At 38.4% G+C, this 72,089-nt stretch overlaps 1 protein-coding gene across 1 annotated transcript; it reads left to right on the top strand.

Annotated features, from left to right (window-relative positions):
* Nucleotides 1-14,352: 14,352 nt before the first annotated feature.
* Nucleotides 14,353-63,429, top strand: LOC121296706 (1-phosphatidylinositol 4,5-bisphosphate phosphodiesterase gamma-2-like). Its single transcript, XM_041222476.1, has 27 exons — nt 14,353-14,618; nt 15,050-15,196; nt 15,832-15,925; nt 16,068-16,115; nt 17,696-17,768; nt 18,179-18,259; nt 29,463-29,581; nt 30,699-30,784; nt 31,499-31,616; nt 32,173-32,341; nt 32,682-32,753; nt 33,923-34,000; nt 34,898-35,073; nt 35,499-35,699; nt 36,019-36,138; nt 36,360-36,540; nt 37,726-37,791; nt 44,782-44,885; nt 46,384-46,474; nt 47,114-47,180; nt 47,584-47,750; nt 51,173-51,275; nt 56,367-56,567; nt 57,809-57,945; nt 58,304-58,415; nt 62,432-62,599; nt 62,867-63,429. Exons 1-27 carry the CDS (start codon nt 14,387-14,389, stop codon nt 62,965-62,967), a joined length of 3,312 nt encoding a protein of 1,103 aa, XP_041078410.1. The 5' UTR covers nt 14,353-14,386; the 3' UTR covers nt 62,968-63,429.
* The last annotated feature ends 8,660 nt before the right edge of the window (nt 63,430-72,089 follow it).

Below are 72,089 nucleotides of genomic sequence, written 5' to 3'. Positions count from 1 at the left end.
CATCAGTGCGGAGGATCAATCTCTAGGTGAAATCCAGTGTAATGAGTGGGGGGCCTGGCAAAGTTTATGCTTAATAGTATCAAACACCCCGACACTCAGCTGACCATTTAATAGAATTTGGAGCACTCTTTTTGGTGAGGTCGACTAAAGAGTTAACCACTTTGGCATCTTGGTGGATAAAACTGCGGTAATAACCGGTTAATCCCAGTAGTGACCTCACCCGAGTCTTGGTTTTGGGGATCGCCTCATCGACCACAGCTTGGATTTTTATGACCACGGGTCTCACCCTTCCATTTCCCATTAAAAATCTCAAATATTCAGTCTCTGTCTTGGCAAACAAACACTCAAGTTAACTGTCAGCTGGGCTTCCCTTAGAGAAGGAAGGACAGCTGTAATCATAGCCAAATGCTTTTGCCTGGTTGAGCTGTAAATCACCATATCATCAATATACGTTGCTGCATATTCATGATGTGGGCGTAAAACCTGGTCCATCAGTCTGTGAAAGGCAGCAAGCACACCATGTAGCCCAAACGGCATGGTTTTGAAATGAAAAAGCCCTTCTGGTGTTGAAAATGTGGTTTCCTATCTAGAGCTGCAGGTTAAGGGAATCTGCCAGTATCCCTTCATCAGGTCCAGAGTCAAGATAAACTTTGCCTTTCCCAGTCTATCTAGAAGTTTGTCGACCCGAGGCATAAGGGTACACATCGAACTTGGCAATAGCGTTTACCTTCTAGAAGTCCACACAGAAGCGATTGGTGTTGTCTTTCTTGGCTACTATGACAACTGGACTGCACCACTCGGTCCTGGAAGGCTCAGTCACCCCAAGTTGAAACACCACTTTGTCGACTTTTGGATAAGAACATAAGAACAATAGAAAGTTTACAAACGAGAGGAGGCCATTCGGCCCATCTTGCTCGTTTGGTTGTTAGTAGCTTATTGATCCCAAAATCTCATCAAGCAGCTTCTTGAAGGATCCCAGGGTGTCAGCTTCAACAACATTACTGGGGAGTTGATTCCAGACCCTCACAATTCTCTGTGTAAAAAAGTGTCTCCTATTTTCTGTTCTGAATGCCCCTTTTTCTAAACTCCATTTGTGACCCCTGGTCCTTGTTTCTTTTTTCAGGCTGAAAAAGTCCCTTGGGTCGACACTATCAATACCTTTTAGAATTTTGAATGCTTGAATTAGGTCGCCACGTAGTCTTCTTTGTTCAAGACTGAACAGATTCAATTCTTTTAGCCTGGCTGCATATGACATGCCTTTTAAGCCCGGAATAATTCTGATCGCTCTTCTTTGCACTCTTTCTAGAGCAGCAATATCTTTTTTATAGCGAGGTGACCAGAACTGAACACAATATTCAAGATGAGGTCTTACTAGTGCATTGTACAGTTTTAACATTACTTCCCTTGATTTAAATTCAACACTTTTCACAATGTATCCGAGCATCTTGTTAGCCTTTTTTATAGCTTCCCCACATTGTCTAGATGAAGACATTTCTGAGTCAACAAAAACTCCTAGGTCTTTTTCATAGATTCCTTCTCCAATTTCAATATCTCCCATATGATATTTATAATGTACATTTTTATTTCCTGCGTGCAGTACCTTACACTTTTCTCTATTAAATGTCATTTGCCATGTATCTGCCCAGTTCTGAATCTTGTCTAGATCATTTTGAATGACCTTTGCTGCTGCAACAGTGTTTGCCACTCCTCCTACTTTTGTGTCGTCTGCAAATTTAACAAGTTTGCTTACTATACCAGAATCTAAATCATTAATGTAGATTAGGAATAGCAGAGGACCTAATACTGATCCATGTGGTACACCGCTGGTTACCACACTCCATTCTGAGGTTTTTCCTCTAATCAGTACTTTTTGTTTTCTACATGTTAACCACTCCCTAATCCATGTACATGCGTTTCCTTGAATCCCAACTGCGTTCAGTTTGAGAATTAATCTTTTGTGCGGGACTTTGTCAAAAGCTTTCTGGAAATCTAAATAAACCATGTCATATGCTTTGCAATTATCCATTATCGATGTTGCATCCTCAAAAAAATCAAGCAAGTTAGTTAGGCACGATCTCCCTTTCCTAAAACCATGTTGACTGTCTCCCAGTACCCTGTTACCATATAGGTAATTTTCCATTTTGGATCTTATTATAGTTTCCATAAGTTTGCATATAATAGAAGTCAGGCTTACTGGTCTGTAGTTACCTGGTTCAGTTTTGTTTCCCTTTTTGTGGATCGGTATTACGTTTGCAATTTTCCAGTCTGTCGGTACCACCCCTGTGTCAAGAGACTGCTGCATGATCTTGGTTAGCGGTTTGTAAATTACTTCTTTCATTTCTTTGAGTACTACTGGGAGGATCTCATCCGGCCCAGGGGATTTGTTTATTTTAAGAGCTCCTAGTCCCTTTAACACTTCTGCCTCAGTTATGCTAAAGTTATTTAAAACTGGATAGGAACTGGATGACATGTGGAGCATGTTGTCAGTATCTTCCTTTGTGAAAAGTAATCATTTAACATATTTGCTATTTTTTTTTCTTCCTCTACGATTTTGCCATTTGTATCTCTTAAACATTTAATCTCCTCTTTGAATGTTCTCTTGCTGTTGTAATATTGGAAAAACATTTTGGAATTGGTTTTAGCTCCCTTAGCAATGTTCATTTCTATTTCTCTCTTGGCCTTTCTAACTTCCTTTTTGACTTGCGTTTGCAGTTCTGTGTACTCTTTCTGCGTACTTTCTTTTTGGTCCTTTTTTAATGCTCTGTAAAGTGCCTTTTTTTGCTGAATATTTTTTTTAATTGATCTATTAAACCATTTTGGCAATTTAGTTTTACATTTAGATTTGTCTACTTTAGGGATGTAATTGTTTTGCGCCTCTAGTACTACATTTTTGAAGAACAACCATCCTTCTTCTGTGGGTGTTTTCTCTATTTTACTCCAATCTACTTCTGTTAGTCTCTGTTTCATACCTTCATAGTTTGCTTTTCTAAAATTGTAAACCTTAGCTTTAGTCATTACTTTTGGGGATTTAAAAAACACTTCAAATGAGACCATGTTGTGGTCTGAGTTTGCCAGTGGTTCTCTGACCTCTGTTTTAGTTATTCTATCTTCGTTATTTGAAAAGACTAAATCAAGGCATGCCTCCCTCTAGTGGGTGCCTTCACAAATTGTGTTAGGAAGCAGTCATTTGTCATTTCCACCATTTCTATTTCATCCTTCGCGCTACCCACCGGGTTTTCCCATTTTATTTGGGGGAAGTTGAAATCCCCCATTAGTATGGCTTCTCCTTTGCTACACACATTTCTAATGTCATTGTATAACAGATTATTGTGCTCACCGTCTGAATCTGGCGGTCTATAGCATGCTCCTATTATTATGCCTTTTGAATTTTTGTCTGTTATTCTGACCCATATTGATTCGGTTTTATTTTCTTTGTCCAGGTTTAACACCTGGGCTTCAAGACTGTTTCTTATGTATAGCGCTACCCCTCCTCCTCTTCTGTCCTGCCTGTCTTTCCTATACAGTGTATACCCACAAATATTATATTCGTCCCCATCACTCTCAGACAACCACGTTTCTGTAACACCTATCACATCATAGTTACCTGTTAGTGCAGTAGCTTCAAGTTCTAGAATTTTGTTTCTGATACTTCTAGCATTTAGATAAATACATTTAATGGTTGTCTTACCTGAGTTGTTGTTCTTGTTTTGATGCGGTCTCCCTTCTGTTTTTTTGTTGATTTCTCCCCCCTTCCTTTCTAGTTTAAATGCTTCCGAACCTGCTCGAGGATCTTTTCTCCGAGTAGACTAGTTTAAATGCAGTCCATCCCGTCTATACAGATAGTCCTCGTTGTAGAATGTGGTCCAATGATCAAGATAGGTGAAGCCTTCCCGTGTGCACCACGTCTTCAGCCATTCATTTTGATTAATTATTTCCAGCTGTCCATATGGTCCTTTGCAAGGTGCCGGTAGTATACCAGAAAATACCACAGTTTTGGTTTTCTCTTTTAATTTCCTTCCTAGCTTTCTGAATTTGTTTTTGCAGGGATTTTGGTCTGTCTCTTCCAATGTTGTTTGTACCGATGTGGACGACTACTACCGGGTCGTCTCCTGTTCGTTCTAGGAGCCTGTCCACGTTTTCAGTGATGTGCTTGACCGAGGCTCCCGGAAGGCAGCACACTGTTGTAGTAAGGGGGTCCAAACTGCGAATTGAACTTGCTGTGTTTCTCAATATGGAGTCCCCAACAATCATGACCTCCCTTCTTTTTGCTGTCTGGTCACCACTGTCAATAGGGTCCTGGATGTTGTTCCTTTCATTCTCTTGTTGTTGGTTCTGCTCATCAAAATTCTTGAGTGACTCAAATCTGTTGGTTGTTTTGATTTCTGGTGGTTGTGTTTGATGAAGTTTCTTTTTTTCCCTGCTTCTGCCTACCTGAACCCAGCTGTTCTGACCTTCTATCTCCCTGGTGGCTTTCAGTCTGTTAGGGGTGATGCAGACTTCCATGAATTGTGGGTGTGCCAGTTCCTCAAGATCCTGTTGCTGTCTCACTTCTTCCAGCTCCATTTCTAGCATACTTACTAGTTTATGCAAATCCTGGATCACGCGGCACTTTACGCACACTTGGTTTAGCTCCGCTGGGTTTTCTCGGATTTCCCACATCAAGCAGGTGTCACAGATTACTGGCTTGAAGACCATGTTGAGGTTTTTTTTTTTTTGAAGTTTAGTTTCTTCTGCAGCTGGATCCGGTAAGGTCTCTCTCGTACTATGACACCTGAGGGAGAGAATGTCATATTCAACTAAGTTAGTTCTGCCGGGCCACATTAGAAAAACATCGCAAACTCCTCAATAAGCTTACGCAGTTCGTACAACAGCTCGAAGGGGTAGAACCCTGTCCAACTCTACGGCACTTCTGACTGCAAAAAGGAGGTATGGAAGAAGCGATGCCCAATGTTTCTACTCTTGCTTTACAAACCGTCTCAGCATCATCTTCAAGGTCTGATTAAAGCGTTCCACCAAACTGTCCATCCTAGCGTCCAGATTAACTGGAAGTCTGTAAAATCTGACATATACACTTGCTGTAGCATGTTAGACAGAAAGTTGGTTCCATAATCAGTCAAGATCTCCTTGGGGATCCCTACTCTGGGCCATAATCTGCACTAATTCTGCGGTTATTGCAGTGGCACTAGTGGACCTCAATGGAACTGCCTCCAGGTACGCATTGCATAATGTTCCACTACTAATACATGGGTATACCCGGAATCAGAAGATGCAAAGGGCAGACTATGTCCATTGTAATGCGTTGAAAGGGAGTGGAAATAATCGGCAGTGGAACCAAAGGGTGGGGCACACTCGACCCGGCGCTATTCGCTGGCAGTCTGGGCATGTGGCTACATATCTCAATACATCAATAGGAAGACCTACCCAATAGAATCGAGCCAATATCCACTTCCTTATCTTGTCAGCTCCGAGGTGCCCCGCAAAAGGGATATCGAGTGCCAGCCTCATGACCTCGGTCCGACAAGACGGGGAAAACCAATAATTGTGTTACAGGCTGTCCTGTGCCCATGACTAGGTTTACCCTATATAGTAATTACCCCTTGACACTGAAGTGTGGATATATTAGCTCACCAGCACCATCAACATCCTTACCTTCAATAAAACAGACCTGCCCACCAAGCATGCACTAGTGACGGGTCATTATGTTGGCTCCACACTATGTCCATGCTTGAGTACCACGTGTCCGGTATATTGAGAGGGGCGGAAGTAGCATCTGTCCTAGATGGCCCAATAACCTCGTCCTCTGTCACACTGCGTTCTGACTCCTTTTGACTGGAATTTGTTATCACACAAGTGCTCTCCCCCCAGACCCCAGCCTTGTCTTAGTGATGCTCCCTCAGATTGTCTAGTCCTTCTCTATTTTTCATTTTCTAGGACAGAAAATGGGGGGAAAACATTTCAGCTTGAAAGAAAACACTTCATTTCATTTCTCTGCCATGTTTACATGTGTGGTTGAGACTGCCATTAAATTTAACCAATTCTCTATAATCTGGTCACTCGACACAGAATTATTGGGTGTGGTAGCCTTTCTGCCACCCTAACTACTAGGTGGTGTAGTATCGGTCCTACCAATACATATACCTTTAGGGTGGGGTATGTCACCGTATCTCCATGGAAGCAGGAGATCGCCACCTAGCCTCGTGGCTGCCACAACACACTGCCCAACAGAGCTGCATTAAATAACACTAGAACTACAGGAATAGTCTTTTTGGTGCATCAGGTTTTTTAATGCATTTTTCTCCACTGGTTTAGCAGCTAGGCACCTGTGCTTTTCTTTTATATATATTAATTATATAACAAGACTGCACCTCACCACAGTTTGTTGCCCCTTTAAAAGCAGGACCCAGAACACAGAAATTGAGGTTTTAAAGCACTGATGCGCTTTTCTTTAATAAACACAAAATAGAAATAAACAAAACACCTAGCTCTGTTTTGAGCACTTACAAAACACAACTGGAACCTAATTATAAAACAAGACAGCTAGGCTGTTTACCTGTTATAAAACCTTAAAACACACAAAAAAGGCTTTCACACAGTACCTTTTTTCCTAACGGTTGAAAGCCTCATCTAATCTTTGAAAGCACCATCAACCAGGCCCTCCACACAGCAGCAACCCTGAGCACACTGGCTGCTTTCTTTAAATACCCTGCACCTGGCTCTAATTTACAATAATCACCAGGTGCAGGAGATAATTAATAATAAAACAATTCACAATCAAATTATGCAAATGTGCATTTGCACATGTTTTTTCCTCAGCAGGGAGGAATTAACCTTTTTTTTTTTGTTTTTCGGGAGGGAGAGTTCTAATAGAGGGAGAGGGAGCGGGAGGAAATAAAAAAAAACAAAAAACAAAAAAAAACCGGACTCCGCGCATTATCTCTCTCTCTCTCTCTCTCTCGCTCTCTATATCTCTCTCTCTCTCTCTCTCGCCTCTCTCTCTCTATATTAGAGAGAGTCTATTATATTCTATATATAATTATAATTCTTTTTTATTTATATCTATTAACCATATATATATATATAATATATATATAATATAAATAAAAAAAAAAGCATAGACCCATGGTTGCTTAGTTGTGATATTATGGAAACTTATGGAGAAATAATACACTATAATACATGAATTCACATTTGTAGAAAATTACCCTCAACTGGATATGGTAATTCTTAGAAAGTTTAGTTCCGATGAAGTTGTAGGAGTCAGCTAGCCACTTTGGGTTGCAACTGATGTGTGGATTGATAATGTACTAACAGTTTCTTCAAATACATTTTAAAAAGTGTCAACAACAAGATAATGCTTCACACATCAAGAGTTGCAAACATTGCGAAATACAAGTTTCAGGCTGATCAGAGATACAACACTATAGATTATATATACTGATAATATATATATATATATATATATATATATATATTATATATATATCATTATGCTTCGTCCTCCCCCAATTATAGGAGGGGGACCGTCTTTTGTACACGCATGTACGTGTCCAAACAATTAACACAAATGTAATTAATAGTGAGGGACGTTGGAAAACGAGAACAATTTAATTTGCGATCCCCGGCATCAATACTCTTCGTCGGTCAACAAGCCCAGACGCAACTCATTTGGATGGTGCAGGGTATTTATAGAGAGCAGCCAGTTTGTTCGGGGCTGCTGTGAGTGAAGAGCCCGGTTGCGGCAAAGCAACTGTAAAGTGTCGTGGTGCTGGAAGGGTACGTGAGCATGTGTATGTGTATACGTCTTTTTGTGAACCGGTAAACCGGTTAGCTGTCCGGTCTGTGTAGTTAGGTTCCTGTGTGTTGTAGTAATTGCTCAAGGAAGAGTTAGGTGTTTATTTTGTTTGTATTTCATTTCTGTTTGTGTTTATTAAAAATGTGTGTAAGTGCTGAGAAAAATCAATTTCTGTGACCTGGGTCCTGAGTTAAAGGGGCAATGAACCGTGTGAGTGGCGGAGTCTCTCTCTCTCTCTCTCTCTCTCTCTCTCATCTCTCTCTCTCTCTCTCCTATATATATATATATATATATATATATATATATATATATATATATATATATTATATAATATATACACCATCCGTCCTAAGTCTTCAAATGTTTTTGTTCCAAGTGCTAGGTTCTTCACCCAGCCAACATATACTATGCACAAGACTTATTTTTGTAGTATCCCCAATTTAAGATAGTTCTGTGAATTGAGTGCTTCAGTACTGCATAGACCTTCCCCTGTCTGTATGAGCATGACAGCAATATCAGCTGTCTAAACTCCTTCCTGTTTCATATGAGTCTTAGTCTGCATACCTGCTTGACACAATCTCTTCTATTCGTACAGTATAGCTGGATTTGGTTTCAAGTTGATGCTGTGCAAGTACAGAAAAGGTAAGGTAACAAATTTATTTTATTTGTTACATACAATTGTTTTGTTTTGGACAGATACTAGTTGATAATAAAAATGTATTGATGGCTAATTTCTTTCATAAGAACATAAGAAAATGTATGACTGAGAGGAAGTAATTCGACCCATCAGCGCTCGTCCTCTTTCTAGTAGCTGATTGATCTCTGAACTTTGTCAAGTTGGGTCTTAAAGGATCCAAGTGTTTCTGCTTCAACAACATGACTAGGTAGCCCATGTTTTATACACTCATCACTCTGAAGAAATGTCTCCTTCCCTTTGTCTTAAGTCTAGTCCACATTTCCAACTGGTATCTGTATTGCGCTTAAAATAATGGTTTGGGTTAACTATGTCAACTCCTTTTAAGATCTGAAAGGTTTTAATCATGTTAAATCATGTACATTATTTAAATAGATAAACACATTCAACATATTTATTTCGCTTTTTTAGAAATTTTAAGATAGTTATTTCTGAATGTGGCACAAAACATTCAGAATATGTCACACAAAGGTTAGAGGTATTGTTACAAAAACTGTAAAAATTCAAACTAATGAGAAGAATGTTTTATATAAATGTATGTTTAAGAAGTTTGGAACACAAGTATTCAAGTTATCGTATTGGCAAACTTTGGAAATACCAATTTAAAGTTATAGGTACCCTAGAAAAATGTAACAACTTAAAATGAAATGGTGCTTTTATTGGTTAATACAGGGGTTCACAAATTGTTGTCCGCGGTGACACAATCCTGAGTGGGCTCCAGGAGCAATGACATTCTATGGTTTTTTCTGTTACTATCGAAAAGCAGGTGCCGGCAGCACCTGTAACTGTAATAAAATAAAGTGTAGCAAGGTAGTATTTGCGGGCTGTCAGCCAAAGCAGAAATTCACAAATCAGAGCTAACAGTAACAGATTACTACCACCTGGAAGTTAGTTACTTATTCCCAGTTCTTTATTCGTGGTGCAGTTGACAAAGCAGCGTATCTTTTCTGTGCGTTTTGACTCGTTAAACATTTAAAAAAAAAAAAAAAAATATTAATAACAGATCTGTATCAGCAGCATAGTATTACCCTATTACCGGAATATTTAGCCTCATTTATCCACCTTGGACACTTTGCTCACTAAATATCGAAGAATCCCTAGATAGTTTATCGTCTCCGCTTTGCAAAAACACTAACGATTTTAGTGAGCAAGCCGTATCCCATGAGTAGCAGCACCCCAAAGTGTAGCCCATTAAAACCAATACAGAAAGCATGGGGGCACGTTATTTGATGCCCAATTTACCCCCCTTGGATTCCTATCTCTGTAAATATCTAGGTATCCCTAGATATGTTATAACCCCCTCTTTGCAAAAACACTAAAGATTTTAGTGAGCAAGCCACACCCCACGTGCAGCAGCACCCCAAAGTGTAACCTATAAAAATGCATAGGAATCCCTTTGCTCTTGTTGATAAATGGGGTCCAAAGTATAAAATTGGCTTCTTATTCGGCCAGCTTCCTATTTACATTCCAGCTTCTTAACCGCAAATGTAACACAAATTGAATAAGTAACTGGGGTATGTTGGGGGTTAAATCGTTTTGGGCCACTTATTTCAAAGCTGATTCTCACACAGCGGGAACCCATGTCTCCCATATGTATTTATCCCAGCCCAAAAAGGATTTTGATATGAAAACAGCGTGCAAACATGGCACAGATTGCAAGTTGGACAATAATGCAAATTGAATAAGTAACTGGGGTATTTCAGGGGTTAAATAGCTTTGGGCTACATATTTCAAAGCTGATTCTCACACAAGGGGAACCCCTCTACCTCACCGATGTGTATTTATCCTGGGCCAAAATGAATTTTGATACAAAAACAGCAAAAATCATACAATAATCCGGGACGTCATCATTTGCAAAGATTGAAACTCCGTAAGAGTTTCCGCGCTCACTCTGCAGTAACAAGGTGTGAACTCAAAACATATTACTATATCTATGACCATATGAAATGACCATTCAAATCTTTGAAATAAGTGGCCCAAAACGATTTAACCCCAAACATACCCCAGTTACTTATTCAATTTGTGTTGCATTTGCCGGATGCGATTTAAGAAGCTGGAATGTGAATAGGAAGCTGGAATGTGAATAGGAAGCTGGAATGTGAATAGGAAGCTGGCCGAATAAGAAGCCAACTTTAGCATCATAATTTGGACCCTGTTTATAAACAAGTAAGAGCAAAGGGATTCCTATGCATTTTTATAGGTTACACTTTGGGGTGCTGCTGCTCGTGGGGTGCGGCTTGCTCACTAAAATCTTTAGCGTTTTTTGGAAAGGGGGTGATAACCTATCTAGGGGTATCTAGATATTTAGTGAGCAAGGTGTATAAGGTGGGTAAATAGGGCATCAAAGACGTGCCCCCATGCTTTCTGTATTTGTTATAATGGGCTACATTTTGTGCTCGTGGGGTATGGCTTGCTAACTATAATATTTAGTGTTTTTGCAAAGAGGGGGTTATAATCTTTATAAGTCTTTAGTGATGTTGAAAAGAGGAGACGATATACTATCTAGGGATACTTCAATATTTAGTGAGCAATGCCTTGTTGCCCTTCCTATTGTTTGCCTGCAGCCGCGGTGTTTTGTCTGTGTCATACCCGGGAGTGCCTAGCTGACACCTGGGCCATAAACACTCTTACACGATGTAAAACACGAGCACCCATACCGAAGTTTTTTTTTTTTATGAGGCAAAACAATCGGGTAATATAGGGTACCGCTATGCTGCTGATGCAGATTTGTTGTTAATATTTTTTTTACTGCTAAAACAACTACATTCTAAAAAACCACTAAATTAATTTACTTATTATCCAATTAACGTCGTACATACACTATTACTATTGAATTGGTCATAAACTAAATGTCTTTTGTACCTGTTTGACGACCGAAACAGTTATGTTTTTATACAAAACTTAATTATATTGTTATCGAAGGCCCCAACACGTTTATGGTCATCGACGCTAAATTCGCTTCAAACATCAGACTTATCCCGTCTAACTAAAGTTCCGACAGTACGCCAAGTACATTTTCACACAAGAGCATACATCTTGTAATGTTACACATCTACCAATGGCTCGACCTCACTATGAAGTCTAATTGAAGTATACATTTCTAGCAAACACGGTTGCTTGCTGTTTTTACATTCGAATGTCCTCAAACTTTACGTCATACATGACTACCGAGTCAAACTCCAAGATCTTAAAAAAAAAAACGAGTAAAACTCTTTGAAAAAGTATGGTTGAAAACAGTATTCTCCCCGACTAATATGTTAAGTAAGTAAATTTTGAATCAACACGGAAATACTACTTATCGAAAAAACACTTTTGTAAGGTGAAAAATTTTATCTCATGAACATACAAAGACTGTTCCATAAGTCAAATGATGCAAGCTGGAGCATGGTGTGTAATGAATTAAACACACAGAAAAAGGACACGCTGCTTTGTCAACTACACCGCAAATAAGGAACCAGCTTCCAGGTTTGCAAATAACCAGTAGGCTGGATGTAGAGCGAGAGCTCTGAGAATAGGGCAGTGTGATTTCTCTGCGGTAGATGTAAAAAGTGTGTTCAGTATTAATAACATTACAATATGTCCAATACGCTACCAAATAATACGTTTTGCAACGAACGAACAAAAATGGAAGCTACAGGAGTTTGAATGCATATGTACTGATGGCTCAGTTTTGAGGTTCTAGAATTTTTTTTTTTCTTTTGTAGAAACTTTTTCATACCAACTTTTGTACTTGATAACATTCATTTAAAAATTCAGTTGTGCCTATGATGAATACGTTTTTGTGATTAGCTATTCACATTTAAAATAGAGTACTTTGTATGTTTCAATATTAAGTAAATCAAGTTATTGATCAGACTGATAACTTACATACCAGTAATTGATTTATTAATATGTTTGGATAGACTGCTATTTTATTGATTACTGGCTTGTTAAAATAACGCTAAAATATGTTTTGAATAATAATAATAATAATAATATAAGGGGGGGGGGGGGTGTTGCAAGCCAACTGAATGATTTTGCAAGTTGTATTTGGTTGTACAGAGGACTGGCGAAAAAAGTAATTTGTGCAAGGCTGTCGCTTCCTTCTGTACTGTTGTGCGCATTCCTCTTTCTTGTGCATGACAGTTCAGCATGAGATGTAACGGCTGGACGTTTTAGTTACGAGTTCAGAAATTAGGATTTAAGAGTTAAGTTTTTTTGTGCACGTTGTACTGGTTTTACACAAAAGGGGTTCCTATTCAGGTACTTATGAATGGGAATAAGAGCTATGCACTTTCTTGTTTGACCAAGAAAAATACCTTAATACTTCAATTTGGCGCCGTGGCGCTTACTTTTAAATTCAAAATGACTGCGGCGCTAAGAGGGCGGCCATTATACGTGGGAGGCCTTTATTAATACTACTACGATTTTCAAACACTGCAATATTTTATTACATGATTTGAGATTTTAGAAGTATCGCGTTTGCTTATTTTCTGTAATACATGTATGCAGCACCGTGTGTGGGTAACTGTGACGTATTTTCTGTTATATGTTGCGTGTGGTGTGTTGATGTATAGTCATCGGTACACTGGGATATAAACGGGTCTGTTGAACACGAGTCTTAAGTCAATATTTGTATTTCGGCACGAGGATTTCACAGCACCTGCAAGTAAAATGTAATATGTGAGCACGGGGAATTGCACTTTATTAATTCACGTGCAGTTGTACCGCGACCCAATTGAATGATTGATTAGCAATCGAGTCTTGGTACAGCTGCATAAAAACAGCATGTTTTCACATACTGGGGGTTGTGTGTTCGGTGAGTGGAGAACCGCATAGGAGAGGGAGGTAATAGTGAATAATTGTAAGAATAATAGTTAAAATATCTGCTCACCCTGTTATGTAGTGCTAGTCTGTTTTTGTTTATCCTATTTATTTTGGAGAATGTGCCATGTCCTGTTTTTGTATTGTTACAACCGTTTATTTTCTGTCTGTTCGTTTATTAAATACTGAGCGAAAGCATTCGCTCAGCTCCACCAAACTCCACCTCTCGTTGTTTTATTTCCTGGCTCTGGTCTGACACCACCCACTCCGGCCCTCTTTGTGACACTAACCTACTTTGACAACAGTACATTTATCAGTGACAATTACCGAGAGCCTGTTAGGTGGGAGTTGGAAGGTCAGGGGAGTACTGTACCAGCGAATCAGGAGTGTGTATTGGTTGTTAAGGGGCAGGACAATGCTGGTGTGGCACTTTAGTCCAAGAATGTTAGGTAGATGTTTTTTCTGCACCAGAAATTGCCTCAGAATATCAGTTTGATTAAGCCATGCACCATTTAAAAAAAAAAAAAAAAAAAACTTCATTACAGCTTTATTACAATTGACAAAAGATAAATGTAATAACATTGTTTTATTTAAACATATTTTTGATACTGCACTGTAAGTCAAGTGTTTAAGAATTAAATGTCTTGTGTAACCGATTATAAACCCTTTCTAAAATAAAAGGAAGATTTCTCATTTAAACATGAAATAATAAATTATTGGATCAACAAGTTAAATACAAGCATTCAATAGCATATAGGTCCCTTCATCAGGTAAAGATGATTTAGTAATATTTAGTGGTGATGATTCATTTAACGATTGAGGAGCAGTTATCTTGGTCTGTCATTTCAATGTTTTGGTTGTGCCATGTTTGCAGGCTGTTCTGAGTTTTGTTCTGGGCCAAGCAAAAAATATAGGTCTTGTACAGGATCCCAGGATTTATACTTGCACTTAAAGATAGACCTTTTATTCCTTTATTGATCTAGTGTTTGTTGACAAAGTTTAGATTTTTGGAGACTGTATAGAGATGTTTGAATAATAAGCTGGTAGAATAAGAAGCCCACCAGTCACCTCAGACACCTATCCAAAAATGACCCTTTATGCCAGATAGAATAGTCATTTCATCTTTTTTTTTCTTACAGGCTTTCCTATTCACAATGGCTTTTTCATTGAGCTCCACAGATTCATTAGATCCTTCTACAGTGAAGTACCTAGAGATGGGCCATTTAATGACGATTTACAAGTCAAAGCCAGTGATAATGACAGTGAAAGTGATTATGCAGACTAGATGGATTGTATTGATAAAAAAAGCAAAACAGTTTGAAAGAGTGGGTAAGTCAACATTTTAAATTTATATTCTCAGCTAGCACTTGGGCCATGCCATTTACAGTTTAAAAGGGTGTTGTAGCCCTTGCATTGTATGGAACATACAAGTGGTAATCGCCTTACATTGGACAACACATTCCGTACTAATTGAAATACATCCGCATGTAGACTACATAGTAATGCAATGTGGAGGTAGTTTAGGAGGTGACTGAAGCTATCGTAATGACTATCCTCCAGTGGCTGATGAGTTAATAATACTGACATCACAAGACACACATTTCCCTCTCGACTACAGAGCTTGCTCTTTTTAGTTGAATGGTAAGATGTTCATCTTTTGAAACCTATGGTTTGAGGTTTGTGTTCAGCACTTACCTTTCCATTCAATTCAGTGGGCTGAGATTCCAATTCATTACACTATGTTTGATTTCTTATTAAAGTGGATATCAGAGAAATTAAAGAAGTCAGACGGGGGAAGAATTCAAAGGACTTTAACTGTTTGAAAGAAAGGCTTTCTGTGCCAGATGGGAATTGCTTCACAGTATTGTATGGATCTGAGTTTGTTCTCAAAACCTTAAGCCTTTCAGGTAAGATATTATCTTAATAGTATTGGATCGCAGGCTGTTCTATAGTTGTGCACTTCCTAAGGTTTGTACGTGGAAAGTGTTTTTACTCCATGGTTTTAGAATAAACTTCAAGAAAAACTGAAACTTACTGTCTTAATGCCTTAAAGGAGTTCAAACAAAAAAATGGTTTCTTGTAATTTGATTAAGCAGTTTATATTGGTTGTGTTTTTTAATTGAATTTTTAATTTGTGTAATATGCCACCTTGACCAGGTCTACCTTGAAAGGAGACTTTAATCTTTTCTGATTAAATAAAGGTTAAATACATAAACATGTTTCTTGTACTTCTACAGAGGTTTCCCTTATAAAAGTTTCACAGTAGAAGCGCAGCAAAGTGTGTTAAAGCATAGTGAAAGTATGGTAAAGCTTATGTAAGTATTGTAAAGCCCAAAAAGCCACAGTAAAGCATATTAAATGAAATAGAAGACTTTTCTAAGGGATAATTCAAAACATTTTACACAACGTGTATGCAAATAGTATAAAAGAAGTTGAAGCAAGTCAGAGGCCTCGTGTGTATTTAGAAACTGTAGCTGTTGCTGGATATGTAGGGCAAAGCTGTACCCCTTCTGACTGCCAGAGCTTGTTTTGATCTTCACAGTTGATAACAAGGAGACTGCAGAAAAGTGGATAACTGCTTTGGAAAAACTGAAGGAGGAAACTTTGAGGGAACCTACACCTCAAATTGTAAAAAGGTATGTAGTTCTGTATAGTTATATTTAAAAAAAAAAAAAAAAAATCGGCGTTTTAAATTTGGAACATTATTGGGACAAAACATTAAGTTTTCACTTTTCTGGGATGTTTTCGCTAACATTTTCTATACACTTTTTTTTCCAGATGGCTGAAAAAACAGATGGATTCAATAGACAACACTCAACGAACCAGGTTAAGGTTTTTATTTTCTTTTAGTGCCACTGATTTTAGATTATAGGAGTTATTCATTTATTCTCTTTTTTAAAGTACTGGTTATCCTAAGACAGGGCTGTCTAACTGGAGACTCTTGAGCCATATGTGGAAGAGAAGACAAAGGGGGACATGTATCAAGATTGGGCGATGCAGAGTGTAAAGTAGCGCTCTGCCGCTGCACACAATATACTGCATCCCGAATGTATTAACTGGCCTAAAATTAATGAGCCACAGCATAAGCTACCACATTTAAATGTGAAAATTCCGTTGCACCGGTGTTCTGAAACCCTCAAAATGGGCTACAGTAGCACAGATTAACAAACTAATCTGAAAAATAGTGCCTCTTCCAAATGGGCTACCTTGATTGAACAATAGGTAGGTCATTTGGAGAGACAGTGTTGACTCAGTGTCTTTATATTATTATGATACAACCAAATGTACATAATAAAAAGGATATAATGAACTAAGTTTATTATAAGAACATAACAAAGTCTACAAGCAAGAGGAGGCTATTCGCCCCATCTTCCTTGTTTGGTTGATAGTAGCTTATTGATCCCAGAATCTCATAAAGCAGCTTCTTGAAGGATCACAGGGTGTCAGCTTCAACAACATTACTGGGGAGTTGGTTGCAGATTCCTACGATTCTGTGTAAAAAATTGTGCCTCCTATTTTCTATTCTGAATGCCCCTTTTATCTAATCTCCATTTGTGACCCCTTGGTCCTTTTCTTTTTTCACGTTGAAAAAAGTCCCTGGGGTCACATTGTCAATACCTTTTAGAATTTTGAATGCTTGAATCGGATCGCTGTGTAGTCATCTTTGTTCAAGACTGAATAGATTAAGTTCTTTTAGCCTGTCTGTATGAAATGCCTTTTAATCCTGGATTAATTCTGATCGCTCTTTGCACTCTTTCTAGAGCAATACAACCAAATCAAACAATTATACACAATGAAATAGCTGGTATGGAGCTATAATTTCATGCTCTGAGATCAAGAGAGTAATGCAGACCCTATACTCCCCTCTTTTCTCAGAACTCTCCTTCTGTTCTTGGGTTGTTCAGGAAGGTTACTCTCCATAAGAAATGCCCCTGAAAATTCACGATATGACATTTCATGGAAATCGTGTATTTGACTGCCTACCATGAAATATGTGCATTTTATTTTCCTTACAGTATTTTTCATGATTGTACTCTTCACCTCACCTATTGATTTCATAATTTCTTCAAGTAGAAGGTGTCTACACATGGTCTGTTGGTTTTGTGAAATTCATTGTTTTTTTTTTTTTGTCATTCATGAATTTCTTTTAAATACCATGATAATCTAATGTTGATACACTGCTTTTGTCCCTCCATGTTTTAACATGGTAGATGGTCTCGGATTAAATGGTCGAAAGGAGAGCTTAACTGAAATACAAGCATTGTCTTAGTTGGAGAGGATATTGAACATTGTCAGACTTGTTGAGAAATTGAGACATTGACAATGTTTCTGAATGAGTTAAATCCAGGGTTGTCTTGTCATGTGATTCTGAAATTTACGACAAATGTTTTTTTTTTCTCTTGCAGCATCACCTTGAAAGAGTTTAAAGCCATTCTGACTGAAGCAAACTTTAAAGTGCCCAGTATGACATTTCTAAAGGTACAGTTTAGCTATAATAATGGATGGGACATCTATGGATTGTGGATTTGGACTGTAGTGTGGAATCGGACAGTTCATAAAATAACAAATTAAAAAATGTTACTTGTTAGGCCATAATGACACATGCAGTCACAAGGTTCCACCATCTTCAGGTGGTATAGATGGAATAAGGTTTCCCTTAAAGGGTTACCACTGTATTTACCATGGTTACCATGGTTACAATGCATTTACATACCATTTAGCTTACCATGGGTTGCCATGTTTTTAATATGCTTTACTTCTCAATGCTTACCTATGCATTACCATGCTTTCACAATGCATTTTTGCACTTTGCTATGATTTTACTACAGAAAACTTTCATAAGGGTTTGTCTGATTGTCTGACTGATTATTACTATTTTTCACTTGAAGGATTTGGAAGCATCCACGTGTATAAATCTTGAGAAGCTGCACAGTGCTTACAACAAGCTGATGTACGAGAGCCAGAAACAAGTAATTCGCTTTCTTTTCTTACTTTATACTAACATAGCATCAGTTATGAAGACATGGCATTGATGTTGACTACCATGAATTGAAATAATGGTCCCTATTTATGGAACTTTAACCCTTTCACGCCTAGGTAGAATGACCATATTTTGGTTTGAATATGACCACTTTGTTTTAGTGCTTGTAGTTTGGCAACCTTACATCAGAAATTAAAACCCTGTGTGTATATATGTAGATCTATCTATCACAGTATGTTTTTCATGATTATCTATACTTAACTGTATAAACTTGTCTATAAACACTTAATATTTCGTTATTTGATACGTGTATTTGTATAAGCTGATATCAAGTGAATTGCATTCAAAAATTTAATTTTTAAATGAAAATGTAAATCTTGTCAATTTCAATGAAATGGTCGCCCAGAGCAAGGGGATTTCAGTCTGAAGCCCAAGTCAGTTAAGTCTGAAATGTGTATAATAGTGTTGGAGCACTGGCTTAAGTATAAGTGTCTTTGTTAGATTTTCACTGAGTTAACTAGCATGTTACCTAATTAACCTTTGTCACCAATTAACAGGTGAGGGTCCGTGATTACTATAAATATAGGTCGCATAGGCATAAGTTTGTCATTCCTGAATGTATGGGAGCAGAAAATGGCAAATAACACTCAGTTAAGCAAAGAAAAAAGTAATTAAGAAATGAAGGTCTATTTTTTATGCCAAATTGTAAGAACTTTGCAAATGTCTGTAATTGTGGCTAAGACCATCAAACAATTTGAAGAAACTGGCACTCATGAGGACCGAACAAGGTTAGGCAGGCCTAACTGGAAGAATTGCTGCAAAGAAACCATTGTTAAGAGTGCAGAATAAGAGGAAGAGACTTGCCTGGGCCAAAAAACACAGAAACTGGATGTTTGAGGACTGGAAGTCGGTCTTATGGACCGATGAGTCAAAATTTGAAATATTTGGATCCAACCACAGAGTATTTGTAGGACGCAGAGGGGTGAATACATGAGTTCTGCATGTGTGGTTCCCACTGTCAAGCATGGAGGAGGCAGTGTCATGGTCTGGGGTTGCTTTGCTGGACAGAGTTGGTGATCTTTACCAAGTCCATGGCAAGCTCAACCAGCATGGCTATCATAGCATGCTTCAGAGGCATGCCATTCCATCAGGATATTGGCTAGTTGGGCAGTCCTTCATTCTTCAGCAAGATAATGACCCAAAACACACCTCAAAGTTGTGCAAGAACTATCTGGCGAAGAAGGAAAGTGAACAGCTCAGTCTCTATTTTGAGGAATCTAAGATTTGAGACCATTTTTAAATTTTCTGAACACTGCTTTGATACTGCTTATGTTTTGTATATTATATATGTATGACGTAAAACATGGTCAATTATGAAAAAACCTAGTTTCCAGCAAGTGTACTCGAACTTTTGACTGGTACGGTGTGTATATATACAGTGCCTTGCAAAAGTATTCAGACCCCTGACCAATTCTCTCATTACTGAATTACAAATGGTACATTGAAATTTCGTTCTGTTCGATATTTTATCTTTAAACACTGAAACTCAAAATCAATTATAAGGTGACATTGGTTTTATGTTGGGAAATATTTAAGAAATAAAAAACTGAAATATCTTGCTTGCATAAGTATTCAACCCCCATACATTAATATTTGGTAGAGCCACCTTTCACTGCAATAACAGCTTTAAGTCTTTTGGGGTAAGTATGTACCAGCTTTGCACACAGTGTCGGGGTGATTTTGGCCCATTCTTGGCAGATTTGCTCCAGGTTGTTCAGGTTGGTTGGACGACGCTTGTGGATTGCAATTTTCAAATAATGCCACAGATTTTCAATGGGATTGAGATCAGGACTTTGACTGGGCCACTGTAGGACATTCACCTTTTTGTTCTTGAGCCACTCCAATGTTGCTTTGGCCTTGTGCTTGGGATCATTTGTCCTGCTGAAAGGTGAATTTCCTCCCAAGCTTCAGTTTTTTAGTGGACTGAAGCAGATTCTCTTGCAGTATTTTCCTGTATTCTGCTCCATCCATTCTTCCTTCAATTGTAACAAGATGCCCAGTCCCTGCTGATGAGAAGCATCCCCACAGTATGATGCTGCCACCACCATACTTCATTGTAGGGATGGTGTGTCTTGAGGCATGGGCAGTGTTAGGTTTGCGCCACACGTAGCGCTTTGAGTTTTGGCCAAAAAGCTCTATCTTGGTCTCAACTGACCACAAAACCTTTTCCCACATCGCAGCTGGGTCACTCATGCTTTCTGGTAAACTCCAAACAAGCTTTCAGATGGTACTTTGAGTAATGGCTTCCTTCTTGCCACCCTTCCATATAGGCCAGTGTTATGTGAGCGCTTGATATGGTTGACTGGTGCACCATTACTCCACTCCCAGCCACTGAACTCTGTAGCTCCTTCAAAGTGATTGTTGGCCTCTCTGTGGCTTCTCTCACAAGTCTCCTTCTTGTTTGAGTGCTGAGTTTTGAGGGACGGCCTTTTCTTGGCAGTGCCTGGGTGGTGTGATGCAGCTTCCACTTCCTGATTATTGATCCAGCTGTGCTCACTGGGATATCCAAACACTTGGATATTATTTTGTACTCTTTCCCTAATCTATGCATTATTACTTTAACTTTTGTAGAATACTCTTTGATCTTCAGATTCACAGCCTTACCAATGATCCTTCAACAGTGGGGTTTTTATCCAGAAAATGTGACAGGAACTTTAATGGTTAAGAACATAAGAACATAAGAAAGTTTACAAACGAGAGGAGGCCATTCGGCCCATCTTGCTCGTTTGGTTGTTAGTAGCTTATTGATCCCAAAATCTCATCAAGCAGCTTCTTGAAGGATCCCAGGGTGTCAGCTTCAACAACATTACTGGGGAGTTGATTCCAGACCCTCACAATTCTCTGTGTAAAAAAGTGTCTCCTATTTTCTGTTCTGAATGCCCCTTTTTCTAAACTCCATTTGTGACCCCTGGTCCTTGTTTCTTTTTTCAGGCTGAAAAAGTCCCTTGGGTCGACACTGTCAATACCTTTTAGAATTTTGAATGCTTGAATTAGGTCGCCACGTAGTCTTCTTTGTTCAAGACTGAACAGATTCAATTCTTTTAGCCTGTCTGCATATGACATGCCTTTTAAGCCCGGAATAATTCTGGCCGCTCTTCTTTGCACTCTTTCTAGAGCAGCAATATCTTTTTTATAGCGAGGTGACCAGAACTGAACACAATATTCAAGATGAGGTGGAGGTTCACAGGTGGAGGCCAATGGTAAGGTAACTGTGTCCTCGTTAGGGCAATTTCTTTCATCAATGCAAACTGGGAGCTTCCACAGCACAGGGGTTGAATACTTATGCAAGCAAGATATTTCAGTTTTTTTTTTCTTAAATATTTCCCAACATAAAACCAATGTCACCTTTAATAATTGATTCCGAGTTTCAGTGTTTAAAAATAAAATATCAAACAGAACGAAATTTCAATGTACCATTTGTAATTAGATAATAAGAGAATTGGTCAGGCGTCTGAATACTTTTGCAAGCCACTGTGTGTGTGTATATATACAGCTCTGGGGAAAAAATTGAGACCACTGCAAATTTCTTAAATCAGCATCTCTACATGTATGGCAGCCATTCCATTCCAGTGTCTGTTGAATTCCAACACAGGCACACCTCATTCTACTGAATGAGGTACTGATTAGGGGATCACCTGAACCAAATCTTATTTAAACGAGGAAAAGTATAAAAACCACTCCTGTGGTCATCACTATCCTCTTGCAATAGGACCAGCTGGATGGCAAAACAGTGCTAGTAGTACCTCAAAAGTAATTGGAATCAAATAACTATTGACCATGCCCAAAGAGTTGAAAAGGAAAGTTTTGAGTGAGGAAAAGAAGGTTTCAATTCCAGTTTTACTGGCAGAGGGATACAGTGAGTGTTGGGTTGCTTCCATCCTTAAAATTTCAAAGACGGCGGTTCATAAGAACAAGGTCAAGCAGCACACATTGGGGACAACAAAGCTACAGACCGGCAGAGGGCGAAAACGACTCTCCACTGACCGGGATGACCGCCAACTCATTCGAATGTCACTCAGCAACTGTAGGATGACATCAAGTGACCTACAAAAAGAATGGCAAACGGCAGCTGGGGTGAAGTGCATGGCGAGGACGGTTCGAAACAGGCTCCTAGGGGCAGGGCTGAAGTCGTGCAAAGCTAGAAAAAAAGCCCATCATCAATGAGAAGCAAAGAAGAGCCAGGCTGAGGTTTGCAAAAGACCATAAGGATTGGACCATAGAGGACTGGAGTAAGGTCATCTTCTCTGATGAGTCCAATTTTCAGCTTTGCCCAAAACCTGGTCGTCTAATGGTTAGACGGAGACCTGGAGAGGCCTACAAGCCACAGTGTCTCGCACCCACTGTGAAATGTGGTGGAGGATCGGTGATCTGGGGGTGCTTCAGCAAGGCTGGAATCGGGCAGATTTGTCTTTGAAGGACGCATGAATCAAGCCAAGTACAAGGTTGTCCTGGAAGAAAACTTGCTTCCTTCTGCTCTGACAATGTTCCCCAACTCTGAGGATTGGTTTCTCCAGCAGGACAATGCTCCATGCCACACAGCCAGGTCAATCAAGGTGTGGATGGAGGACCATCAGATCAAGACCCTGTCCTGGCCAGCCCAATCTCCAGACCTGAACCCCATTGAAAACCTCTGGAATATGATCAAGAGGAAGATGGATGGTCACTAGCCATCAAACAAAACCGAGCTGCTTGAATTTTTGCGCCAGGAGTGGCATAAAGTCACCCAACATCAATGTGAAAGACTGGTGGAGAGCATGCCAAGACACATGAAAGCTGTGCTTGAAAATCAGGGTTATTCCACCAAATATGATTTCTGAACTCTTCCCAAGTAAAACATTAATATTGTTTAAAAATGAATCTGAACTTATTTTCTTTGCATTGAGGTCCGACAACAATGCATCTTTGTTATTTTGACCAGTTGTCATTTTCTGCAAAAAAAAATGCTCTAAATGACGATTTTTATTTGAAATTTGGGAGAAATGTTGTCAGTTTATAGAATAAAACAAAAATGTTCATTTTACCCAAACACATACCTATAAATAGTAAAACTAGAGAAACTGAATTTTGCGGTGGTCTCAATTTTTTCCAGAGCTCTATATATAATATGTATTATGGCCTTTAGTAGCTGTTTCCAATAATATAATTATTGTGAAATTTATTGTTTTTCTATAAACCGTACCACCCAAAAAAATTTAAAAATGTGTAATATTTTTAAAATCTATCGATTTTTCGACCTCTTTCCATGTTAGATATAATTATCCGCACGACAGATGAAAAGCTTTGAGGATTTCAGATATCTTCTGCTATTGAGGAGCTGCAAGATTTTGTTCAAGCCATGGTCTGTATGCCAAAATTCCCAAAAATGTCCCTATTTTCAGAACTGTCACCTATTTTTATATAAGTAATCCAGACTAAGCAAAATATCACAAAGTACATTGCCAAATCCTATGTAAAACCCTTTTACCATGGTAACGTATGAAAGAAAACAAGGGAAAATGAAGTTGTTTTTATCAAAAGCATTTTATTTAAAATGTAGGTAATTTATTACCTGTCAAATGAATTCTGGGACAAATTAACAGTATATCTAAACATTGATAGCAACTATTGTATATAGCATCTTGCCATACCTGCAAAGAAAATCAAAAACCTGATTAAAAACAGGAATTATAACACGGTGATGGCTACCTACTGTCTCGGGTGTTTCATCGACAAGCCCAGCTTATTTTGGCTGTTCATTCCTTTTTAATCCAATACATCTGTTGCTGTCTTTTTTGACTATGTATTCGCACTGTGATGTTTATCAGTATCCTGAGACTGTGACCAGCCTTGCTTCTAAATTTGGCAAATACAGAACGGTTTTCTTTTGCATTCGAGAGCGAAACGTGCAACAAACGTCTTGTTATATTTTAGCAGTTTGGAACAAAGCCAGCAGTTCTTTTGCTTCTGTAGGTTGCTAGGAACGTGTAACACATGGAACGATGATGGAGGCTGACTTAATTTGACTGTTGGCTCATAGCGGTACGTCGTCATCTATATCTATTCCCATAGCTGCCTGCAAAGATTTTCTCAAAATGAAGAGAATATTTTCTGCATCTTTAAAACCAGCTGTTCCCTAATTTTTTTTTTTTTTTTTTGCACGACTCTTGGAAGAGAAGGAAACTGTTGGTGACCAGTTTGTCAATTAAGTGGTTTATTACAAAATTCCATCTTGGTTTGGCTGAAAGTTAAGGAGTGTTTTATTATGGGCTGTTTTAAACCCCTTTCAGCTGTTTAGAGATGGTTTTAGTTTTTCTCATTTTTCAATGCTATTTAACTATTTTCATGTAGTTTTTAAAAAAAACAATCCTTACAAAAAGGATCCTTTTTAATACTACAAAATAAACACCTAGCTGCTGTGGTGCGCTAACTAAACTTTCAGGAACACCCCTGTCTAGCCCGGGACAGCGAAGCGGTTTGCCCAACACAAAACCAAACACACAGTACTTCTTGTGATTGCTTGGCCGCAGGGCACAGACCTTCCTGCTTCCTTCTACTCAGCAGCCATGAGCAGACTGACTGCTCTCCTTAAATACCCTGCACCTGGTTCTAATTTATAATTACCTCCAGGTGCAGGGGATAATTAACAATACATTAAATAACTAAACAAAATATGCATTTGCACATGTTTTTAGCAGGGAAGAATCTGACCCTTTCCCTGCTATCTTACACATCCTCCCCTTTGTCTTTACAAGACGCTGACCATTTAAGTCCCAAGTCTTTGGAGGGTGGGTCGGTCCTTCCTCCGGCACAGTCGGGAAGGGCAACTCGCGGACAGGAAGAGACCTGGTCGGCTTGTCCTGGATGACCGAAATGCTGAGCAGTGACCAGCAGAAACAGGTCGCTCGAGACCTGCACAGGGACTTCTGGGACCACTAAGGGAACAAAGGGAAGGAATGGGGAGCGCATGCAATGTCTGACGCCGATGGCGTAAAATCTCAGGTTCCAGGAAGAGCGGAGCTAGGGACCAGGCACACAATTGTGCATGACAGTGCTGCGACCTGGGCATAAAGTCCAGTGCAGGGAGGTCTGGACATTCCGGACTGGTGTCCACGCAGCTGGCGTATGGGACCACACTTAACAGCGGCGGAGTGCCTCTCTTGGGCTGTTCCTGATGCTGTGTTGGAGGTGGGTTGCTAACCTCCTCCCCTTTGACTTTAGCCAATCGCTCCGGTGATAAGAGTGGTTCGAGACAGCTGGGTTGCTCCCTCTGGGATTGCAGACATCGGTGCTTCTCTCGCCTGCTCCTACTTTAGGAGCAACTGCTCCAGCTCTGTTGGCTCCTGTTCTTTTATTTGCAACGGGGCCAACTCCAGCTCCTCCTGACTTCGGCGGTTGCTTTCCATTTGCTCTGCCATATTTCTGTTGATCTTTGCCAATGTCCAGTTCTGGGTCTCTAGGGGTGTCCACACATGCTGCCACCAAATGTAACCCAGGCTTCACTGTCCACGGTTCGTTGCCCTTTTAAAATGCAGACCCAGACACACAGAGTTGAAGTTTTAGCGCGTGCATGCACTTTTAATAATTCAAAATAACAAAAACAAAATAAACATCTAGCTCTTGTGAAGCGCTAACTAAACTTTCAGGAACACCCCTGTCTAGCCCGGGACAGTGAAGCTGTTTGCCTGACACAAAACCAAACACAGTTTAACAAATACACACAGTACCTCTTGTGATTGCTTGGCCGCAGGGCATACACCTTCCTGCTTCCTTCTACTCAGCAGCCACGAGCAGACTGACTGCTCTCCTTAAATACCCTGCACCTGGTTCTAATTTAGTTACCTCCAGGTGCAGGGGATAAGTAACAATAAATTAAATAACAAAACGTGCATTTGCACATGTTTTTAGCAGGGAAGAATCTGACAGTTTCCCTGCTATCTTACACCTGATAATATGTGACGTTCAGCAACTGTCATGACATTGTGATATGAACCCCAATATAACTAATAGTGTATTGTTACTCAGGTGCTATATGCCTGCCATGTGTTTATCTTCCTCTATTGCTGTTTGATTATTGTTTTTGATTTATTGTTTTCAGATTCTTGAAGAAGATTATTTTTTACTTTATAAAAGGTGAGAAATGTTTGTTCTGATGCACATCCTTTTCCCACTTTCCAATTCCAAAGAGTTACATGCACAGAGGACCCAAAAAAACTGCCAGGAGTCAGCAATGTTATACATGACTGTTTTTGTTTTGAATAATGTACTTTAATAAATCGCATGTAGACTGGAAATGCAGTCACTACTATAATGGTTTGATTGATGTTGAGCAAAAAAGGTGTCAGAGTGACTCAGCTGGTAAAGGTACAGTCGTGTGTTGTGATGTGTGAGTAACAGTCAGGGGAGTGCAAGTTTGCGTCCTGGTGAGCGCAAGTGGACACCTGCAGGACAGGCCTTTGTCCTCTACAGCCCGGTAGCGCACAGACATCTGCTCTCCATCTCCTGTCTTGGTCTTGGGATCAGAGGACTCTCGCCCACCTTCAGTTCTCCTGAGCTGTTGTGTGGGACTGTAGTTAGACCATTTAAATTGGAGATAAAATCAGGGCACCAGAACAGTAACAGTGTATCAATGTCGACATTGCCAACACACATTGTTATTGTTTTCCTTTACTGTTTTAGTGTTTACAATCATTCTGAGTGCTTCCTGGCTCTGTCGCTCCAATACTGACTTATTTTATTCTATAGCTGCCTTTACCTGGCTTTGAGCTTGTCTGAGGAATCCTAAGTGCCGGGACTGAATAGCCTTCCTCATTCCATCAAAATCGCATTTTTTGATTCTGTAATAACCACTAAAAATGACATATGAAGCTACGCACTCTTTAAAGACGTGCAGGTAATTTTGTGGTCTGCTCTCTTTTAGAAAATCGCCTGGATTTTCAGTGATAGATCTTGAAAATTTTCAGAAATTTCTCCTCTTTGAACAAAAGGTACATGTCTGTGTAATAAATAGGACTTTAAGAATGAAAATAGGCTTTGAGAAGCTTTGACGTGTTGCACTATCTACATTTAAATGTTCATGATTAGACAAAAGCATTTTATTATGCTAAGCTATATATTTATACTGAGCATCAAAAGAAACTTAAAACTATTATACACATTTATTTTTTAAAAAAAAGGTATATAAATGATGGACATTGAAATGTTTTTGGTTTCTTTTTAATCACTCAATCATTCATCCTTGACCATGACATGCATGAGTTATTATGACTGAACCATACGCACTTAATCACCTAATTAGTGAGACAGTTGATTGGACACTGGCTATGGAGTGATTTCAGCTGTTGAATTGCAAACTTGAATAAATGCAATAAAGAAAATCACACACACAAAAAACAAACAATATGCCACATCTGTTAAGAGAGCAGCGCCGTTGTGCAATTGGCATGTTGGAGGCTGTAGGGCAGCGTACTGTGGCTCACGTCTTGCCAGGAATTTCAGACCGGTCAGATGGTAGAACCAGACACATTCTGTCAATGATAAGCCACGAACTGGGAGACCAAGAGTCGCAACACCTGCTCAAGATCGACAGATCATTTTGCAGTGTCTTTGTAATGTCAGTTGTTAATCAGCACAATAAAAAGTCACTACACCTGCTCTAAACAGTTTGTCATTTTTTCAATCACATCTAGTGAATTTTATCCAAATATAAGTGATAAGTTTCTTTTGATGCTCAGTATATATTTATATACACTTATGAAGTAGAAAATTCTTCTTACAGGTCAGCTCAGCGCAAAATAGCTCATAGGTCTTGAAAATAATTCTGTTACAGAGGTGAAGGTTTCTAGATGTAGCTGAAATGGAATTAGCATTAATATTATACAATTTAAGTCATTATAATTTGATACCGCATCAGGAATTACAACAAACTGAAACAAACGCTCATGCCCATGTAAAAGTTTACTACAGTAAAGCATAGCAAAGTGAAATAAAGCTATAAAGTACAGGTAATCATTGTAGACATGGCAAACCAGGGTAAACCATAGGAAAAACATAGAATAGCCATGGGAAAACCATAGGAAGGATATTGTGCAAAATTACTGTGGAAAACCTATTAAGAAATGTTGTCATTCTGGTTTCATCTTTTAAAGGATGACCGTGCTGCAGACCTGCACTGGGTGAAGGAGTTGATGCAAATGTTTATTGAAGTTAACAGCAAGGAGAAAAGAAAAGATCCTGAATTCACTGAAAACCAGGTACATTAGTTCAGCACAGGCTTATGAGCATAACATTGAACAAAAATTATTTTTGATAGGAATATAGTATAAAGAAGTGGTGCTAAAGGCCTAATTCAATTAACTTTTAACTGAAGAAAAGGTTTAGGGTTAGAACTGTCCATTTTGCGCTCTCTGCAATGGCACGTGTATAGAAACCCTTAAAGAGTAAGTAGCGGTGTTCCGAAAAATATTGCCTTATACATTCCGCCCCCTCATGCTGTTACAACTGTTTAAATAACATACCTGTAATTTTATTTTCATTTTTATCATCTTGGCAACTTTTACACTTAGTCTGTTTTAAAATGGCCACTCTAGTCCATTGAGGTTTGAGATATGTCACTACAAGAACAATGATAAAAACAAAACATAAGTGCTCTGGCTTTTCTGTTCTGTACCACATCATGGATCATATGATGGAATGATGGATATTGTTACCTGTTTGACAATGTGGGAAATAATCCTTACACTATCAGTGCACTAGAGTGGTCATTTTGAAAGAGCTTTGAAGCAGACTTTAAAGATAAGTGTGAAAAATTGTCATGATGTTAATTAACAATAAAAAGAAAACTTACAGGTACATTATTTAAACAGTGTAACGCTATATTTTTTCGGTACCCCAATACTTACTCTTTAATGGATGTATGAAACTAATGCATTCCACAGGATGGTTCTTAGCACAGCAACTTCGCATTTCCAGTTATTCTTGCAGTTTTACTGTACAGATCCTGATAAGGAGATTTGAAGTTACGGATAAAGACTGCCTAACAGGCTTTTCCCCTCAGCTAATTGTCAGTTGGCTTAGGTCCCAAAATAATAATTTCTGAAGTTAACTTAGTATTTCAACTTTGTTATAATCGGCATGTCAATTGACCTGTGTTTCAGTTCCTCGATTATCTGTTCTCAAAAGAAAACTCCATCTGGGACACAAAGGTCACCGAGTATCGAGAAGAAGACATGTGTTCTTCTCTTTGTAATTATTGGATTAACTCCTCCCATAACACGTGAGGCACTTTTTTAAATAGTTTTATTTTTATGTACTGCTTCGCTTATGATGAAATTTCAGGTTTATTATGAGGAAGAATGGCTTTACTACAAATGTTTTGAAACCTGTTGAACATAATTTTGATCTTTTTAATTAACAAAGCAACAAAATTATAATGCAAAAGTCTACTGGAAGCCATAATAGTACATTTCATGTTGATTCTTTAAATGCCACATTTTTCAATTTGTCACTTTTTTGTTTAGTATGTGAGAACTGCAAAGCGGTATGTAATTCAATATGTTAATGTAACATTATTCAGCAGGTTTCGTCCGACTTTATGAAGCAAAATTTGTTCGTTCTATAGGCTGATGCAAAACCTTTGGCCATAGCTGGCTTCCTTTACGTTTTGTACCTTAATTTGAGATCTTGCTTTTGACCGACAAGCCCCGTTGAACCTCCTGGAACCACATGTTCTCCCTCCATATCTTGTGTTCTCAGGATGCAGGTTTTCTGCTACTTCAAGTAAAAAATGTATACTAGGGGTGATGGCATATTCTCCTACCTACTCTGAGTTAGGACATATTCCTTACTACCCTTGGTAAGGCATTACATAATAGTAGCTGATTAACAATTAGTTTTTTAATGCTGTAAAATGACTAGTCTTACTGTATTACGAGGATAGGTGCTATGTACTATATGTGATTTTTTTTACATTTTTTGTTGTAACCATTGAGTGTGGTTTGAGGGGGCAGATGCAGGGGTTCCTCCCTAGTTCACCCAGCCAATCTATCATTTCATCGCCCTATTTAAGCCCTGGGTCGAACACTCATTCTCTGTCTTGTATTTTGCAACCTTGCCATCTCATCACGTCTGCTGCACTTGTTCCTATTATGTTCTCACTCCTCCTACACAACCAGCCGGTCTGCCTTCTGCCTCACTCCATCCACCCGCTTCCCTTGCGCAATGGGCTGCTCCTCCTTCACTACCTTCTGCAATCGGGTATCCCCTTCTCCCGTCAACCAGGAAATCATCATATCGTTACCCATTTACACAAGATAAGCTGCACCTCCCTCTGGGAACCCTCAAATCTATCCCTCCCCCCCCCCCCAAAAAAAAGAGTAACAATGTATTTGCAGGTACCTGACTGGAAATCAGATAAGCAGTGAGTCTTCTGCAGAAGCCTACATTAGGTGTCTCAGAATGGGATGCAGATGCATTGAGCGTATGTAAACAACTTCTTGCCTAAAACTAAAGTAATATTGTTATTTTTACCCTAACTTCAAACATTCAAAGATTTAACCCATGAAATGCTGATATGAGGTACAGATTGTTATAGAGCATATAAGAAAATGCATAATGTCAGAGAACCCAAAAAAAACATGAAGAATAAGCATTACTTTGAAGCAAATGCATGTATTTTATAGTCTTCTTGGGTATTTACTTATTGGTTCAAGCATATGCTTCTGGGAATTTGGAATTCCAAGTATTCTCCCTTTTAAAAGTTTCCCACAGTAAAAGCATAGTGAATGCATGGTAAAGTATAGTTAAACATCATAAAGGGCAGCAAGGTATGGTTAAGCATACTAATACACATGGCAAACCAGGGTAAACTATGATAAACGCATAATGTTGCCATTGAATAAACATGGTACAACTGCAAAAATACAATGCAAATGTGGCAAACTTTTATAATACAGCTCATCTAGCACAGTCATATCGTCTACTTTACTGAGAATGTGATGAACTGCAATTGAAGACCCAGAAAATTAAGCACATGCATGTATTTATTTTTTATTTTGAGGTAGGCAATAATAGTATTTTTCTATTTTTTTAAATCAGCACTTTATAAATAAATAAATAGTTTTCACTAAAGTGTCATATGGATCTTTTTAGTTTCCATTTATTTTTGCCAGTTAATGACAATATTATTTTTCAGTGGATTGTTTTGATGGCCCTTCGAAGCCCATCATCACTCATGGGAAAACATTCACATCCAAAATAACATTTGATGAGGTAGTAGAAGCAATCAACACTCATGCGTTTCAGGTCTCCGAGTAAGTACAGTAACTGCAAGTCATATTTTTAACAGATTGACTTTATACACAATTTACATTATAATCTAATATAGATTGGCAAAAAGAAATTGAAATTCATATGCAAGTTTAACATCAGTTTTATGGGCAGACCAATTACTTCTCTCATTGGTAACTTTGCAGTAGAATATTTTATTTAGATTCACTCTCTTGAAACTGAACTAACTTAAGTGAAAGTTAAAACAGGGAAACTAAACAATGTGCAGAAGGCACATTAGCTCTGGAGGCCCTATGGTTTAGGGAGGCAAATAAATCTGTAAAGCTCCTGTTTGTAAAGAGGCAGTTGACTTGGTTATGGGATCAGACCACTGACCTTCAAGTCTTAGCTAATGTGGGTGATGGAACAATATTGGGCATTGTAAAACTGAGGAGAAAAACAGGGTAAAATAATTGGACCCGAGGGGGGAAAAAAAAAAAAAAATCGTTGAGAGGTAATAAATGGTCATTAATAGATAAGATATAAAACCACTCTGAAAAAAAACAACTTTTCATATCATAATTGTATTCTGCTCTCCAGATTTCCTGTGATTCTGTCCATAGAAGAGCATTGTTCTACAGGACAGCAGGGTTACATGGCTAAAATGTTCAAAGAAGTGTTTAGGGATAAATTATTAACTGAACAAGTTGAAGTATTTGAGGACCAACTGCCATCACCGATGCAACTGAAACGGAAGATCATTATTAAGGTGTGTCAGTAAAAAAAGACCCTAAGACCCTGATTATAATGTCAGACAGCCTTATCTGAAATGTTTTTGTACCACATAGTTTAACCTCAGACAGCCTGTATCAGATGGAGGTGGTATCACAATAAAATTAGCTATACTGTTTAATCCTTTCTGTTTAATTATATATTATAAAAAATACAGGGTACAATCAAGATACAATCCGAGTTTCACCCACTGAGGAACAGAGCGGACTGTAAGCCCACTCGTGGTACAGAACCCTACAAGATATTCTATATATGATTAAAATGTAGTATTTAAATTAATGTTGAAAATCAACATATTACTACTTTTTTTTTTTTAGCACAAGACAAATTCACTGAAATATACAAGAAGAAAAGAAGGACATCTACAAATTTGGGACCCACTGGATGAGGTATAAAGGGCTAAATGCGGGAGTTTGAATACCACCTGTTCTATAGAGAATTATATTTCCCTTTGGAGGCTGAAATTTAGTATTTTTTTTATCTGGTCGTGACTTTAAGATGCACATAGAGCAAGCAATAATTCCAGTGAATCTTATTTTATATGAATTCCTGTAATTTTGTAGGACTCATATTTTTATGTAAAATAAGCACATGTTATGATAAAAGTGTATTTTATATTTTCTTTATGGTATTTTTGTCAAAGCTAATTATGAATGTACCTGTTGTTCCTTAAAGATATTGAATTGCTGCACAGAGGTAAAGGAATGCAGAGAGGCTGAAAACAGTGATTGGTTACAAAGGAGAGCCTGTGTATGGGGCTTTTGAATTCCTTAATAGTTCTTCAAAGAAAGCTCCCAGTAACCAAACTGTGCTTATGCAATAACAGGAGAGTTTCACTGTCCATGGAATCTTCATGTGACTTCTAGAAGTGGAGTGCAGGGAAGCAGTACAGATATCTTCGCCCATTGTTTTACATTTGCCGTTGTCTGTCTCTCAGCAATATATAGCATGATCATGATTGTTTTGCTGTTTTATATCCACACATCATGGGCCATGAGTCAGGTGATGAATACATATATCTCAACTTTTACTTGGGAACATTTGCCAGGAGAAAAATAAACATCTTATCTTATAAACATTGCAGTGTAACTAGATCATGCTCCTTCCTGAAACATTGTTGGTTTTCAGTTCCCACAATGCAACACTCAGAGCCCCAACATTGTTGCAAAGGGGAACATGATTTGGATTCACTATGATCCTTAAGATCTGGATTCACTACGAGCCTTATCAAATGATCTGGATTCACTACGATTCTTGTAAGATGATCTGGATTCACTGCAATCCTTATAAGACAATGTGGATTCACGATGATCCTTATACATTTTCTTTTTTCCCTGGCTGCAGCTCCAGATTACAATTTGAGAAATGTATTCCTCTGTTTTATGACCCATGATGAGGGAATACAAAATCTGAAAAAAAATCACATTTTTAAATAAAATCCTATGGCTGGGATATAACAATTACAGGATCCACAAAGCTCAAGTAATGCATTATTTTAAGCTGGGCTGTCTCTTTCATCCTTAGATATGGGTTAATCTTAGTCTTATTTTTCTCTCAGAAATGGTACCGTCATTTCTGCCTGACTGTAGATGACAAGTTTCATTACGCTCAAGAAGTCGAGGAGAACAGAGTTGAGGTATGTTTTTATCTTATCGTCTGGATCAGCACGCCTTGTTCATATGATAGAGATAAGTGCCATGGGAAGATGCTGTGGATGAGGCGTATGATAGGAAGAAACTTCGGTGTGCTCAACTAGCTACTGAAGTGGAACAGTGAGGATGGAGAGTCTGAGTTTACCCAGTGGAGGTGGGTTGTCGGATTTGTGGCACACTGTACAACCCAGTTTCTCAGATGTCTGGTTCAGTGGTCAAGAGTTGTGTCATACAGTGAAGAACTTATCTGAAGCAGCAGAAAGGAGCAGCAACTGGCTGTGGTTGAGATGGAAAGATTCTGGATGGGGATCTCGAGCACAGTAGAAATAAAGCAACGCTGATGTACAGGTAAGTAAGCTGGGCTGAGCTGAGGGGGGTGATGCTGGTACGTCAGAATCACTGTTGAGCTGCCTTGAGGTGTCGTGGGCTAGTCGACGAAACAGAGGATGGAAGGTGTCCTCTTGAAGACCCCAGAGATGTACCCTACTTAGCTCAATCCAGATGGTTGTCATGATAATGCGCTGGGGAGGCAAAAATTAGCTGATCCCTGGAGCCAGCATTACACTTCAGCAATCAACACCAGACAGAAGGATATCTGTAGTTGCTCTTAAATGAAATCATTCTTATCCATTAACTGTACTTGCTACTTAATTGAATTTACTCATATAAGCTTTGTTTCACTAAGTTTAACTGCTCTTAGTCAATCGTTCTCAAACAATTATTTACTGTACTACTTTGTTGAATTTGCTCCTACTTACTACTGACTTTATTGTATTTTATAACTACTCTGATCTATAATGTGATATTTTGTAAATGTGATATTTTATAACAACTGTAAGTCACCCTGAAATAATAATGTAAAGGCACCCGGTCTGTTTAAGGAGCTAGAATCAGCAGAGACACACCTCTCAGAGATTTGGTTTCATGGGAAGATGGAGAACAGACAGGCTGCTGAGCGACGTCTTCAGCAGTACTGTGCCGAAAATGGGGGAATGGACGGGACCTTCTTGGTTCGCGAGAGCAACACTTACGCACAGGATTACATAATAGTCTTTTGGTACAGCTTTCCTCTTCCATAGTGTAGAGTTGTATGTACAGTATGTAGCATGTATACTTTTAATATATATGCTCAAGTTAGTCTAACAACTTTAGATCAGGAAACAATTCACTTGAAGTACAATTTAGACAATCAACCAATTAATCGGGCGGTACAAAATCAATTGCAGTATAAACTGTATCGAAAAGCTTACTGAAACCTTACATTAATGATACAGCATTGATACACATTTGAACTATTTTACAAATAAATGATACAACATAAAGTAGGTAATACTAATAATAAAAATAAAAAACATTGAGTACATATTTCTGAATTAAGGAGCAGAAGCATGCTGTTAAATGTTAAACTCCCACACAAACTGTCTTGGCAAAAGTGGCGTATTATTTTTCCACATTGTGTATTTCTGTTTCTGTTTTGTCTAGGAAATCGGAGAAATGTAATCATTGCAGAATTCGATCCGATGAGGTTGGTGGCACTAAGAACTACTTTCTGACTGATAGTAATCGATTTGGAAACCTGCACAGTTTGATACAACACTACAAGAAGAGTCCATTAAAATTTAATCAAATGGAGCAGTACCTGACTGATGCTGTGCCCAACTTGAACCTCCATGAGTGCCAAAGGTGAGTCTACAAAGTCTTGGTGCGAAATACTGGCCAATCAATTTATTTTAAATAAAATGAAAATGTCTGTTTACATATACAGTAAAATAGTAACAACTCAATAGATCAATGAAAAAAGTGGTCTATTCAGTTGATTGAAATAGAGGATGTAAATAGCAGCACTGAAGAGTCTGATTGTAGATGTTTGATTTTCATTGCCTCAGTTCATACATTTGAAATATCTCAGCGGCTGAATTTAGTTCCATCCCCATTAAGTCCAGTTTTATTGCAATCAATCTTTGCTACTGAACTGGTTAGGTTGTTAACATTCTGCTTTTAGATGGTTCTATAGCAACCTGTGTCGAGAGGAAGCAGAAGAAAAGCTGTTGAAGGTACCGCGGGATGGAGCTTTCCTGATCCGAGAGAGAGAAGAGCCGGGTTCGTTCGCCATTACTTTCAGGTAAGGATCTTTTTATGATAAGGAACACACGCTTACACTATTTTTTTGGTTAAAAAAAAAAAGTTGGGCAGGAATGGATGTCTTTGTCCTGTTAAATTAGATCCCTTAGGAAAGGCAGATGGTGTGCTAAGAAAAACCTTGATAGGCTGAACATATTTGTATGTTCTAATTCGATTAACAGGAAACTCAATTTAAAAATAATATTTCTGTTTTCCACATAGGGCTGAAGGGAAAGTGAAGCACTGTAAGATACAGAGGGAAGGCAACATTTACATTATAGGAACATCTGCAGAGTTTGAGAGCCTGGTGGAGCTTGTGAATTACTATAGAAAGACCCCACTGTACCAGAAAATGAGACTGCGCTACCCTGTCACCGAGGAGCTTCTGCAGCGCTGCAGCACGGTATGCAGCATGCTTTCCTATATGAAGCAACACGCTTTCCTGTATGAAGCAGCATGCGTTCGTATATGAAGCAACACGCTTTCCTATATGAAGCTAGTGGGTCTTTTCTTTGGGAGGTTGTCAACTTAAGTTTGGTAGATTCTCCATCTTCTACTACATTCCCCAGTCCTATTAATAAAACCAACATATAGAATATAGTTGTATTTTGTAAGGAGACGGGTGTAGACAACTTTTTTTTTTTTAACAAAAACAAAGCAGCCCTGTGGCGGAGTGTCCCACCCCTTTGTTTATAAGTGTTTTATGTTGTACGTAGTGTGTTATTGTTGGTGTTTTATATATAAAATACACGGGATAAAAATATGGGTTATGAGCACGAGTGTTAAGTGTAATTTGTATTTAGGCACGAGGATTGCACAGCACTTCACGTGCAGGTAAAATGTAATATGTGAGCACGGAGAATTGCACTTTATTGTATTACATTAATTCACGTGCCAGTTGTACCGAGACTCCAACTGAATGATTGATTAGCCATCGAGTCTCGGTACAGCTGCATAAAAGCAGCGTGTTTTTACTCAGTCTGGGTTGTATGTTCAGTGAGTGGAGAACGGGTGTGGAGAGGAGAGAATTTAAAACAAAGAAGTAAATACTTGATTTCACTCAGTGTTTGTCGTTCGCCCGCTGTGTTAGTGTCTGTTTTGTTTAGTGTTAATTCGCTTCGTTTGTCTGTTTTATTTTGGCCTCAAGTGCCGTGTCCTGTTTTGGTGTGCTGTTTTTGTTTAAATCTTTTATTTTCTATTTAATAAAACACTGAGCGTCCTTGTTCCTTAGTTTCACCCGCTACTTCCTGAGTCTGTGTTTCTGGTCTGACATCACCACTGCAAGCCATCCTGTTTACAAGCCCTAATGTCACAATGAATTGCATTCACTTAATTTGTTCTAGCACTTAACTTGACTGTGTCCAGCCTAACAACAAATCACTGCTGGATAAAACTGCTGGTTGCACAGTGTGCATGGAAGACTACCAGCAGAGCTGTGAGCAGCACTCTGAAAGGCTTCTGTTTTTTCATGTTTAATCCATTCATCAGTATTGGAGATATCATTCAAAAACTTACAAGATATGCCCCATCACGTCTTATTAAGCTGTTTCATGTGTCTTTCTTGTAACTTTGTTTGCCTTCTTTCCAGGTTCCAGCTTTTGGTCAACTCTATGACACTGTGTATGTGGATCCCAACAAAATGGAAGCTTCAGGGGTAAGCTTTTTGTACCGCTGAGATGTGTTAAATGTAGCCATTCTGAAATCATAAACATAATACTAGTGGAATGTGTAAAGCACTAGTGGAATGTGTAAAGCACTAGTGGAATGTGTAAAGCACTAGTGGAATGTGTATTGCATTGCACGTCTCCATGTGCTGCTACAACTGTTTAAATAACGTGCCTGTAATTGTTGTTTTCATTGTTAACATCCCGCCAACTTTTTACACTTGTGTAAAAAAAAAAAAAAAAAAAAATGGCCACCCTAGTGCACTGGGGTTTGAGAGCTGTCCTCTAAATCAGTGATGTGCAAAGCGGGGAGGGAAGCGCACAGTCAGTATGGGGGCGCGACTATAACTAAAGGGGCAGTTCTGTACATTTTTTTTTTTTTTTTTTAGAGGATAGAACATTTTAAATAAATACATAAATGACCGCTAATCAGTCGAAGTTCTTTCAAATGAGCCACCGACTATCACTTTAGGACTTGTAGAACTGGAGAAATTGTTTGAAGTGGTGAGAATCAGCTGAAATGGCAGCTTCCATGTATGGGCGACAAGTGTAAAAAAAAAAAAAAAAAAAAAAAAAAAGAAATAAATAAAATAATAAAATCACTAACATATTAACATGTGTCTTTCTCAGTTTTAATGTAAACCGCATATTTCCTAGATTTAACCAAAAAAGACCAGGTTTAAGTAAATACGTAAATGTTAAACGCATTCTTAAAAGTCAGTGTGCAGCTCTGCCAAATCAAACGTGTCAATGGGCATGGCTTGCATGTTAGCTTCAGATATACTGGTAGCTGGCTATTAATTATATATGATATATATATATATATATATATATATATATCTATATATATATAATATATATATATATTATATATATATATATATATATATATATATATATATATATATATATAATATATTATATATAGATATATCTATATAACAACATTTGCTTTCTAAGATAAAAAAGTATACGAAAGAATCTAAATTAACACTTGCTATTACAAAAAAGTGTTAAAAATGTTAGTAAAAACAATCTTTACAATTGATTTACAACTGAACGGTTCAATTATTTATTTATTTAAACACCTAAAACCTTTGGGTTTAAATTGTAGTAGATTTACAAGTGAGTCAAATTTTTTTTGTATATTATAATCATATATATATATATATATATATATATATATATATATATATATATGTGTTTGAATTTGTGATACGCTTATGTTTGGCTAAATCTGGACTTTATGTGGTTAAACTAGGAAAAAATATGCAACTTACATTAAATTTGGAAAAAAAAAACTGGTAAAATAAAGTTCTAACGTTTTAATATCTGCATCAAAAGATTTCAAAAAAGTGTAAAAAGTCACAATATTAACAATGAAAAGAAATGACAGGTATGTTTTATAAAGAGTTGTAGCAACACGTGGGGACGTGTCGCTATATTTTTTGGAACCTCGCTACTTACTCTTTAAGAAGATATCAATTTAAAAAGATGCATATTATATCAGCTGTAGAAACTATACTTTAATATTAAAGTATTAATATTAAGTATGTAAAGCACATCTCAAACAAAGGTTTCTCTGTATTTTAATTCAAAGGCTTTGGTTACCTTTCTAATAATTGAAACATAAACTGGAAACTAGTAAAGCTAAGAAATTGAACTGCTTATTATTTAAAGTTACTATTAACTACTTTTAATTATCAGGTCGGTTCAATGCTCGAATTCCGCAACAGTGAGCACATTTTAACGTATTAAGAAAGGCTATAATGGCTAATAGTGTTTCAGAGGTTACCTTTTTGGAAGACCATCCGGGTCAAAAACGCACACAGAGTACATGTATTCATTTGGACCAATCTATGGAAGGCCATCCATGACAAATGCGTTATATAGTATGTGTTTCAAATATTTACTACACTTTCTCATTTTAATTTAGTATGTGTTGTAATTCTAATCTACATGTACTAATTTGGCCAATCGGGTCGCTGAAAATGAAACGAGAAGCAATTACTTGAAAGAAAATAGTATGTGTAATAAATGATCCAATTAAACGCTTTACGTCCGCCATTCCACCCCCAATTCAGACCTGGACTCTGAGACCAGCATCAACCGGCGGTTTCAGAGCTTTAGACAACGCTTTCATTCAGTTGTAAGCCCACTGTAACTGATATGCAATTTTAAACATATTATTAATAGTGTTTAAATTCAATTATACCAAATCACATTTTTACTTGCAATAAAGGGAAAACATAATACATGGTTTCATAAACATTTCAGTGACACAGTATATGTTCCCTTCATAAATAAAAATGTGATTTGGTATAATTTAATTCAAACTATTTTGATAAATGAATCATGATTGTATAAGCAGTTTAAGTATTCTGTAAGTATTTCACGTAATATGGGGCTGTCAGGGTTTGTTGTCAAAATAGACAGGACATTGTATACAAACCAATGGATTAGATAGATAGATAGATAGATATAGGGGTGAGCACCGATGATATAGATACTAATTTCCATATTGCTATATCGTGGGATTTAAAAAAAAAAAAAAAAAAAAAAAATCAGGTATGTTCAGACGGACTTTTTATTGTTAATACTGCTAAAAATACAAACACACTATAATCAAGTTTATTTGATATTAAGATACAACAAACCTTCTACATACCAATTATTGTTCTCGTAGGCAAACACCCCATTTTAAAGTATTATTTAACCATTTTATTCCATTGATTGGCGTTTTTATTTTTAAGAACCCGAGTAACAAATGTATTTCAAACATTCAATAGCTATAAATCAAGAAAAACAACAAAGCCATGACCTGCGTACCCTGTCTTGTGTGCTCTACAACTCGTTTTCACCTGCTTCCTCTCACAGGCCAATCTGTTACCGGAAACTAAACCCTGTTTCAAAATGTGGTGCATTGACTAATTAAGAAACCGGATATTATTTTTTAAAGGGATATACACCTAAAAACAAACTTAACACAAAAAAACATAATAAACAGGAACATCTCTTACATATACACACACACAGAGCTGTAAAAAAAGCATTTGCCCCCTGTCTGATTTTCTGCATTTTTACACATTTTTTACATTGAATTTGGTCAGGTCTTTTTGTAGGTTGTAGTAGTATATAGAGGGAGTCTGAGAGAAAATGACACGTTTTGGTTCTTTCATTTGTTTGGTGTCCAAGGTAATCAAATCTTCAGGTGTGAAAAAGCTATTGCCCCCCCCTAGTTAACTCAACCCAATAAAAGGGTTACTTAGGGTCAGCTGTTTGAATACTTTGGTTAACAAACAGGCCTGATTTGGGCCAGCCCTGCCCAATATAAATCTGACTAACTTTGGCCCTTGAGGGAGGGTTAGTCCATAATCCTAATCTTAACCCTGGAGGGACAGAGACAGGGGACCCAGTTTTAGTGGACGGGGCGTCGGGAGCGCAGGCAGACGAGCAGTTGGCTGCAGCCCCAGGCAGAGGTGTGAGCCCAGGTGACCATGCAGTGATGTCTGGGCAACCAGGGGGAGCGGGCAAGAGACCAGGCGACCTCCTGTGCCTGGCGGTGCTCAGACCTAGGAGTCAGGCCCAGTGACCAAACGTCCAGACATGGAGCCTGGGTGTGGGAACTCAGGCCAATGGATCCAAGCTCCAGATGCCAGGCTGTGGCACAGGGGTGCTGGTTGCGGCTGTGGTGTTGGTGGTCTTCTCACCTCCCCCCTCTTTGTAGCCGGCAGCTTCCTCTTCTGGGGCTCCGGCCACACTATTTCCTGCAGCGAAACTGCTGCGGTGGAAGCTGGTCTTCTGACTGGTAACGATCCCAGGCAAAGCAGAGCTGAAACCAATTCCAGGCAAAGCAGAGCTGGCAGCGACCCCAGGCGAGGGTGGCAGCGGACCTTCGGGAGGGGACGGCAAGAGGGGAGCCCCTGGCCATGAAGGCAGCAGCAGGAGCTCCACTACTCCCAATGGTGGTGTTGGAGGCAGAGGTAGCTCCTGCTCCTCTTGATGGTGAGGGTGGGAGGGGCTCCTCCCCTTCTGGCTGTAAAGGTGGCAGGGGCTCCTCCCCTTCTGGCTGCAGAGGGGGGACCAGCAGGCATGCTCCTTCTGCTGGTGGAGATGGGCACAGCAGGTCTTCCTCTGCTGTGGATGGTGGAGGCGGAACTAGCAGGCAACTCTACCTGTCCTGGTAAAGTTGGGAGTGGCAAGCAGTCCTCCCACAGGGTTGGAGGCGGAACCATCAGGTATTCTCCCTCTGCTGGTGGAAATCGGAGCAGCAAGCAGTCCTCCCACGGTGGTGGCGGTGGAACCAGTAGGAATTCTCCCTCTGCTGGCGGAGACATGGGCTGTGGACGTTCGGCCTCCACCCTTTTAGGCTGTGGACGCACCGACTCTTCCCTCGGGTTGTGGACGCTCGGCCTCCTCTCTTTTGTGCAGTTCGATTCTTTTTGCTGACTCTAATTTTATTCAGTTCAGTTTGGTGAATTGGTTCAACAGATTTGTTAGTTTTGATACACAGTTTCACTGAAGCAAAACAATTCCATCTCTGCTGAATCACTGGGTTATTTGAATTGAAAAATGTCCAGAAAAGATCATTGATTTGTCTGGGTGTTTGAAGTGATCTCACTCATTTTTGCAACTGGTTTTAGAGTAACGTGTCTAATATACTGATATATACTATTTAGAAATGTACACCGTCTGGTAAAAGTACAAATTATTTCAAACAAATCAAACCAGTTAAGTCGAATGAAAATGACTACCATGAACTGATGTAGTTATATAAAAAATAAAAACAAAAAATAAAACGTTAGTACAGCATCAGTAGTCGAGATTTATGAAACTGACACCATAGTGGCTCCAACATGGAGTCTGCAACACATACTAAAACTTGTTAAATTTGCAGACGGCACAAAAACACAGTGGCAAACACTGTTGCAGCAAAGGTCATTCAGAACTGGGCAGACACATGGCAAATGACATTTAATAGAGAAAAGTGTAAGGTACTGCACGCAGGAAATAAAAATGTGCATTATAAATATCATATGGGAGATAATGAAATTGAAGAATTGATGAAAAATACCTTTTTTGTTGACTCAGAAATGTCTTCATCTAGACAATGTGGGGAAGCTATAAAAAAGGCCAGCAAGATGCTCGGATACATTGTGAAAAGTGTTGAATTTAAATCAAGGGAAGTAATGTTAAAACTGTACAATGCACTTGTAAGACCTCATCTTGAATATTGTGTTCAGTTCTGGTCACCTCGTGTAAAAAAGATATTGCTGCTCTAGAAAGAGTGCAAAGAAGAGCGACCAGAATTATTCCAGGCTTAAAAGGCATGTCATATGCAGACAGGCTAAAAGAATTGAATCTGTTCAGTCTTGAACAAAGAAGACTACGTGGCGACCTAATTCAAGCATTCAAAATTCTAAAAGGTATTGACAGTGTCGACCCAAGGGACTTTTTCAGCCTGAAAAAAGAAACAAGGACCAAGGGTCACAAATGGAGATTAGACAAGGGGGCATACAGAACAGAAAATAGGAGGCACTTTTTTACACAGAGAATCGTGAAGGTCTGGAATCAACTCCCCAGTAATGTTGTTGAAGCTGACACCCTGGGATCCTTCAAGAAGCTGCTTGATGAGATTCTGGGATCAATAAGCTACTAACAACCAAACGAGCAAGATGGGCCGAATGGCCTCCTCTTGTTTGTAAATTTCTTATGTTCTTATTAAACCTCAAATGTATTGCAGTAGAGGGTAACAGTTAAGGTAGATTGTTCATTATTACTTTTACATATCATTAAACAATACAAAATGTAATTGTTTGTTTGATATTTTTAATCGTACATTAATTGCAATATATGACAACTATACTGATACTGTTGAAACACAATTGAGAACACATGTGATAACTTTCCTTTATGTAACATAACAGAACTATTTAGACTAATGAGAAAAGCCTTTCCTTTGAAGTACTGGCACTTCAGAGCCTACGCACATACGTATTGTTACTTTGAAGCCATAATGCCAGTAGTGGGATGTCATATGTTTAAGGCACAATGGGATAATACCAGTAAAAACTAGAGGGCGTGGGACAACCACAGAGGTGCGTTTACAAACGGCAAATCGGACAGATGCAATCTGTATTGTAAAAACCTTTAACGAACCATGCAGCATTGAAACGCTTTGTGTACTCACAGGTAAGAGCGCAATAACTGCAGCATATTTAAATGCTTATACTAAGCGCAAAATGAAAGGACCATTGAATTGACCTGTATGAATGTGTCCATTATGGAAGTAGTTATTTCACCAGTAAAGTTAGTTCTTCTATTTATCTTTTTAGTTAGCATCATAAAGCAACTTTTGAGTAGTACCGAAAGAAACATGTACATGTATTTATCAGATGACTGTTCATTTATTTATTTGGATTTTTATAGCACTTTTTATACAGAAGTATTTCAAAGCACTGTACAGTACATAGTAAAAAAAAATAATTAAAAAAATCTAACCACAACATTTGTAAAATATTACTCTACAACAATAACATTCAAACAGTATATTCTTATATATATACACACACACACACATGCATACATGGATAAATATAATTATACACACATTAATAATACAGCAATATAAAAGTTACATTAAAACCTACTAAGACAAGAAAGCCATTTTATAAAAGTAAGTTTTCAATCTTGATTTAAGAGCTTTATAAGAAAAAGCCCTATCACGCTAGGAATAACCAGTAGCCCCGCATCCTGTGATCTTGGAGTGCAATTCGGAACATATGGGGTCAGTAACTCTTCATAATAACTGGATGCGAATCCATTTAGGGCTTTATTAGTTAGTAACAAAATCTTAAAATCTATTCTATACTCCACAGGAAGCCAGTGCAAATAGGCCAAAATAGGGGTAATGTCATGTTCATTTTAATTGAAATGTCATTCGATTTTTAATATTGTCACTTTGTTCATGGTATCCTTAGATCTCGGTGAAGGCAATGTATGACTATCAGAAAAGCCAATCAGATGAGTTAAGTTTTAAGAGGGGAGCCATTATCCACAATGTAACCAAGGAAAGCCAAGACTGGTAAGCATTTTTAATTTGACACCACATGTACTAGATATGACTGTAAAAATGTTAGATGGACTTTATAAATTATTTTTTTGTCCCATTCTTGCTGGTTTTATTTTTAAAAAATCTACTTTTTGGGGGGGTGGAATAAAGAACAAATATGCCAGCCAGTTGTTTTGCATTGGTAGTACAGGAATAATATGTAGGGTACCACTGCACCTCAAACTGTTCATTAAAATCCTTTGCACATCTTAGAGTTGAGCGGATATCTTTACAGGGATAGCAACATGTTTATCCAGCAAGCACTGTAAGCAGGATTTCCACTGCTGAGGTACATAAAACTGAGATATCCCAACGGAAGGAGGTTGTTAAAAGTTTAAGCCCTCTTTTAGAAATCCTATTTTCATCCAAAAGGAAGCATTTATCATGTTACTACAATAGTATTGACAACCAATTAGTAAAGGTGTATCTTTATCAAACCTATGCTCACTGTACAATGCTGGCAGTGTGGTCTTGCTGTAGTTATCTACATATGTGGATGCATAAGATTAAAACAACATGATCTTTTAGTGTCCAGGGAAGGCATATTGAAATCCTGGGACATATTTTTCAAAACCAGGACAATCCAGAGAAAAAAGGGGCAGGTGGCACCCCTCATTGTAAATGGGTTAGAAACAGTTGTCCACTGGCCAAACTTACTGTCATGAAACAGCCATGAATGTTAAGCTACCGTAAGGCTTGTGTATTAATTGGTGATACACATGAAGTTGGTTCAAAAGATTTTATTGGGAGAGCTTATGGTATGAGGAGGTGTAAGGGATAGTGCAGCTTTTTAGTCTTGCTTACAAGTCTCACTCACTTATCTCTCACATTCTCACTTCCTGTGTCACCTACATAAAGGTAAACCCCCAAGCAATATACAGGACCCCTTATAGCCCAAATGGAAATGCGCATTCATTTATACCTGTGATTTAAAGGTGTAGACACACATCTTGCATATAGTGTAACCAATACAAATGATTTAATACCAGTGTGTGTGTGTACCAAGATTACAGGGCACATATCTAACAACTGTAGCAAATTTATGTCTATTGCCAAAAGTTTTGCACCACCTAGAATTGCAGGATTGAGACATCATTTAAGAAGAAACAAACATAATTTAGATCTTTTTATTTTAACATCATGTAATCAAAGAAAACTACAAAATGATATTGCAAAAGTCAATAATAGTAGTACAATATTTCATGCTAGATTTCAAAATGTTACATTTTTCAATTTGTCAGTTTTTCGTTAAGTGTATGGGAAAACTACAAAGCGGTATGTAATTCAATATGTTAACATTTAGCAGGTTTCATTTGACTTTATGAAGCAAAATTATTTAATTCTATACAGTGCTGCAAAACTTTTGGCCACCGCTGTAACCAATCCAACGTCATGACATGTTGCCTATGCAAAGAAGAATCGCTATCTTCCAAACGAATGATGGCTTTGCTTCCTCCCCTTGCTTCTGCAGGTGGAAAGGAGACTATGAAGGGAAAGTCCAGCATTTTTTCCCATCCTCATATGTGAAGGAAATCACTAAGGAGGAGCTGAGGAAACTGGAGGTAGTTAACTGAAAACAAAATTATTACGCTTTTATTAAGCATCTCGAGATGAGAATTTCAAATAATGCCATTTAAAAAAAAAAAAAAAAATCGAAAGACATATTGTGCATGTCCTTTTCGTATCACACGCATCATTTTTTTCATGAAATTACATTACGCCAACTAGATTATCTATAAATCTTACCTGTTTTGCACTTCCATCAGCTAGATATATTTCATATGTGCAGGTTTGAAAGAAACCTATTATAGCAAACAAGTATTTTCATTTTAAATCACGATTTCTAGTGCTACATTAGGGTGATGAAAGTTGCATGCTTTGACATTAGAAAATCAGTTACACTTGCACTTCCTAGGTCATTTCACTGTGTCAAAGCAATAATGAAGCAGACTGTTGGTTATTGACAGGAAAGAAGCCAGAGGCTGAAAAGGTGGAGACAATTTCACCCTCCAGGTGGAATGAACAAGGAAGTGCAACGCTATCCAAACCCAAGACTTGTATACTTATATCTATGTAGCGAGTATAGAACCAGATAATACCATGCTTTAAAAAATGAGACCTACATAAAAGGTAAGATTTGTGGCTGTTTTAGTAAGCGATTGATAGGAAAGGTGTAAATAAGTATTTTTTATTTTTGAAAGGTGTTGAAGAATAATCCTCTTGAAGGGATGTGCAAAGGCACGGTGGACCTTTCCAAATGCAGTGTTTGTAAGAAAGTCTCTTTCTCTTGCTGTACAGAAGTGCTTGCCAGACACATTGACAGGTTTTCATTAATAAGGAATGGATATACATAGTCAGCTGTCACTAAGACATACAAAGATGAAAAACTAATTTTATTGTAATACAGGTTTTGGACTTTGAAGAGACTGTACACGTTAATGGAATATTTTGAATCTGTATCTGCTTAGCAACACTATGTAATTCGGAACAGTTCCATTCGCCCAGCCATTCAGTCAATTTCTTATGTGATTTACTTTATTACAACTGCTTTAACTGTTTGTGTTTTGCACCCGAGGTTCACTTTTTAATATATAAAAAAATAAGTATATAGTTGTAAGAGGAAAATGAGACACCTTCTTTGAATATATTTTAATAATTGTTTTACTTACAGCAGTTTTACCAGGAATGAAAAATGGCAAGGAATTTGTATTCATCCTGCAGCAGGACGATGCCCCATCTTTGGAAATAGCTGCATTCTCGTTGGACGAGCTTTATAAATGGGAAAGCATTGTGAACAAATGGGCAGTGAGTTCACACTCCGAAATATCCAACAAAAGGGTATAAGAAATATTTTACTGCTATAGCAAAAAAAATAAAATAATAATAATATTCTTGTTTATTTAAAGGGTACATCAGCACTACATGAAACGCAAACCATAAATTATCCCACCTTGTTGTTCTGAATGTATTTGGTAATTGTATAGTAATCTGTATGCGCCCAAATATCTGCATAATGCCACACTGCTAATGTCCAAAATCACTGAGCCAAAAAACATGACTTCCGCATGTACCTTCACATGTGCTCTGAAACGTACCAGCGCATGTCCAATGAAGCGTTATATAGGCTATATTACCTCCGTGTGGAAACACACAAGTTTGTGTGACACATGGTCTGTCAAATTTTCCATAAGGAAGGAACTTGTACCTACTTTCGTTTTATGTAGTAGACATGCTTCAACATTTTACATATTTCCTTCGCATGTTGTATTTTGATGTATTACTATAACTAATGTTGCATTCAATAAAACAAAACAAAAAATCTGTGCTGTGTAAGTGGATACGTGGAAAAGAAACTTTCCAACTAATGAAGGGACCTACCCACAATTATAGCAGCACTGTGTTATTACAATATACGTCCCCAAAGTCTCAGATATAGCGCCAGCTGATTCGGAATGTTTGCAGAATGAACATGTATCAAATAAGCTAGCAAGTGAGATTTGGAAACAACGTATTTCCTTTTGGAATGAGGTATTTGTGGATGATTCAGACCTAAAAAAATAAATACTACATTTTTTCATCCTTATTTGGTTTTCATTTGCATTTCCTCGCATGCACAATTATGTACACACTGAGTGGGAAAGTTGAATTCAGACAAATTCCATCTCCCGATCAGTTTCTGAACAATCTGTTGAAATATTGTCTGGCATTATTTCAGACGTTCCCTGTATATAGTCACACTGTGTTGCTGAGGAAAATTAAAATTTAAACTGTAATGATAGAACTTCGATATGACAGTGGAATGGTGTGTTTTTCTTTGTAGATTTTTGCTTGCCATTGTAAATGTCTGTCTGGGTGTTTTTGTTATAAGACATCTTGGGGTATACAGAAATAACAAAAACTCCCAAACAGACACAGTTACAATGGCAAGCAAAAATCTACAAATGGAATGAACAACATACCGTTACACAGCCCACAAGTTGTGGGGATTTACAGGCTGAATTGGAACCACGAATGTTATTATAATGGAACACAGTTTAGTAAATTATGCATAGTGTGCTTTTGTTAAATATCGAAGCTGTGTCTATCAAATATGTATGTATATTATTCCTATCTTGCTGTTTTATGGTCTGTCTTAGTGGTTTTGGGTTCTGTTGCACTAATATTGAGTTACTATATATTTTTTTTCAAAATCTGCTTTTACTAGCCTTGGAACTTGTTTTGAACTTGTCTGGAGAATTTTAAATGTCGGGACTGAACAGCCTTCCTCGTTTTGTTCAAATCCACATGACAAGTTTAAAGCCAGGTTAAGGCAGGTATATGTATGTGTATATGTATGTGTGTGTGTGTGTATGTATGTATATATATATATATATATATATATATATATATATATATATATATATATATATATATATATATATATATATATATATATATATATATACACATACATACACTGGCTTGCAGAAGTATTCAGACCCCTGACCAATTCTCTCATATTACCGAATTACAAATGGTACATTGAAATTTTGTTCTGTTTTGAAATTTTATTTTTAAACACTGAAACTAAGAATCAGTTATTGTAAGGTGACATTGGTTTTATGTTGGGAAATATTTTTAAGAAAAATAAAAAACTGAAATATCTTGCTTGCATAAGTATTCAACCCCTGTGCTGTGGAAGCTCCCAGTTTGCACTGATGAAAGAAATTGACCTAACGAGGACACAATTACCTTACCATTGGCCTCCACCTGTGAACCATTAAAGTTGCTGTCACATTTTCTGGATAAAAACCCCACTGTTGAAGGATTATTGGTAAGGCTGTGAATCTGAAAGAAAATGAAGACCAAAGAGGATTATACAGAAGTTAGAGATGTTTGGATATCCCAGTGAGCACAGTTGGACCAATAATCAGGAAGTGGAAGCGGCATCACACCACCCAGGCACTGCCAAGAAAAGGCCGTCCCTCAAAACTCAGTGCTCAAACAAGGAGACTTGTGAGAGAAGCCACAGAGAGGCCAACAATCGTTTTGAAAGAGCTACAAAGTTCAGTGGCTGGGAGTGGAGTAATGGTGCACCACTCAACCATATCAAGAGCTCTGCATAACACTGGCCTGTATAGGAGGGTGGCAAGAAAGAAGCCGTTACTCAGTACCATCTGAAAGCACATCTGGAGTTTGCCAGAAAGCATGAGAGTGACCCAGCTGCGATGTGGGAAAAGGTTTTGTGGTCGAATGAGACCAAGATGGAGCTTTTTGGCCAAAACTCAAAGCGCTATGTGTGGTGTAAACCTAACACTGCCCATGCCTCAAGACACACCATCCCTACAATGAAGTATGGTGGTGGCAGTATCATACTGTGGGGATGCTTCTCATCAGCAGGGACTGGGCATCTTGTTACAATTGAAGAAATAATGGGTGGAGCAAAATACAGGAAAATACTGCAAGAGCATCTGCTTCAGTCCGCTAAAAAACTGAAGCTTGGGAGGAAATTCACCTTTCAGCAGGACAATGATCCCAAGCACAAGGCCAAAGCAACATTGGAGTGGCTCAAGAACAAAAAGGTGAATGTCCTACAGTGGCCCAGTCAAAGTCCTGATCTCAGTCCCATTGAGAATCTGTGGCACTATTTGAAAATTGCGGTCCACAAGCATCGTCCAACCAACCTGAACAACCTGGAGCAAATCTGCCAAGAAGAATGGGCCAAAATCACTCCGACACTGTGTGCAAAGCTGGTACATACTTACCCCAAAAGACTTAAAGCTGTTATTGCAGCGAAAGGTGGCTCTACCAAATATTAATGTATGGGGGTTGAATACTTATGCAAGCAAGATATTTCAGTTTTTTATTTTTCTTAAATATTTCACAACATAAAACCAGTGTCACCTTACAATAATTGATTTTGAGTTTAAGTGTTTGAAAATAAAATATCGAACAGAACGAAATTTCAATGTACCATTTGTAATTCAGTAACATGAGAGAATTGGTCAGGGGTCTGAATACTTTTGCAAGGCACTGTGTGTGTGTATATATATGTATGTATATGTGTGTGTGTGTGTGTGTGTGTGTGTGTGTGTGTGTGTGTGTGTATATATATATATATATATATATATATATATATATATATATATATATATATATATATATTATATATATATATATAATATATATATGTATACATACATATATAGTGATGGAATTCTCGCGTATTTTGATGTTGAATTCTCTGACGTATTTTGATTAAACACTTTTACTCAATATAGTTATCTGAAAGGGATAAAAAGAAGAAGGATAAAATGGTTCACACCGATATGCTTGCACTTGTCATCTACTGCAACCCCAAAGGTGGAAACAAACAAATGTTTGGTAAGTGTATGGTTTTATTTTTGTAAGCTGTTACTATAAAAACTACTGTAAGTCTCACCGGTTTATAAGTCCCCACCCCCCTGTTTTGAGACAATTTCAGGTAAAAGCCTATAGGTCACCATGGTGTAGAAGTTGCTCCCCCCTTTTTAGGACCCACTAAAAATACCTAAAAAATAGACTTATACAAAGGTTTTTACAGTATGTATCTTTTATTTTAAGTTTTAAGTTGATTTGCGCAACAAATGAATGCAGTGGTGTAGTGGTACAAAAAGTGGGTAAAAACCTTTTTGGTGTTGTAGGTTGGGCAATGGCATAGTAGGGACTAAGTGTGTGTCATTAGTGCAGGATTTCCAATGCTGGTCCTGGAGGGCTGGTGCCTGGTTTTTGTTCCAACTTTACAGTAATTTACTTAATTGGACCAATGAAATTCTTATTAGCAGCTTAATTGGTCCATGTGGCAGGCTGGCGAGTGGATAGAGGCCCAGAGACAGACTGCAGTTAAAAAAAATAAATACTACTTTTATTACAAAAACACAAAAGGGCACAATGGAAAAAAATAGGTATTTAAACACAAAGCAAAACTTATAAAAATACAGATTTCCAGGCTGGGCAATGCCTTCACTGGATTAAAAAATTTACCAAACCAAAACCAAACACCAACCTGCTTCCTCAGCTCCCTCCTCATAATGGGAAGCAGAGGCCTCCTTTTATATCAGGTGGCTGGGCGCCAATTGATTGTTAAGTTAATCAACCCCAGCCACCTGAACATAATAAACCCAGGCAGGTAGGGGAAATTAACCCCCCATCCCTGCCAATTTAAAAAGGGCAGAGCTCTGCCACAGTCCAATTTATTAATTTAGTGTACAGTTAGAACAAAAACCCTCCAGGACCAGGATTGGAAACCCCTGCATTAGTAGATTACATGCATGTTAGTTGTGGTGATTTTTGCAGAATTGTAACCTCTTCCCCACTGTTTTGCCCCTGCCAAAATATCAAATCAAACTCATTATTTAAACCCCATCTCACACCCTTATTCTCTGTCTCCCTTTTAAGTTTGGTCTACCTTTTCGTTGTGCTGCAACCTCAGCAGCCAAAGTCAGTTTCTGCCTTATCAGAATAATGGGGCACTGGTCTTCCACCACAAACCTTCTTACTGTTTTTCGCATTTCTTTTTTCCCCTGCTCATTGTTTGACTCCCTAGACAGATTTGATCATGGGTGTTGTACAAGAAAAGTTAGCCCTTTTCAGCCTCTAGAAATGTGTTATGATAAGAACATAAGAACATAAAGTTTACAAACGAGAGGAGGCCATTCGGCCCATCTTGCTCGTTTGGTTGTTAGTAGCTTATTGATCCCAAAATCCCATCAAGCAGCTTCTTGAAGGATCCCAGGGTGTCATCTTCAACAACATTACTGGGGAGTTGATTCCAGACCCTCACAATTCTCTGTGTAAAAAAGTGTCTCCTATTTTCTGTTCTGAATGCCCCCTTGTCTAATCTCCATTTGTGACCCCTGGTCCTTGTTTCTTTTTTCAGGCTGAAAAAGTCCCTTGGGTCGACACTGTCAAGACCTTTTAGAATTTTGAATGCTTAAATTAGGTCGCCACGTAGTCGTCTTTGTTCAAGACTGAACAGATTCAATTCTTTTAGCCTGTCTGCATATGACATGCCTTTTAAGCCCGGAATAATTCTGGTCGCTCTTCTTTGCGCTCTTTCTAGAGCAGCAATATCTTTTTTATAGCGAGGTGACCAGAACTGCACACAATATTCAAGATGAGGTCTTACTAGTGCATTGTACAGTTTTAACATTACTTCCCTTGATTTAAATTCAACACTTTTCACAATATATCCGAGCATCTTGTTAGCCTTTTTTGTAGCCTCCCCACATTGTCTAGATGAAGACATTTCTGAGTCAACAAAAACTCCTAGGTCTTTTTCATAGATTCCTTCTCCAATTTCAATATCTCCCATATGATATTTATAATGTACATTTTTATTTCCTGCGTGCAGTACCTTACACTTTTCTCTATTAAATGTCATTTGCCATGTGTCTGCCCAGTTCTGAATCTTGTCTAGATCATTTTGAATGACCTTTGCTGCTGCAACAGTGTTTGCCACTCCTCCTACTTTTGTGTCATTTGCAAATTTAACAAGTTTGCTTACTATACCAGAATCTAAATCATTAATGTAGATTAGGACTAACAGAGGACCTAATACTGATCCCTGTGGTACACCGCTGGTTACCACACTCCATTCTGAGGTTTTTCCTCTAATCAGTACTTTCTGTTTTCTACATGTTAACCACTCCCAATCCATATACATGTGTTTCCTTGAATCCCAACTGCGATCAGTTTGAGTTTGCATATAATAGAAGTCAGGCTTACTGGTCTGTAGTTACCTGGTTCAGTTTTGTTTCCCTTTTTGTGGATCGGTATTACGTTTGCAATTTTCCAGTCTGTCGGTACCACCCCTGTGTCAAGAGACTGCTGCATGATCTTGGTTAGCGGTTTGTAAATTACTTCTTTCATTTCTTTGAGTACTACTGGGAGGATCTCATCCGGCCCAGGGGATTTGTTTATTTTAAGAGCTCCTAGTCCCTTTAACACTTCTGCCTCAGTTATGCTAAAGTTATTTAAAACTGGATAGGAACTGGATGACATGTGGGGCATGTTGTCAGTATCTTCCTTTGTAAAAACTTGTGAAAAGTAATCATTTAATATATTTGCTATTTTTTTTTCTTCATCTACAATTTTGCCATTTGTATCTCTTAAACATTTAATCTCCTCTTTGAATGTTCGCTTGCTGTTGTAATATTGGAAAAACATTTTGGAATTGGTTTTAGCTCCCTTAGCAATGTTTATTTCTATTTCTCTCTTGGCCTTTCTAACTTCCTTTTTGACTTGCGTTTGCAGTTCTGTGTACTCTTTCTGCATACTTTCTTTTTGGTCCTTTTTTAATGCTCTGTAAAGTGCCTTTTTTCGCTGAATATTTTTTTTAATTGATCTATTAAACCATTTTGGCAATTTAGTTTTACATTTAGATTTGTCTACTTTAGGGATATAATTGTTTTGCGCCTCTAGTACTACATTTTTGAAGAACAACCATCCTTCTTCTGTGGGTGTTTTCTCTATTTTACTCCAATCTACTTCTGTTAGTCTCTGTTTCATACCTTCATAGTTTGCTTTTCTAAAATTGTAAACCTTAGCTTTAGTCATTACTTTTGGGGGTTTAAAAAACACTTCAAATGAGACCATGTTGTGGTCTGAGTTTGCCAGTGGTTCTCTGACCTCTGTTTTAGTTATTCTATCTTCGTTATTTGAAAAGACTAAATCAAGGCATGCCTCCCCTCTAGTGGGTGCCTTGACAAATTTTGTTAGGAAGCAGTCATTTGTCATTTCCACCATTTCTATTTCATCCTTCGCGCTACCCACCGGGTTTTCCCATTTTATTTGGGGGAAGTTGAAATCCCCCATTAGTATGGCTTCTCCTTTGCTACACGCATTTCTAATGTCATTGTATAACAGATTACTGTGCTCACCGTCTGAATCTGGCGGTCTATAGCATGCTCCTATTATTATGCCCTTTGAATTTTTGTCCGTTATTCTGACCCATATTGATTCGGTTTTATTTTCTTTGTCCAGGTTTAACACTTGGGCTTCAAGACTGTTTCTTATGTATAGCGCTGCCTATCTTTCCTATACAGTGTATACCCACTCTGACAACCACGTTTCTATAACACCTATCACATCATAGTTACCGTTAGTGCAGTAGCTTCAAGTTCTAGAATTTTGTTTCTGATACTTCTAGCATTTAGATAAATACATTTAATGGTTGTCTTACCTGAGTTGTTGTTCTTGTTTTGATGCGGTCTCCCTTCTGTTTTTTTGTTGATTTCTCCTCGTTGTAGAATGTGGTCCAATGATCAAGATAGGTGAAGCCTTCCCGTGTGCACCACGTCTTCAGCCATGCGTTTTGATTAATTATTTCCAGCTGTCCATATGGTCCTTTGCAAGGTGCCGGTAGTATTCCAGAAAATACCACAGTTTTGGTTTTCTCTTTTAATTTCCTTCCTAGCTCTCTGAATTTGTTTTGCAGGGATTTTGGTCTGTCTCTTCCAATGTTGTTTGTACCGATGTGGACGACTACTACCGGGTCGTCTCCTGTTCGTTCTAGGAGCCTGTCCACGTTCTCGGTGATGTGCTTGACCGAGGCTCCCGGAAGGCAGCACACTGTTGTAGTAAGGGGGTCCAAACTGCGAATTGAACTTGCCGTGTTTCTCAATATGGAGTCCCCAACAATCATGACCTCCCTTCTTTTTGCTGTCTGGTCACCACTGTCAATAGGGTCCTGGATGTTGTTCCTTTCATTCTCTTGTTGTTGGTTCTGCTCATCAAAATTCTGAAGTGACTCAAATCTGTTGGTTGTTTTGATTTCTGGTGGTTGTGTTTGACGAAGTTTCTTTTTTTCCCTGCTTCTGCCTACCTGAACCCAGCTGTTCTGACCTTCTATCTCCCTGGTGGCTTTCAGTCTGTTAGGGGTGATGCAGACTTCCATGAATTGTGGGTGTGCCAGTTCCTCAAGATCCTGTTGCTGTCGCACTTCTTCCAGCTCCATTTCTAGCATACTAGTTTATGCAAATCCTGGATCGCGTGGCACTTTACGCACACTTGGTTTAGCTCTGCTGGGTTTTCTCGGATTTCCCACATCAAGCAGGTGTCACAGATTACTGGCTTGAAGACCATGTTGAGGGTTTTTTTAAGTTTAGTTTCTTCTGCAACCGTCAAACTGCTCTGTACATTTCCACGCCTGTACTTCTCCCACTCGCTGTCGCTTCCACTCGCTGTTGCTGGGAAGACTGCCTCATTTAACTGCGTTGTTCTGCTGTGCTGTTGGCTCCTCCCCTCGCCCGTGTCTCAGAATGGCGCTGAATTTGAATCAGCTGCTCAGTTTCAGCTTGTTTGTTATGGTTGATAAGGGATGGTGGGTCTGAAAATTGGCCAAAACCTGAACACCCCCATAAGTAACAAACTTATTTTGGTATTATGTTTGTTGGTATGTGGAGGGCACTGTTAATAATCTCTTTGTCCACAAAGATCAAAATTATGATTTCAAGGAAGTGCGTTCCTTTGATGAAGACTTGGCACCTATCTATGAAAATGCATTTCTTGAGTATAACAGCAAGGCACTCAGCAGAATCTACCCTAGAGGTGGAAGAATGGACTCCTCGAACTACAACCCGTTGCCTTACTGGAAGTGTGGATGTCAGTTGGTGGCCCTTAACTTTCAAACTCCAGGTGAGTTTTTTAACTGTAGATTATCAACTGCAGAGATGCAGTCATGTAACGACGATGGCACCAGCCATAATGTTTATCAACTTGACTTTATAATTGTTTTCTATTAAACTGAACACTCTACAGTGCGTCTGTTTAAATGGATCGTTCTTTCCTCATGAAGCCCCTGGAAGTTTTTTCCTTTAATCCTTTGCCGCCTAATCAGAATTCCCATATTGGACATGCACATGAACATGTTGTTGTGTTTTATTGCTTGCTGTTTGGTAACACTAAATCAGAATTTTAAAACCCAATATGTTAATAGAAAGGTCTGTTTCCAATGATATAATTTAACTAGTGGAATATAAAAAAATAAATATGTAAGCCACGTCCCCCATAAAAAACGAATAATTATTAATATATATATATATTTAATAACTGCTAATATCAAACACTTTCCAAGTTAGAAAAAAATTCTGAATATTAGTTGCAAAATTTTCTGAGGATTCAAATAAAAACAGTTTTCAATTATTTTTTACGGTTGACAAACTACAAGGGTTTGTCCGAACCATAGTCTATGTAAAAAATACCCCAAACAGCTCCACCTTATGGAAGTTGGCCGAACTAAGCAAAATATCATAAGTACTTTGTCAAGTCTGATGCAAAACCTTTTACAATGAAAATATACGAATACATACAAGTGAAAATGCAGTTTGTTATATTTTATTATTAAAAGTATTTCTTACATTTATTAAAGTGCATGAAAAGCACATTCTTTTTATTTTCAGTATACACTGTAAAATAAATAAGCATGCAGCAAACGCTAATCATATTACTATATTATATGCAAACATTGTAGAATAAAATTCAATACAACCAGAAATAGTAAAAACAAGTATGAAAACAAGCTATTTTATGTAAAGCAGAATAACGTATCCTACATGTTGCGACCACGGCAAGTAAAAAATAAATAGTATATGTTCAGCAGAAGAAAAAAAGTCCCGCGGCAATGGGTTAAGCAAAATACATTTTTAAAATATATCCTTGACTTGATCTTGTGAATGTGTAATAAAACTACCCTTACACAGCAGATTCAGGTAGATTAGATTATTTTTGTGAAATTGCTATTCAAAATCCTTCAGGGGTGGGGATGTTCTTAAAACATACATCTGAAGTAGCTTTCCATGTTTACAGCTTTATGAAGGCCATCCTCAAAGGTTTAAACTTGTTTTCAGCTGTATGTATTTGTTTTGTTTTTTTTCTAGACAAATCTATGCATGCAAATAAAGCATTGTTTGACCTGAATGGAAAGTGTGGCTTCCTACTGCAGCCTAAATGCTTAAAAAGTAATTTGTGTAACCCTTTCAAAGACAAAACTGTAGAGCAAACCATTGAAATACGGGTAAGAATCTTTAAAACATTTGGCCAGCTGTTAATTTTGTGTTTTTTTTTATTTATTTTTTATTATTATTCCAAAATTTGAAAACGCAACTGAGAAGTGCATCCACTTTTGGACAATATATTTAAGCAGCTGTGACCTGAACAGTGGCAACTAATAAACTAATATTTCACCAACCTCTTTCACAGCATTGTTATTGCATGCAGTATAGTTATTGAGTGGGTCTATGTATCACCCCTGGTGGAAACCCCAGCTGGATTAATACAGAGTTATACTGGCAGCATTTAGACCTACCACTGTCCAGTTTATTACACTCTTATGTTTTGTACTTATTTTTTTCATGATGAATATTTGACTTGAGGTACTTGGTGCTCGTCATTTGCCCAAACCCAGGAGGAACATTGTCAGCCCCTTTGTGGAAGTGCAAGTCTACGGAGTACATGAGAGCAACACACTTAAAACAGTGGTTGTATGTAAGTATTTAGAACATTTCTAACACAAAACCTAATCATTTTACTACCAGCCAATCACTGTGGGAATTTTTAGTTTAGGAAGGGTTGAAGAGCATAGACAGCAGCGCTTGACCAGGCAAACTGAAACTCTGGTGCTTTCAGTTTGGTCTACTGTCAAGACTGCTGTGGCCACTGACTTTGTACGAGGTTTCCTTGACAACAGTTGAGAAGCTGGAAGCTGTAATCAGTTCATACATCAGGAATGGTTGGGAGTTCCAAGCTGCCTCAGCAGAGTGGGTCTTTATGGTAAAGGAATACTGCAGCTACCAGTCTGTGCTCTAACCAAGTTTTAAGTGCGCAAAGTCCAACTGGAAATGACATTAGTAGATTAACGCGACAAATACTTAAGGGTGGCAAAGAAAGCTGTGGAAGATGCTTCAAATCAGTGATATGGGGCAATTTCAGCAAGGAGGGGGTCTTGGTCTGAGCTCAGCTCCTCCTACATGGCACAGTGCAACCCCAGGTGCAAAACCAGGAGGAGACAATCAGGTGTGTAAAGGCGATTTCGCAGGCCAAGCAGGGAGAATGGCTGAGATGGGAGAGTGTGGAACAATGCAAGATCGGCTTGCAAGACCTATGGACAATGGAGCAGAGCAGGATCAGTTTCCTCATCAGATCAACATATGATGTTCTCCCATCACCATAGAACATAAACCTCTGGGTAAGTGAGGATCCCTCATGTCCTTTATGTTCCTCACCTGCAACATTAATGCACATTTTGACAGGATGTAAGGTGGGTCTTGGTCATGGCGTCAAATAAACCGTCCTTGGCTAAGTGCTGCGATGTTTGGCCGATTGTTTCAGTGGCCAAGAGTTGCGTTGCACAGTGAAGAACTTATCTGATGCAGCAGAAAGAAACAGCAAATGGCTGTGGTTGAGACAGAAAGATTCTGGATGGGGATCTCAAGCACAATAGAAAGAAAGCAACACTGATGTACAGGTAAGTAAGCTGGGCTGAGCTGAGTGGGGGACGGAGGGGGTGATGCTGGGACGCCAGAATCACTGTCGAGCCCTCTTGAGGTGTTGTGGGCTAGTCGACGAAACACTGAGGACAGAAGGTGCCCACTTGAAGACCTAGAGATGTACCCTATTTAACTCAATCCAGACGGTTGTCATGCTGATGCTCTGGGGAGACCGCACTGTGGTTGATCCCTGGAGCCAGCATTGCAGCCGTTGTGTGTGCTGATGTGCTGTGGAGGCAAAATAAGCTGATTCCTGGAGCCGGCATTACACTTTTTACACCAGGCAGAAGGATGTCTACATCATCAGATGGAAAGAAACACAAATGGATGGAGATGCAGATGGATCACATTAGTTTACTGTAAAGCTACGTCTTAGTTGGTGCTTATCTTGGCGAGAGCAGAGTTCAAATCAGCATGAAGTTTCAACTCTGATGTAGTGGAAATCCCAATAGTTTTTGGAGAGCAGTATACATCTATGTCAAATTTGCGAAAAATTTGGTTTTTCGTTAAGTACAGTCAAACCTGTATTCAGATACAGTCTAACCTGTATTCGACTACTCAAGGGACAGTCTTTAAGTCTTAAGCCGCTACATCCTAATTATGAGAACATTCTGTTAAATTAGCAGGAAAGAACAAAACAACACGAAGCTACCTAGTTCCCAGGCAAGTGCAAGAACGAAATGCAAGTTAAAGTAGCATCTGGGGGAAGTGGTTAATGTCATTGCTTGCTCTTGTGTTCAAATAATTAAGCTGAAACAGAATCGGCAAGTCAATCAGGACATCAAGGTAAAAAGAAGCAGCTTTGTTTAGTAATTAACAGTTTAGTTAAGATATTGAATCGGCTCAAAACACGGTTATGTGAACAAAAATAAAAACCTAAAACTTTGGGCCATAGCTGTGCATATACTGGGCCCTACTCATGTTACGGTATTAAAAAAAAAAAATAAATAAATAAATTATTTTGCTTCCTAATCTTCTTATGCAACACAAACACAGTGTTAACCATGTTTCAGTTGTGCTACTTTAAAGTCCCCCAATTAATATTAATTAGCTAATTTGTTGGGATGGAGAAAGTAGAACCCAGCCTACATTCTAAGCAAAAGACAAAACTAAACAAAATCCAACCTTTAATGAGGCTGAAAATGACTAGAATAACCAATCACCCCTGAAATACCTGCCAAACCGCAGAAATTCAGTTTCATGATGAGTGTTTCTTTGGATACTTTGATGTACAATAATGTTTTTAATAAAGGCATTTGTAGCATGCCCTTTTAATAATACAGTGCCTATTAAAAGTCTACACCCCCTTTCAAAATGTTCACCTTTTCTTGCGTTATAGCCTGGAATTAATATTTTTTTTCATTTATCTACACATCCTACCCCACAACTTCCAAGTGAAAAAATATTCTAGAAATTTGTAGAAAATGAATTAAAAATAAAAACTGAAATTGCTTGGTTGGATAAGTGTCCACCTTCCCTTGTAATAGCAATCCTAAATTAGCTCAGGTGTAACCAATCGCCTTCAAAATCACACACCAAGTTAAGCGGCATCCACCTGTGTTAAATTGTAGTGATTCACCTGCTTTCAGGTTAAATTCAGCAGTTCCTTTAGGTTCCCTCCTCTGTGTAGTGCATTTCAAAGCAAAGACTCAACCATGAGCACCAAGGTGCTTTCAAAAGAACTCCGGGACAAAGTTGTTGAAAGGCACAGATCAGGGGATGGGTATACAAAAATATCAAAGGCCTTGAATATCTCTTGGCACATGGTCAAGACGATTATTAAGTAGAAGGTGTATGGCAATACTCTGCCTAGATCAGGCCATCCCTCCAAACTGGATGACCGAGCAAGAAGGAGACTGATCAGAGAGACTACCAAGAGGCCAATGGCAATTTTGCAAAAGCTACAGGCTTTTATGGCCAAGACTGGTCAAAGTGTGCATGTGACTACAATATCCCAACCACTCCACAAATATGGCCTGTATGGTAGGGTGGCAAGAAGAAAGCTATTGCTCAAGAAAGCCCACCTTGAATCCCGTTTGAAGTAGGCAAAACAACACTCAGGAGGTTCTGTAGCCATATGGCAAAAAGTTTTGTGGTCTGATGAAACTAAAATGGAACTTTTTGGCCTAAATGCAAAGCGCTATGTTTGGCGTAAACGCAACACAGTGCATCAACCAAAGAACACCATCCCTACTGTGAAGCATGGTGGTGGCAGCATCATGTTATGGGGATGTTTCTCATTGGCAGGGACTGGGGCACTTGTCAGGATAGAAGAGAAAATTAATGGAGCAAAGTACAGAGAAGTCCTTGAGGAAAAACTGCTGCCCTCTGCAAGGAAGCTGAATCTGGGATGGAAGTTCACCTTTCAGCATGACAATGACCCAAAGCACACAGCCAAAGCTACACAGGAGTGGCTAAGGATCAAAAATGTAAATGTCCTTGAGTGGCCCAGTCAGAACCCCGACCTAAATCTGATTGAAAATTTGTGGCATGACGTGAAGATTGCTGTCCATCAACATGCCCCAGGAACTTGACAAAGCTTGAACATTTTTGGTCAAATATTGCCAAATCTAAGTTGGTAGAGACCTATCCCAACAGACACAGCTGTAACTGCTTCCAAAAAAATCCTCATTTAAATGCATGAAACTCTGAGGCACTGACGCAACAAAATGTGAAAAAAGTTCAAGGGGGTGTAGACTTTCTATAGGCACTATATATGACAGTGGTTGAGTAATGCAAACTTCATCTTGATCCTCTCCACATATAGTGAAAAGATACGAATCTGTCTGCAGGAGAAAACTATAGACTATATGCAGTCTCCTATTTCAATTCATCCTGAAGTTTACATTAGTTAATGCAGTGATGTATGAATCCTTTATGAAGTATCAAACCCTCTATTCATAATTGTGTCTTCTCTGCTTATCTTTACTGAAACCAACTGAAGAGTGGTGTACTCTTGTATGGTCATCATGACAACATTCTGCTAGACAATAATTGTGCTTGTATGTCCCGCAGGTGACAATGGACTGAACCCAGTGTGGCTGGACTCACCCCAGACAGTCAAGTTTAATATCTACTGGCCTGACTTGGCTTTCCTCTACTTCTGTGTGTGTGTAGAAGACATGTTCAGTGACCCTCACTTTCTGGCTCAGGCCACTCTTCCTGTCAAAGGAATTAGGAGTGGTAAGTGTTAAGTTGGCCAGGCAACCAGTGAGCTCAATTAGACCCCCACTGACATTAAGTTGTCCTGAGTTGTTGTGGAGAGTTGCTACAATAAGGGAACATTCTGTATTGGGCAGAACAATGGGGTTAAATAAAAGGGCACTGCAAATATACAACTGCTGACCAGTAGGACTCCATGGCCCTCCGCTCAGGGAGTACCTTTGTTGAAATCAGTATATTCACTCTTTTTTGCATTCTTTCAATATTAAGCTTTACTTCTTTTTAAAGGTTACAGATCAGTTCCCTTGAAAAATGGATACAGTGAAGATCTTGAGTTGGCTTCCCTCCTGGTCTATGTCTCTGTGAATGAAAGTGGAGCAGGAAACTGATTGATCTGCACACAGGAAATAAATCTACAGTAGCTCAAATTTTTTTTTTTTTTTTTTGAGGCTCTACAACAAAGCATTTTGCTATTGTGTTCTGGTCTGCTGTGTAAATGTACACAAATGTACAAGACCTCCAACTGCATGCTTAACAAGCTTTCACTTTTTTTTTTGTTGCTTTTATGTGAAGTAAACTGTGACAATAGGGCTTTATCGAACACTGTATTCTGCAATTTTTAATACTGACTTTGGATACAGTTTTAATATTGGAAACTTTATGCTTTGGTTTTGCTAAATTGTATTGCCTTTTATGTTTTATGTTTTCCGCAGTTCTGTGCATGGATAACATTTAATTTTGCTGGTGGGTCGTTAATGGGAAATCTTTACATATCGCTACAATACCTACTGGATTTAAAAGTATGTACTGTATTACAGTCCATGTGTCGTCTCTAGTTTGGCAAGTGATATTTTCAGAATCATATCGTTCAGAATTAAAATACTACTTCTGTTAAATATAGTACTAACAAAACCAATACAGTACATCTAAAAACACAAGTAATTTCAGATATTTATTTTGGATATTGTCTGTTTTGTAAGGAACACAAAAAAAATTACAGTGGTTGGAACGGGCCAAAATCTAATCAGATATGTGTTACTCTCATTTAACCGTCACTGACGTGAACGTTTTTATAGGACCGGATATGTGAGTGCTGACTGTATCCGAAACAAAAACACATTGGAAATGTGAAAAAAGCCAAGTTATCAAAAGTGCCCAGCCATTTAAAGTAGAGATATCAAAAACTCAAGCTAAGTTTCAAGAAACCATTGGCGCAGCCTTGCTCAGCACAAAGCAAATTGGCACAACCATAAAACCGATGGGGAGCCAAGTATGCCCCAGTTGTTTCTACCAACTTGGATTGTGTTTTTAGGCACAATCAACATGGAACAAATGCATTAAAATCACAAGCCAAGTTAGTAGAAACAACTGGGGCATCCTTGGCCCCCACCGCTTTGACAGCTGCGCCTATTTGCTTGGTGCTGGCCAAGGTTGCTCCAGTTGTTTTTTCTAACATAGCTTGTTCTTTTGATACAAGTTAGAATAAACAATTGTGGCAACCTTGGCCCCCATCGGTTTTATGGTTGTGCCTGTTTGCTTTGTGCTGGGCAAGGTTGCCCCAATGGTTTCTTGAAACTTAGCTTGTGTTTTTGATATCTCTGTGCCCCGCTTGAGTAATGAAGATCGCCTGGTTGCTATCGGCATGATTGAAGGCAGCCTCTCTGTGAAAGAAGTTGCCTGGAGAATAAAATGTTCTGCTTCAACAATCAGCAGACTGGTGCATTTTTATATATAAATACATTTTATCTTCAGGAAATAGCTTGCTGTATTTTTTTTTTAATTTTTTTAACAAGTATTTTAAAAACATAATTTTGTCGGTATAATTTGTCTCTGCATAGTTACAATCGTATTTCCTTTAAAAAATATCGTTCATGGACATACTGTGGTGTAAGTCATTAAGTGTTTATGTAGGCTCACTTAGCAGTAATATTATTTTCCCTGTAAATTGCTTGGTGAATAAATTGAGTGGGGAAAGTGGGTAGAAACAATTTTCTCATGTAGAGAATACTGTTTTTGACATTTTAATCAAGTCTACGTGGGCTATCTAAAGAAGAGGAGGAGGGGTAGCGCTATACATAAGAAACAGTCTTGAAGCCCAGGTGTTAAACCTGGACAAAGAAAATAAAACCGAATCAAATATGGGTCAGAATAACAGACAAAAATTCAAAAGGCATAATAATAGGAGCATGCTATAGACCGCCAGATTCAGACGGTGAGCACAATAATCTGTTATACAATGACATTAGAAATGTGTGTAGCAAAGGAGAAGCCATACTAATGGGGGATTTCAACTTCCCCCAAATAAAATGGGACAACCCGTTGGGTAGCGCGAAGGATGAAATAGAAATGGTGGAAATGAGAAATGACTGCTTCCTAACAAAATTTGTGAAGGCACCCACTAGAGGGGAGGCATGCCTTGATTTAGACTTTTCAAATAACGAAGATAGAATAACTAAAACAGAGGTCAGAGAACCACTGGCAAACTCAGACCACAACATGGTCTCATTTGAAGTGTTTTTTAAAAACCCAAAAGTAATGACTAAAGCTAAGGTTTACAATTTTAAAAAGGCAAACTATGAAGGAATGAAACAGAGACTAACAGGATTAGATTGGAGTAAAATAGAGAAAACAAACACAGAAGAAGGATGGTTGTTCTTCAAAAATGTAGTACTAGAGGCACAAAACAATTATATCCCTAAAGTAGACAAATCTAAATGTAAAACTAAATTGCCAAAATGGTTTAATAGATCAATTAAAAAAAATATTCAGCGAAAAAAGGCACTTTACAGAGCATTAAAAAAGGACCAAAAAGAAAGTACGCAGAAAGAGTACACAGAACTGCAAAACGCAAGTCAAAAAGGAAGTTAGAAAGGCCAAGAGAGAAATAGAAATAAACATTGCTAAGGGAGCTAAAACCAATTCCAAAATGTTTTTCCAATATTACAACAGCAAAAGAACATTCAAAGAGGAGATTAAATGTTTAAGAGATACAAATGGCAAAATCGTAGATGAAGAAAAAAAAATAGCAAATATGTTAAATGATTACTTTTCACAAGTTTTTACAAAGGAAGATACTGACAACATGCCCCACATGTCATACAGTTCCTATCCAGTTTTAAATAACTTTAGCATAACTGAGGCAGAAGTGTTAAAGGGACTAGGAGCTCTTAAAATAAACAAATCCCCTGGGCCGGATGAGATCCTCCCAGTAGTACTCAAAGAAATGAAAGAAGTAATTTACAAACCGCTAACCAAGATCATGCAGCAGTCTCTTGACACAGGGGTGGTACCGACAGACTGGAAAATTGCAAACGTAATACCGATCCACAAAAAGGGAAACAAAACTGAACCAGGTAACTACAGACCAGTAAGCCTGACTTCTATTATATGCAAACTTATGGAAACTATAATAAGATCCAAAATGGAAAATTACCTATATGGTAACAGGGTACTGGGAGACAGTCAACATGGTTTTAGGAAAGGGAGATCGTGCCTAACTAACTTGCTTGATTTTTTTGAGGATGCAACATCCATAATGGATAATTGCAAAGCATATGACATGGTTTATTTAGATTTCCAGAAAGCTTTTGACAAAGTCCCGCACAAAAGATTAATTCTCAAACTGAACGCAGTTGGGATTCAGGGAAACACATGTACATGGATTAGGGAGTGGTTAACATGTAGAAAACAGAAAGTACTGATTAGAGGAAAAACCTCAGAATGGAGTGTGGTAACCAGCGGTGTACCACAGGGATCAGTATTAGGTCCTCTGCTATTCCTAATCTACATTAATGATTTAGATTCTGGTATAGTAAGCAAACTTGTTAAATTTGCAGACGACACAAAAGTAGGAGGAGTGGCAAACACTGTTGCAGCAGCAAAGGTCAATCAAAATGATCTAGACAAGATTCAGAACTGGGCAGACACATGGCAAATGACATTTAATAGAGAAAAGTGTAAGGTACTGCACGCAGGAAATAAAAATGTACATTATAAATATCATATGGGAGATATTGAAATTGGAGAAGGAATCTATGAAAAAGACCTAGGGAGTTTTTGTTGACTCAGAAATGTCTTCATCTAGACAATGTGGGGAAGCTATAAAAAAGGCTAACAAGATGCTCGGATACATTGTGAAAAGTGTTGAATTTAAATCAAGGGAAGTAATGTTAAAAATGTACAATGCACTAGTAAGACCTCATCTTGAATATTGTGTTCAGTTCTGGTCACCTCGCTATAAAAAGAATATTGCTGCTCTAGAAAGAGTGCAAAGAAGAGCGACCAGAATTATTCCGGGCTTAAAAGGCATGTCATATGCAGCCAGGCTAAAAGAATTGAATCTGTTCAGTCTTGAACAAAGAAGACTACGTGGCGACCTAATTCAAGCATTCAAAATTCTAAAAGGTATTGACAGTGTCGACCCAAGGGACTTTTTCAGCCTGAAAAAAGAAACAAGGACCAGGGGTCACAAATGGAGTGTAGACAAAGGGGCATTCAGAACAGAAAATAGGAGACACTTTTTTTACACAGAGAATTGTGAGGGTCTGGAATCAACTCCCCAGTAATGTTGTTGAAGCTGACACCCTGGGATCCTTCAAGAAGCTGCTTGATGAGATTTTGGGATCAATAAGCTACTAACAACCAAAACGAGCAAGATGGGCCGAATGGCCTCCTCTCGTTTGTAAACTTTCTTATGTTTTTATGTTCTAAAATTCTTCACTCCAAGAGATTTAGAACTGAACTGGAATAAAATGAGCGATGAAATACACTTTCATACATTTTAAAAAATAATGAAATGTAATATTTAATAATTATGAAAGAAATCTCACTAATAGCTTATTGCAATGCAGTCAAAGAACAATTCTATGTTGTTTAAACTACCAGGTTACTAGTTTTAACGATGAATTTGATACTTTATTTAAACTGGTGTGTGTGTGTGTGTGTGTATGTATGTGTGTATATATATAAATATAAAAACCCCAGCGAGTGGGAGAAGTACAGGCGTGGAAAAGTGCAGAGCAGTTTAGAAGCAGTAAGGAGAAATTGTATCTTTAATTGTTTTAATCAGAAAACTCAGGACATTGGGGAAACACAGCAGTCAAAGTCAAACAGCCGCGTGTGTTTTTCTGATAAGCTGAAACTGGGAGCAGCTGATTCAAATTCAGCGGGGTGCTGAGACACGGGCGAGGGGAGGAGCCAACAGCACAGCAGAACAATGCAGGTAAACGAGGCAGTCTTCCCAGCGACAGTGAGTGGGAGAAGTACAGGCGTGGAAAAGTGCAGAGCAGTTTAGAAGCAGTTTGAAAGCAGGTTGACAGCTGCAGAAGAAACTAAACTTCAAAAAAAAATTGTCAAATCCGCTGGATGTGACCAGTGTGCAGCTAAACTCCCAAGGGAGGATGGTCACACTACCTGTGTCCGGTGTTTAGGATCGGATCACGCAGCCAGGGCGCAGGCAGGAGAGTCGGACTGCTCCCCTTGTCAAAGGTTCTCTAACAGAACCAAGCGCAGAAGGCAGCCCTATCCCCAGCTGTTTCCCATTCCACGGGGCAGGGAAGGATGCGATCTGTTGTCCAGGGTCCTTCTCAAAGGACCTCCAGAACCCCGTCTACTACAGTGGCGGGGGAGAGCCCCCATACCCCTGGTTCTCCCACTTTCATAAGTTTTTACAAAGGAAATACTGACAACATGCCCCACCTGTCATCCAGTTCCTATCCAGTTTTAAATAACTTTAGCATAACTGAGGCAGAAGTGTTAAAGGGACTAGGAGCTCTTAAAATACACAAATCCCCTGGGCCGGATGTGATCCTCTCAGTAGTACTCAAAGAAATGAAAGAAGTAATTTACAAACCGCTAACCAAGATCATGCAGCAGTCTGTTGACACAGGGGTGGTACCGACAGACTGGAAAATTACAAACGTAATACCGATCCACAAAAAGGGAAACAAAACTGAACCAAGTAACTACAGACCAGTAAGCCTGACTTCTATTATATGCAAACTTATGGAAACTATAATACGATCCAAAATGGAAAATTACCTATATGGTAACAGGGTCCTGGGAGACAGTCAACATGGTTTTAGGAAAGGGAGATCGTGTCTAACTAACTTGCTTGATTTTTTTGAGGATGCAACATCGATAATGGATAATTGCAAAGCATATGACATGGTTTATTTAGATTTCCTTAAAGCTTTTGACAAAGTCCCGCACAAAAGATTAATTCTCAAACTGAACGCAGTTGGGATTCAAGGAAACACATGTACAAGGATTAGGGAGTGGTTAACATGTAGAAAACAGAAAGTACTGATTAGAGGAAAAACCTCAGAATGGAGTGTGATAACCAGTGGTGTACCACATGGATCAGTATTAGGTCCTCTGCTATTCCTAATCTACATTAATGATTTAGATTCTGGTATAGTAAGCAAACTTGTGACCTTTGCTGGAGCAGCAAAGGTCATTCAAAATGATCTAGACAAGATTCAGAACTGGGCAGACACATGGCAAATGACATTTAATAGAGAAAAGTGTAAGGTACTCCACGCAGGAAATAAAACTGTGCATTATAAATATCATATGGGAGATACTGAAATTGGAGAAGGAATCTATGAAAAAGACCTAGGAGTTTTTGTTGACTCAGAAATGTCTTCATCTAGACAATGTGGGGAAGCTATAAAAAAGGCTAACAAGATGCTCGGATACATTGTGAAAAGTGTTGAATTTAAATCAAGGGAAGTAATGTTAAAACTGTACAATGCACTAGTAAGACCTCATCTTGAATATTGTGTTCAGTTCTGGTCACCTCGCTATAAAAAAGATATTGCTGCTCTAGAAAGAATGCAAAGAAGAGCGACCAGAATTATTCCGGGCTTAAAAGGCATGTCATATGCAGACAGGCTAAAAGAATTGAATCTGTTCAGTCTTGAACAAAGAAGACTACGCGGCGACCTAATTCAAGCATTCAAAATTCTAAAAGGTATTGACAGTGTCGACCCAAGGGACTTTTTCAGCCTGAAAAAAGAAACAAGGACCAGGGGTCACAAATGGAGATTAGACAAAGGGGCATTCAGAACAGAAAATAGGAGACACCTAGGAGTCAACAAAAACTCCTAGGTCTTTTTCATAGATTCCGTCTCCAATTTCAGTATCTCCCATATGATATTTATAATGTACATTTTTATTTCCTGCATGCAGTACCTTACACTTTTCTCTATTAAATGTCATTTGCCATGTGTCTGCCCAGTTCTGAATCTTGTCTAGATCATTTTGAATGACCTTTGCTGCTGCAACAGTGTTTGCCACTACTTTTGTGTCGTCTGCAAATTTAACAAGTTTGCTTACTATACCAGAATCTAAATCATTAATGTAGATTAGGAATAGCAGAGGACCTAATACTGATCCCTGTGGTACACCACTGGTTACCACACTCCATTCTGAGGTTTTTTCTCTAATCGGTACTTTCTGTTTTCTACATGTTAACCACTCCCTAATCCATGTACATGTGTTTCCTTGAATCCCAACTGCGTTCATTTTGAGAATTAATCTTGTGAGGGACTTTGTCAAAAGCTTTCTGGACTGCTGCATGATCTTGGTTAGTGGTTTGTAAATTACTTGTTTCATTTCTTTGAGTACTACTGGGAGGATCTCATCCGGCCCAGGGGATTTGTTTATTTTAAGGGCTCCTAGTCCCTTTAACACTTCTGCCTCAGTTATGCTAAAGTTATTTAAAGCTGGATAGGAACTGGATGATATGTGGGGCATGTTGTCAGTATCTTCCTTTGTAAAAACTTGTGAAAAGTAATCATTTAATATATTTGCTATATTTTTTTTCTTCATCTACGATTTTGCCATTTGTATCTCTTAAACATTTAATCTCCTCTTTGAATGTTTGCTTGCTGTTGTAATATTGGAAAAACATTTTGGAATTGGTTTTAGCTCCCTTAGCAATGTTCATTTCTATTTCTCTCTTGGCCTTTCTAACTTCCTTTTTGACTTGCGTTTGCAGTTCTATGTACTCTTTCTGCGTACTTTCTTTTTGGTCCTTTTTTAATGCTCTGTAAAGTGCCTTTTTTCGCTGAATATTTTTTTAAATTGATCTATTAAACCATTTTGGCAATTTAGTTTTACATTTAGATTTGTCTACTTTAGGGATGTAATTGTTTTGTGCCTCTAGTACTACATTTTTGAAGAACAACTATCCTTCTTCTGTGGGTGTTTTCTCTATTTTACTCCAATCTACTTCTGTTAGTCTCTGTTTCATACCTTCATAGTTTGCTTTTCTAAAATTGTAAACCTTAGCTTTTAGTCATTACTTTTGGGGTTTTAAAAAACACTTCAAATGAGACCATGTTGTGGTCTGAGTTTGCCAGTGGTTCTCTGACCTCTGTTTTAGTTATTCTATCTTCGTTATTTGAAAAGACTAAATCAAGGCATGCCTCCCCTCTAGTCGGTGCCTTGACAAATTGTGTTAGGAAGCAGTCATTTGTCATTTCCACCATTTCAATTTCTTCCTTCGTGCTACCCACCAGGTTTTCCCATTTGGGGGAAGTTGAAATCCCCCATTAGTATGGCTTCTCCTTTGCTACACGCATTTCTAATGTCATTGTATAACAGATTATTTTGCTCACCGTCTGAATCTGGCGGTCTATAGCATGCTCCTATTATTATGCCCTTTGAATTTTTGTCCGTTATTCTGACCCATATTGATTCGGTTTTATTTTCTTTGTCCAGGTTTAACACCTGGGCTTCAAGACTGTTTCTTATGTATAGCACCACCCCTCCTCCTCTTCTGTCCTGCTTGTCTTTCCTATACAGTGTATACCCACAAATATATTCGTCCACATCACTCTCAGACAACCACGTTTCAGTAACACCTATCACATCATAGTTACTTGTTAGTGCAGTAGCTTCAAGTTCTAGAATTTTGTTTCTGATACTTCTAGCATTTAGATAAATACATTTAATGGTTGTCTTACCTGAGTTGTTATTCTTGTTTTCATGCGGTCTCCCTTCTGTTTTTTTGTTGATTTCTCCCCCCTTCCTTTCTAGATTAAATGCTTCTGAACCTGCTCGAGGATCTTTTCTCCAAGTAGACTGGTTCCCTTGTTATTTAATTGCAGTCCGTCCCATCTATACAGATAGTCCTCGTTGTAGAATTTGGTCCAATGATCAAGATAGGTGAAGCCTTCCCATGTGCACCACGTCTTCAGCCATGCGTTTTGATTAATTATTTCCAGCAGTCCATATGGTCCTTTGCAAGGTGCTGGTAGTATACCAGAAAATACCACAGTTTTGGTTTTCTCTTTTAATTTCCTTCCTAGCTCTCTGAATTTGTTTTGCAGGGATTTTGGTCTGTCTCTTCCAATGTTGTTTGTACCGATGTGGATGACTGCCACCGGGTAGTCTCCTGTTCGTTCTAGGACCCTAAACAATCATGACCTCCCTTCTTTTTGCTGTCTGGTCACCACTGTCAATAGGGTCCTGGATGTTATTCCTTTCATTCTCTTGTTGTTGG

This window comes from Polyodon spathula, chromosome 21, assembly GCF_017654505.1.
Source record: "Polyodon spathula isolate WHYD16114869_AA chromosome 21, ASM1765450v1, whole genome shotgun sequence".
Taxonomy (NCBI): domain Eukaryota; kingdom Metazoa; phylum Chordata; class Actinopteri; order Acipenseriformes; family Polyodontidae; genus Polyodon; species Polyodon spathula.
This window is presented reverse-complemented; position numbering and strand designations above follow the sequence as displayed.

Coding starts and splice junctions, on each gene's coding strand:
- LOC121296706 (XM_041222476.1), top strand. CDS start 14,387: ATGCCAGATAGAATAGTCATTTCATCTTTTTTTTTCTTACAGGCTTTC. Junction 31,617..32,172: donor CATGCGTTTCAGGTCTCCGA/GTAAGTACAGTA, acceptor TCTGCTCTCCAG/ATTTCCTGTGATTCTGTCCA. Junction 32,754..33,922: donor TTTGGGACCCACTGGATGAG/GTATAAAGGGCT, acceptor TTTTTCTCTCAG/AAATGGTACCGTCATTTCTG.